The sequence below is a fragment of the Psammomys obesus genome, unplaced genomic scaffold (assembly GCF_907164565.1).
Source record: "Psammomys obesus unplaced genomic scaffold, mPsaObe1.curated_primary_1811, whole genome shotgun sequence".
Taxonomy (NCBI): domain Eukaryota; kingdom Metazoa; phylum Chordata; class Mammalia; order Rodentia; family Muridae; genus Psammomys; species Psammomys obesus.
The window spans coordinates 14753801-14819844 of NW_026591598.1; the positions used below are offsets into that span (position 1 = coordinate 14753801).

The 66044-nt window shown below is 52.4% G+C and overlaps 3 protein-coding genes across 5 annotated transcripts; all 3 read right to left on the minus strand.

The window, feature by feature from the left end:
* Positions 1 to 23727: 23727 nt before the first annotated feature.
* C1qb (complement C1q B chain) lies at positions 23728 to 29181 on the minus strand. Its single transcript, XM_055611159.1, has 3 exons — positions 29042 to 29181; positions 25726 to 25927; positions 23728 to 24461 (listed from the first exon to the last, which is right to left on the minus strand). The coding sequence occupies exons 2-3, from the start codon at positions 25904 to 25906 to the stop codon at positions 23881 to 23883; spliced, it is 762 nt and encodes a 253-aa protein (XP_055467134.1). The 5' UTR covers positions 25907 to 25927; positions 29042 to 29181; the 3' UTR covers positions 23728 to 23880.
* A 3544-nt stretch (positions 29182 to 32725) lies between these two features.
* C1qc (complement C1q C chain) lies at positions 32726 to 36042 on the minus strand. The gene is made up of 3 exons (XM_055611165.1): positions 35946 to 36042; positions 35497 to 35689; positions 32726 to 33575 (listed from the first exon to the last, which is right to left on the minus strand). Exons 2-3 carry the CDS (start codon positions 35675 to 35677, stop codon positions 33019 to 33021), a joined length of 738 nt encoding a protein of 245 aa, XP_055467140.1. The 5' UTR covers positions 35678 to 35689; positions 35946 to 36042; the 3' UTR covers positions 32726 to 33018.
* Positions 36043 to 38728: 2686 nt separating this feature from the next.
* On the minus strand, positions 38729 to 41733 carry C1qa (complement C1q A chain). Of its 3 annotated transcripts, none has more exons than XM_055611141.1 (3): positions 41666 to 41733; positions 40506 to 40675; positions 38729 to 39522 (listed from the first exon to the last, which is right to left on the minus strand). In XM_055611141.1, the coding sequence occupies exons 2-3, from the start codon at positions 40666 to 40668 to the stop codon at positions 38948 to 38950; spliced, it is 738 nt and encodes a 245-aa protein (XP_055467116.1). In that variant the 5' UTR covers positions 40669 to 40675; positions 41666 to 41733; the 3' UTR covers positions 38729 to 38947. The 3 variants fall into 3 exon arrangements, with proteins under 3 accessions (XP_055467116.1, XP_055467115.1, XP_055467117.1); XM_055611140.1 differs by lacking the exon at positions 41666 to 41733 and adding an exon at positions 41513 to 41659; XM_055611142.1 differs by lacking the exon at positions 41666 to 41733 and having other exon boundaries at positions 40506 to 40696.
* Positions 41734 to 66044: the final 24311 nt, after the last annotated feature.

The window sequence follows — 66044 nt, forward strand, 5'->3', positions numbered from 1 at the left end:
AGAAGGAGAAGAAGAAGAAGAAGAAGAAGAAGAAGAAGAAGAAGAAGAAGAAGAAGAAGAAGAAAAAGACGACGATGATGATAGAGGGTCTTGAGGGCTGAGGCCAGCACGGGAAGACATCTGAAGAGAAAAGGTCTGGACACGTGGGCATCATCACTCACTCAGTGATTTCCACAAATGATGTCTCCTCGGCCATTGTAGACCAGTTACCCTCACATGTTCCGATATCAGAACCATTATGGTCTCCAAGTTGTTGTTGTATCTTAGGTGCTGGGACAGGACCCAGGGCCATAATCAAGCTCAGCAGACCCGTCATGGCACGTGCTATGTCAGGGTACTTGGAGGACAATGCCCTTGTTTTTCCTGATCACTGTCATGCGTCATTAATGTGTTATTCACATGTATCAGAATGTAGCTTAGTAGAGTCCTTGCCCGGCAGCCACAAAGCTCTGAACGCAACTCTCAGTACCTCATAAACCAGATTTGATAGTGTGAACTGCTAACCCCAGCACTCCAGAAGTGGAAGCAGGAATATCAGGAGTTCAAGGCCAGCCTGGGCTGTAAAAGCCCTTGTCTCAAAAAAGTATCTTTTTAAAAAGAGAAAATATAAGCACATTTATTCCTTTCAAAAGAATAAATCTTTCACATGCTAAAATAGTTGTTTATCTTTTTATTAAAACAAATTCTATTTATCAAGATGAAAACACTGTATGGGCAAGGTGACCTTGCTTGGTTTTTTGTTTGTTTTGTTTTGTTTTTGTTTTTTAACAGCTCTTACATTTAGCTAGTTATTACAATAATATTTGGCTTTTTGCAAACTCCCCCAGGAAGGGGTCAGGGGGACCCTGAGACCCTGGAGGTGATTGGAGGCATCCCCCTGCTGATGAGAGGTGGAAGCCAGTGGGAATAGCTTCTCTGAAAGCAGAGGATTGGAAGGGAAGCCAGGGCTGCAGGGAGGCTGGATGGGCTTTGCCTGCAGGGGGCAGAAGTGAGTGCCAGGAGCCACCAGGCTGGCTAGGTGCCCAAGCTGGGCTGCTGGAAAAGCCGCTGAGGGAGGGGTGATGAATCCTGGCTGCACTTCACTGGGTTTGGAGATCTGTGGATTCTTCAGAGGCCATGCTCAGAGAAGCCATGGGGCAAGAAGGGAGGCACTATCACGATAGTGTGACTCCAGAAAGGCAAGCTCTCAGGACCCCGGCGAAGGGGGGGGGAGTGGCAGCAGTGCCTGGTGGCCAGCAGGTGCCACTGGGAAGGGTGTGTCTGACTCCTCCCTGCTGTGAGGCCAGCACCTGCTCTAAGGTGCAGCTGCCACGGTGGAGGGTGGCAAGAGCCTAGCCAGAGCAGACCTAGGGACATGGACGTGTTAGGCGCCCAGGTTGGGTCGTAGCTTGAGAAGCTGTGTGTGCAGAAGAGAAAGGGAGCCTAGTGCAAAAGGAACCAAAGACTTCTCCTCATGTTTGAATCTCTGCTGACTTCTTGCCAGGAAGAGGCAGCTGAGCCTGCAATGGTCCTTCCATCAACCTTCCCTGGCCCTTTGGGACACTTCGAATTAATACCCTGGGTCTCTGGGAGTTGGTTTGGGATGTACCCAAGCCATGTCTCTGCCTTTATGCCTCTGCCCTCTTGAGTCTTCCAGGTCAGCCAGCTCCAAGCCGACCATTTCCTAGAGAGTGGCCAGCCTCAAACATGGAGGGAACCGCAAGACCGCTGGGAGGGAGAGGCCAAAGATCTGTATCCGTGTTAGGGTTTCTGCTGCTGTGATGAAACACCATGACCAAAAGCAAGCTGGAGAGGAGAGGGTTTATTTGGCTTCCACATCGAAGTCCATCACTGAAAGGAGTTAGCCCAGGAACTCAAGCAGGGCAGGAACCTGGAGGCAGGAGCTGATGCAGAGGCCACGGAGGGGTACCACTTACTGGCTTGCTTCTCATGGCTTGCTCAGCCTGCTTTCTTATAGAACGAAGGATACCAGCCCAGGCATGGCACCTCCCACAATGGACTGGGTCCATCCCCCATCAATCACTAATTAAGAAAATACCCAAGAGCCATACATTATGGGGCATTGTCCCGAGTAAGGCTCTTTCCTCTCAGATGATTCTAGCACAAGCTGATGGCAGACCCTGACAAGTGCCACATCCTACACAGAAGGAGATTTCACTTCGGTCTCGGGACTTAGAAGATACTATGGCCCCTGTGCTGAGTATGAAAACTGGAGGAACAGAGGGGCTGATTAACTCTCTAGGGGGTTACACAGCTGGGAGAGGGCAGAAGTTGGGGTGGGGGCAAGTGAGGTTTGAACCTGCTGCTGGTCTATTGAACCTAATGTTTCCAAGGCTATGCTCCATGGATGCCATTCTAAGGTGCCACAGAGTGGTAGCCACAGTAAGAGCTGTGGAGTCTCTGAGTTGGCGCTGTCACAGAAGGGCGGCATTGGGGAAGGCTTCCTGGAGGAGGTGCTGTGTGGTACAAGTAATTACCCAGGAAAATGAGATCAAAGGATGGGGCCATCTCAAGCAGTGGACACAGAGTAGGCAGAGAGGAGACAGGAGGACCCTGGCTGCCTCAGAGGCTTGTCAGGGTCTTACATAGAGTGGGGCTGGGACATTGAAAGAGCTGCAGGGGACCAGGAGAGGATAATTTGAAAACTGATTAATGCCACTTCACTCTGGAGTCTGGATCCTTCACACTTCAAATGTCCAATCTAAGACCACTGCCTTCCTGTGACCCCTGGCCACTGATGCTCCCAATTCCTCAGTGACATCCCATCAACTCTTGTTTGCAAAGAATGGAGAGCTGCATCACCACGGCTGGTCCCTCCTAGCCTTGCCCCTTACAACCATCCCGAAGCTCCCTCCACACCCTCCATTCCTTAAGCCAAGCTACCCCTGCACCTCTCTGGCCTCGAAACCATCTCTCTTCATCTTCAAACAATCTTAATTCCCCACCTCCTTTCTTCCCCTATGCCTGAGCGGCCTCCTAAAGCTTGCAGGGAATCCAAGCTCTTCAGCCAGAGCCCCTGCCTGCATGCTCTGCCTGCTCGTCATGATTCTGGCTTCTGGTGACCTCTCCATTTTCATGGAAGCCAGGCACCTCTGAGCCTTTGCACAGGTGGGAGCCTCCATGGAGACTGAGCTACCCATGGGCTACATCTGAGCAGGGGGTCTAGGTTCTCTCCATGCATGGTCCTTGGTTGATTCATCAGTCTCTGCAGGGACCCCTGGGCCCAGATATTTTGGCTCTGTTGGTCTCCTTGTGGAGCTCCTGTCCCCTCCAGGTCTTTCAATCTCCCCCTTCTTTTATAAGATTCCTGAACTGTGCCTAAAGTTTGGCTATGAGTCTCAGGATCTGTTTCGATACCCTGCTAGGTAGAGTCTTTCAGAGGCCCTCTGTGGAAGGCTCCTGTCCTGTTCCCTGTCTTCTCCTACTTCTTATGTCTGTCCTGTTTGCCCTTCTGAGCAAGGATTAAGCATCTTCCCTAGGGTCCTCTTTATTGTTTAGCTTCTTTAGGACTATAGATTTTACTATGTTTGTCCTATGTTATATGGCTAATATCCACTTATAAGCGAGTATATACCATGTGTGTCTTTCTGCTTCTGGGTTACCTCACTCAGGATGATTTTTTTCTAGTTCCTTCCATGTGCCTGTAGATTTCATGATTTCCTTGTTTTTAATTGTTGAGTAGTATTCCATTGTGTAAATGTACCACAATTTCTGTATCCATTCCTTGGGTAAAGAACATCTAGGTTGTTTCCAGATTCTGGCTATTATGAATAAAGCTACTATGAACATAGTTGAGCAAACATCCTTGTTGTATGGTTGAGCATCTTTCAGATATATGCCCAGGAGTGGTATAGCTGGATGTTGAGGTAGCACTATTCTTAATTTTCTGAGAAAGCTCCAGATTGATTTCCAAAATGGTCGTACAAGTTTACATTTCCACCAGCAATGGAGGAGGGTTCCCAATTCTCCACATCCTCTCCAGCATGTGTTGTCACTTGAATTTTTGATCTTAGCTATTGCTCAGTAGTGTTTCTTGAGTGACTGAATGAGGCATGATGTCTGATGCTAAGGAGATTGGGAACTCTGGACAGATATTAGTACGCAGTGCACCAGGCTCCTGGCCAGAAACAAAGTATGGAAACAGGGAACAGCTATGAGAGGCCAGAGGAGGCTACTATAAAGCCCCCAATAATTTCTCTACAGGAGATAAAAATGAACTGTTGGGCTTTGAAGGATGAATAGTTGTTTATTAGCCACAGTAGCAGGAAGAGCTGCTCCTTCCCCAATTGTAGTGTCAGTGAGTGAGGCCAGAAGGTTCCCAAAGCATGCCTGGAGGGCTATCGCCTGATGGCTGTCTCACTGAGCTGAGGCTCTTCTCACCGAGAAGGATAGCACAGAACCCCCCAGGGCCCACAAGATCAAGATTTAGTACTATGTGGTTCCCTCTGCTGGCTCTCTGTCCCCCAACTGTGTGACCTAGGCTGGGCTGTTTGCCCTCTCTGAACCCCAATTTTCTCTTCTGCAAAGTGGGACAAGTCAATCTAAAACAAGGAAGGTACTGTGAGACTGGGTTGTGTAGAGGAGCCTGGGAACATTAGGGGCCAAGCAGAGGGCAGTGGGGTCAGGAAAGACACTGCCTAAGCCCACAGAGGAAGCCCGGCCTAGCCACCGTCGGCCTCTGCCTCCCAGAACCAAGCAGCCTCGGCTGCTGCTTTGTGCCACTAGGGATGTGGTACTTTGCTGTGAGGCCTCCATCACTGGCCGTGAAAAACGATCTTGTTTATCTACGTTCTTATCCTCTGTTTTTTTTCCCAGGAGCCAGACTCCAAGAGGCCAGACGCTATTATGATCGCCGCTGTGTCACCGCAGATCTGACACCGTCTTCGGTACGTGGACGCTCACCACGCGTTTGGCTAGGTCAGTAAGACGCGCCTGAGCCCCTTGGCCTGACAGACTGGTCCCAACACACCAGTCCAAAGAGGCCCCTAGGCTACCCCATGCCATGTCCTATGCATCCTGCTCTTCAAACCATTTTAAAGGTCCATGTATTCCTGTGTGCACACACACACCAGGGCATTTGCAGAGAGTGCAGAGCACAGCTTTCAAGGGTCTGCTCTCTCCTTCCACATGGAGATCCTCAGAACAGAACTCAGACTGTCAGGCTCCTAAGCAAGTGCAGCTGTCTTGTCAACCTGCTTTTGACAAATTGCTCCCTCCCCAGCCCCAGACACACAGGCTATCACTCACAGTGCTCCTGCAGAGGCAGGGGAGCCTGTGATAACAAGCTTGGGAGCATGGGGACCCCAGACCTGGTTTCATCACCCGTCACTCTTCTGCCTATCACTTTTCATCTCTGGAAAATAAGGGCAGACACCCCCAACCTCTCACGGCAACTCACAGCACAAGACATAATAGGTGCTCAATAAACACTAACTGGCCTCAGCTCTCCTTCATGTCTGGACTTCCCTGAGAGGCTGGAACTTTGTGACAGTAGCCTGTGTGATATCTCCAACTCCCGATGGGCTTCCTAGACACTCAGTGCAGCCTGTAGGTGTCTGGGAATCCTTTTCCGTGTGCGAGTGTGTCTCCCCAGTGGGCTGCCCCACCCTGGCTGGGTTTTATTGAGGCTTTCTCCCCCTGGAGGAGGGAAGCCGCCTTTGATCTCTCCCTCCTTGCTTTGATGCCCTGTACTTAGGGACTGCTGCCACTTCAGGCCGGGACCCAGGCAGCTGCCTCCTCTCTGCCCGCCTCAGTTTCTCGGAAGGAAAGCCTGTGCAAAGGGAATGTTCTGCTATCAGTCAGCCAGTCTCTGATTCAGAGCGATGTCATCTTCGCCCCAGCCCCTCTGGAAACTTCCCCTCTTTAAATTTCTTTGACAAGCCAGCCCATGAGGAAGCATGAGGCCAGGGGAGGTGGTGGGCCCATGCCATCCCTCAGAGAGGATGGAGATCCAACCCAGATTGCCTCACAGGACAACTCACTTATTCCTGAGACCCCCAAGGCCAGGTTACTAGGAATGCTGTGGTCTGTGACATCCTGGTTTCAGTCAGCATGGGGATTTGCAGGCTCACTCTGTCCTTGGGAGAAGGGCAGCTGAAAGCTCTGGGCAGGAGGTTGGGGACCAGAGCCTGGAGGAGGCCTACTGCTAGAGGTAAGCAGATTCTCAGCAGATTCGTGGATCGCCCCAAGGCCAGTTCTAAGGATCAAACAATTTTGGGGCCAACCCCTTTGTGTGTGCCATGCACAGAGGAAGGGCTCTGGAAGGAGGAAGGTGTCCTGGGGTTTGTGACGGGGCAGGGACAATGCCTCGACTGTTCCCTATGCTCCAGGACAGGTGCAGGGTCGGTGGGGAAGCAGCCAGCAGCCAGCAGCCTCTGGTGCATGGATGGCACAGGGATGGGGTGACCTACCAACCAGATTCCCTACACGTGGTGGCTGGAACTGGAGAAAAGAGCAGGGAAGAGGAGAGGCAGGGAGTGAGGGGCAGAAACAGAGAGCATGAAAAGAAAAAAAAAAAAAAAGACAGGGATGAGGGCTGATGGGGCAGCTCAGCAGTTAGAACATGGACTGTTCTGGCAGACACCAGAGTCTGGTTCCTGGCACCCTGGTCTGTTGGCTCATAACCTCCTGTAACCCTGGCCCTGGGGAATCTGCACTCACATAGACATACCCACACTTTAACATAACTAAAAATCACACACACATGCACGCGCACACACATTTAAACAGCAAGGAAGGAGCAGGAAGAAGGGAAAGCAGGAGAGAGACACAGAGTCCTAGGCTCATGTGTATGTTCTGGACAGAGCAGATGCAGGCTGGTGTGGCAAGCATCATAGCTGCCAATTAGCTTCTAACCATGACCCAATGATACCACCGCCTTGCTCTCTCCTGGTTCCCAGTGTGGCACCTAAAAAGAGGCTGGCAGGGTCCAGGACAAGGGAGCAAGAGCCTACGATGGGAGGCGGAGGTCATGGTCACCTTTAGTCCCGTTCCTTCACCTCACATTTGGAATCTTCGAAAGGTCAGAGTTGGGACCCTGTGTGCCTGTGTGTGTGCATAAGGACATGCCCATGTGTGGATGTGTGGGTATGTGTGAATAAACACGCATGTGTGCATGCACAAACAGTGTGTGTGTGTGTGTGTGTGTGTGTGTGTGTGCATGAGCATGGACCTATGTGTATGAAGGAGTACACGCACATGGTATGTGTGCACATGGTACTGAGCTTTTGGGCTCTGATGTTCTGGACCCCACTGATCTTGGCTCTGGGCCTCCCAGGGGGGTGGGGGGAGCAGCTGTGTCTCAGTCCCCTTCTGGGGAGAGATTCAGCCCAGGGCCCCAACTGTTGCCCCTTCTGCCCATCCCAGCCCCCAGCTTCTTTCTCAGCTCCTTCCAAACCAGCAGGAAGATCCCCAGCATGGAAGAGATGGATGCTCTGGGGGCCACACAGACAGAACGATACTGTTCCCAGCTCTCGCTGCTCCAGGACTGTTAGTCTGCTGCTGCTGGGGTCTCTCTGTGTAGCCAGACTGTAGCACCTGAATGATAAGCCATAAACCTCAGTATCTTGCTCTCTTCTGATGCCCACATCATAGAGGAAGAAAGGGAGCTCATTCAGGTGAAGTGTCCCACCCGAGGACATGAACACCGAGTTATGATGACGAAGAAGAGATCAGAATGCAGGGCAGATAAAAGCCAAGCTTTTCTCTGGCTTCTGACATGGGGACAAATTATCTTCTCCCAGTGGCATCAGTTTCCCTATCCAAAGACCACAGGTAGGAAACAGAGATGGTTGCAGAGGCTCTGCCTGGAGAGGCCGGCCGGGCATCCCAGAGCTCCCCAGATGATGACATTTAGACTCAGCCCTGATGGAGATCCTGGCTCTGCCAGGTGGCAAGCATCTGGGTGACCTCAGGCAAGTGACTCAGCCTTGCTGAGCCCATTTGTAAACCAGAGTGGTACAAGGAAGAGGGGAGTATATCTAAAGGGCTCCCATAGAGCGGCTGGCACAAGGAGAGGAGGACCTTTGATCCCCTAACCCCTCCTCTGTCTTTGGCAGGGGTATGGGAAGGAGAGGCCTGGGGCAGGAGGGGATTAGCCCTGGGTCCCTCTCCCTGGGCGGCACTTTTAACCAAGTCTCCTGGAGATCAGCCCTGCCCCCTCCCAGGCCCTGGGCCAGGCTAGTGTTTGCCATGGGGATCTGGGCAGCCAGGACCCGGCTTTCATTGCTGGAAAGCTTTTGCTTGCTTTAGGAGGCGCGCTCTGCCGGCTCCCAGGAGCAGATGGGCCGCAGTGGGAAAGGGGCTGCGCCCTAAGAGGATTGGAGGCCTTTCTTCCCATCCTTTGTGTGGTTTCCTTGGGCCGCCGGTGCCCAGACCATAAAGGCCGTTTGTTTGGAGGCCTCTGGGGGCATAGGGGTCACAGCTGGCGTCAGGGGCACCCTAGTGCGTGTGGGACACCCAGAGCTACTGGAGCACCCAAGCTGGGGGAGGAAAAGTGGAAAGTCCCAGGATCCCCACTCTGTCATGCGGACCCTGGGCGATCTAGTAACAGACTAGAGGGGATCCTTGGTTCTTTGAAAGCCGGAGCCCCACAGGGGACCACAAGCTAGACTGTCACACACAGCAAGTGGGCCCCTCGGATTCCTTCCTAGGAACCCCACACCCCCAGAAATCACTACAATCTTAGAAATGTGGTCTTATTTCTGCTACAAGGTCAGGAGGCTCTGCAAACAGGAGGAGAGGGAAGGTTTGGAGCAGCTGAAGACCAGCCACGGCACCAGGGAACTGGAGCTGGGTGTGGAGGTGGGGATAGTGTCTGAGGAAGGACAGGTGAAACCTCACCCATGAAGTTATGCAAACCAGAGGTGCTGAGTGGCTGCGTTCTGTTGGGTGCTGGGGAAGCAGAGATAAGATTGAGTTGGTCCCAGGGCCTCTGCGCTGGAGACAGGCTGTTGTGCACCAAATACATTTTCTGCCTCTCTGACAATAGTCTTCAGGACCCCGGGGGCTACCCTCTTGCATGTAGTGGGGTCCTTGATCACTATCTTGAGATTTTAGAAGCACCTCCAGTGACATTGACAACATGTCTGTAGATATGACTAAATGTCCCTGGGTGGCAATCACAGTCATCCGCTATTACTGGACACCATTCCTCTGTGTGGTGTTTCCGAGACAACTAGGGATGCTGCATTGGGGCTGCAGGTACCAGGCTCACAAACACCTCATCCACCTCCTCAGGGACAGGATGACCCAGTCCGTGCATGGATGAAACGGGACAGGTGTTCCCATTTCAGCTTCCCGGAGGAGATGGCATTTGAGCCAGTCCTAGAAGGGTGAGTGGAGGATTCCAGGAATTGAAAAGAGAGGACATCCCAAACAGTCAGAGCAGAGCACACAGCCCCTTCCACACATCACCCAGAGGGTCTGTGGGGATTGCCATGTGCAGAACAGCTCTGGGAACACAAATGTGCCAGGACAGGCTCCTGCTGGCCTGTGTGTGTGTGTGTGTGTGTGTGTGTGTGTGTGTGTGTCAGGTGAGTGGGGGCTCAAGGCCCCTTTGCCTGTGAAATGGAGAGGCATAGGCTAAGCAGGCAGGGGAAGGGACGATGGCAGGCAGGCAGAGCAGCCCCTGCCCCAGCTACTGGGCCCTAGAGTGCCAGAGGCAATGGCGGGCAAGGAGGAAGCTGGGATAGAAAGAAGTTGAGGGGAGAGCACTCCTGGGTTTAGGGAGGCTCAGGAGAGGGACCACTCTGAAGAGCCTGGACTTTATCCTGGGGTGCTGGGGAGCCATGGAGGACATTTTGAACAGGAGAGTGTTAGTTTTGCCTTGGAAATTTCACTGTGACTGTTGTGAAGTGATTGGATCTGGGGTGGGGGAGCTTGGACCGGAGGCTGGGAGGTAGTCACCAAAATCCAGGTGTGAGAGCAGGCTGACGAACGCACGTGGAGAGCAGGGGACAGTCTCACAAAACTTGAGGACACAGGCTGGAGCGAGTGGAGGAGGGAGGTGGAGGAGACATCTGGACAGATTCTGGGTGTCTGGCAGCCCGGCCCTGCAACAAAGCCCCAGATTAGAAGCAGCAGATAAAACGCCTCGTGGAGAAAGAGATGTCTGCAAAGCGGAGAATACAAATTATTTTTGGAACTTTGCTCTCATGCACCATCTTTAAATATTGATAAGCAACATTTTTAAAGAGCTTAATGCGATATGCCAGAGCCATTCTGAGCATGCCGTGCTCATCAACGCGTTAAGTCCTCGAAACAGCCCTCTGGAGGAGAGGGTTCTATCTCTGTTTTGCAGATAAAGAAACAGGCACAGAAAGAGTAAGTAACTTGTCCAGGGTCACACAGCTAGTGAGCAAACCAGCCTGGTTCTGAACTCAGGAAGTGTGGCTCTTACAGTGTTTTAAGCCTGCTTCTCTTGGGCTAGTTATAAAGTCTCATATGATACAGTCCTTATCTGCCGGGGATAAGTCAGCTGTAATAAAGTCTCTCTCTCTCTCTCTCTCTCTCTCTCTCTCTGTCTCTCTCTCTTCTGGACTAGGACAGAACTCAGGCATTTGTGCATGTTTGCCACTGACCTACAGCCCAGTGTCTTGCTCTTGAGCGAAGGCAAGCATTAATATTTCCAAGTCATGGTTGATGGTGTCCGGAAGTGAAACTACAGGCGAAGCATCAGGCGAAGGCGGGACACATTGCACAGCGTTAATGAAAAAATGAAAAAAATGAAAAGTGTTGAGGGTAGCGGAACATTCCCATAACCCAGGCCAAGGCAGGAGAATCATTCCAGGCCTGCTTGAACTACAGAAAAGGAAAAGGCGACAGCATTATGTAGCCCAGGCTGCCCTGGAACTCATGGCTCTCGCCTGCCTCAGCCTCCAGAGTACTGCGATTACCAGAATGAGTCAGCACACCCTGACCAGCAATGGCAAAGAATCATTTAAAAAAGGGGAAAGGGAATCATTTTGGGCAAATCCTAACCTGGGTGGCACTGCCGCCACTTGGTGGAGCCATCATAGAGACCCCCCTCCTTTTCTTCTTTTCTTTTCTTTGTCTTTTTTTTTTCCTTCACATTTGTGAAAGACATCCCTTCCTGGGTTTGAGGGCTTACCCACAGAATCACCACTGTGGTGAAAACAGGTCCTTGGCTGGACAGGAGGGAGACAAGGCTGCCAGTCTGCAGAGAGGGCACAAGAAAGGACAGAGATCATGGGTACCAGAGTGGGTTGCCAGGACCTGTCCCAACTCTTCCCGGTATCCTAGACGACTAGCATCAGGCATTTCTGAAACAGCTGGTGGGAGCTCGAGGTGGGGTGGGTGCTACTCTGCAAACAGGCTGTACCCATGACCCCGACCTTCTAATCCCAGGCTTTAACTGACTTCATTAACTCTGGAGGCCTCAAGGGAGAACCTCAGTCATTCCTTGTCAAACCATACTCATAAAAGCCCCCATCTTGGGAGGTATGCAGGAAAACCTCTTGCCCCAAGGCAGAGGATTGAAGGGGATGACCCTGGACATGAACCATTGACTGACTTGGAAAGAGCAGGATCAGCCCTACCCCCTGCCCGCCTAAGGGCAGTGAGGGAGAAAACTGGGTGAGAGCAGAGCATGCTGGGTAGCCTGGCCGAGAGCAATCGGTCCAGCTGCCCACCCCCCACCGTGGTTGCCATGGCAACCGAGGGTCCAGGGAGGAGGAGGAGAGAAGAGACCACTCCCCTTCAGACAATGGGAACCTATTCCAGGTCACCCCTGGCCTTATCTTGAGGAGCTCTCCATGCCCCGTGCCCGAAGATTTGGGGGAACAGTCAGTCCAGATCTAATCTGAGGTCCCCTTGAGTGGAGGTACAGACAAGCTCCTCCCTCCTGGAGGTTCTGCTGCCGACTTCTTTTGTGGGGCACCCAGATCCCCCAAGATGAGGCATTGAACATGGCTGTACAGGGGGAGCTGTGGGCACAGGGAGGGGGAGGCGCCCTCCCTGCTCAGGGGACAGAGCGAATATTTTATGAGTAATTTACTATCTGGAGCAAGAGCACTGAGCAGAGAATCAATCTGTCAGTCAGCCACCCAGGCCAAGGAGCGGGGCTGGGCTTCTTAATGCGGGTCTGAGGGACATAACAGAGCCACTGGGAAGCTAACCCCTTAGGGGATTCTGGGAGGAAGCTGGGTGGGACAGGACCATGTGGCTGCTGCACGTGTGCCCTAGATCTGGAGCCCAAAGGCTAGACAGCACAAGCATCTCGGGGGCGGCGGGGGGAGTCTCCCAGACTTAAGGACTGAGTTTGGCTTCTGCTGAGTGTTGACGGTGGACCAGTGGCTCCGCTTGTCTGAGCCTCAGTTTCCTTACCTATAAAGTGGAATGGTAACACACCCACAGCACGGGTTCACAGCACATCCTGTAGAGGCTGGGACACAGCAGGTGCTCAGTGGCAGACTTGCCGTGGACATGGCTTTGATGCCACCAGGCTCTCCCAGCAGCCCTTTAAAGCCTTCATCCCAAGGACTCCTACATGGTTTTCTGCATTGCCCTGCTTTGGAGGGAATGGGGCAGCGCGGCCTTCCTCCCATTCTGCAACAATCAGGGTAGTCACAAAGGATGCTGTTGACAGCTGGCAACAATAGCCTTGTAAAGTGTGAACACACAGCCTGGTCCTCATCAGGTGCTTCCAGTGAACAGCTTGGTACCGTCCCAGCTCCTCTGAGCGTGAGCTGTCAGGCTTCCCTCACTCAGTTTCCGTGCATATGAAACTGGCTTCTCCCTAACTGGTGAGGCTCCATCTAGATCCAGGAAGCAGTTTAGAGGGAAATAAACCATGGCTTTCTGTCTCCTCAGGCTTCCAATGGTGCAGGGGCTTCTGTCAGACGCTTTCTACACGGTGTTAACCCCAGGCAAGGAAACCTCCCCTTACCACAGTCTTTCCTGTGTGCCAGAGTTCCAGTGACCTGAGGCCAAGCTGGCCCAGCCTCCTTGTCTTACAGAGTGGGAAGATGAGACTCAAAGCGGGAAGGATAACTCCCACAGCCCTATGGAGGCGTGCTGGAGCTAGGCCCTTCTGCGTGCCAGGCTGCCTCTGTTGGCTGGACACAGCCAGGCCTCTCAGTGCCACTTTTATGAAATTGTGGCCAAATAGCTGGCAAAAAGTAGTGTAGGCAAGGAAGGATTTTTGATGGCTTGGGGTTCATGGGACACAGCCCCTCATGGTGGGGAAGGGAAGGCAAAGGGCCCGGACACAGCAGGGCCCGTAGTAGGGAGAGGTGGCAGGAAGAGAGCGCGGGCGGAATTGGGGCCCGGCTTTAGCCTTTAAGGCCCACTAAAGTGACCTGCGTCCACCACCAGCATGTGAGTCTGTGGGAGGGAGCCCACATTCAAGCTGAACACCCTGGTAGGGATATGGTTCTAGACACCTCAGGTCCCTAGATAATGACGGGGGCAGGAGACCGAGCACTCTACGACCCTGCTGGGGCTCATAAAGCCTGGGCAATGCTGTGTAGACTCCATCACAGGTCATAGGAAGTTTCTGGAAGGAACGGCCCAGCCAGTCCAGACTGCCACTTACCTGGGATGAGTTTGGAGGCCAGGAACTGTGGGACGAGTGGTCCTATACCATTCTCTCCCTCCACCCTGTGTCCTGTTGCAATGGTTCACTGAGGGTCTGCTTGTCCTTGCCTGCCTGGGGACAAGCACTGACTAATTGCGCAGCCTGTGTCTGACTCCATGCCCCAGTGTCCCTCTTTGACTTTTGGTGACTGTGAGGACTTACTCTTGTTGCAAGGCCCTGGACTCGGCACCTTACAATGCACCTTCATCTCGTAACTATTCTACAGTCACAGACTTCTTTGTTCCCATTTTAGAGGTGAAGAAACTGGCACCTTGGAGGGAAGGAGACCTCAGGGCTCACAGCTCTCCACCAGATATGGGCACCCTGGAAGCCCATCTCTAGTCTCTTTTCCATCTTGATCTAGAGCTCCAAATCCCCTCCTCACTCCTGGCAGGGCTGACCCTTCATGGTGACTTGCTCTGATCAGACCATGTTGGGGGGGGGGGGACTGGGCCGTAAAACAGAACGAACGAAGATGCATTTTTCAGGTCTCCTTCTCCAGAAACCAGCTGGGGCTGGGTCCCCGAGAGGCTGGCATTTATGTTCTCTGCCTTTAATCACATTAGCTGACATATTGCAAACAAGGCCTGCAGACACCGTGTTAACGAGGGCCGGGCTGTCTCTCCAGGGGAGACCTGTGAGCAGGGACAGCTGCCCTGGAGAGCTGCTCGCTCAGGAAACGGAGCTTCAAGACAGCCTGCACTATGGCACAGCCCTTATGTCTCCCACCCGGCTGGGAGCCTGGCATGTGTCCAGTGTGGCAGAACACAGGGTGGAGGGAGAAGGGAGACCACCCCAAAGCTGTTATTTATTCTGAGGCATCTTGCCTGTGGTGGCTCACCTGAACCAGGGGACAGGTCTCACAAACGAGGAAGCTGGAGTTTACCGAGAACCTACTATGGGTATGGCTTTTTATAACGGTCCCCTCCTCGGGGCGTACCTACCGTGTGCCAGGCAGATGTTCTGCATGGCCTGGCTTGTTCAACTCGGGCCAGTGTTCATTAGTTTGGCTCAACCTCCAGCTGAAGAAGCAGAAACTCAACAGGAAGGTGGCTGACTGGCCCAAGATCGCACCTCTGCAAAGGGCCGAAGCAGAAAGGAACTTGGTGGAGCTCGGATCCTGAACATGCCCCCAAACGCACGTGTGTTACAGGCTGGATGCCAAGGACAGAAGAGACTTTAGAAAGTGTGGCCTTGTGGGAGGCTTATAGGTCATTTGGTGTTGGCAGGACCATGAACTTGTGTGTGTGTGTGTGTGTGTGTGTGTGTCTGTACATACATGCCTTGGAATTGGGTCTCTCATCCTTGAACTCTGTGAACTAATCCTTCTGCCTCCACTTCCCAAGTGTTGGGGCTTTCAGCTTGGACTTCCATGCCAGAATCTCAGTCATGGTTTGGGACTAAAGTTTGGTTAGCAGAGTGCTGGCCTGGTATGCACAAGGCCAGAAACCTAGAAAAACATGGGTGTGTTGGAACGTGCCTATAATCCCAGCACTCAGGAGGTAGAGGCAAGACAGACAGTTAAGACCAGCCTTGGCTATATATCAAGGTTGAGGCTAGCCTAGGCTACATGAGACTCTTACTCACCCCCACGAGACAGGGTTTCTCTGTGTAGCCATGGCTAGACTCACTTTACAGACCAGTCTGGCCTCAAACTCACAGCAATCCACCTGCCTCTGCCTCCCTGAGTGGAAAACTCTTGTCTTAAAAAAAAAGCCTGTGAGCCAAGGGGACTCTTCTTCTCTTACAAGTGAATAATCTCGGTTCTTTCTACGGTGATGGAGGGCTGAATCACGAAGTTCCCCGGGGAAGTACTGAGGGACCCACAGTGTACATCCACACGGCTCGCACAGTACCTGGAGGAGCTTCAAGCCTTCGAGGCTTCCACCCGGCTCACGCTCTCTCTTGTTCACAGAGCCATGAGGCAGCTTGAATACCAGTGTCCGGTAGATGAGATGATCCCATGGGGTCATCGGAACAAGGGCAGGCAGGAGGCAGAGTTAACGTGGGAACGGAGGAAGTCCCCCACACTGGGCTCCCCAGAGCCTGTGTGCTCAGCCCTGTCCTCAGGCCTCAGGTCTCTATGACCTGGTAGGGTAACCTTGACTTTCTTGCTTGGCTAAGGGTCAAGGATGTCCATGGCTATGAGGCGCGAACCTAGCACATTCAGGATGCTCAGCTAAGGCCCCCCCTACCCACCTTGGTTTCTCCTCAGGATGCCACGCCTAGGGTGACTGTCCCAATGGCATGGAAGCACTCACTATACATTTTTTTTTCTTTCTGGGTGGGACATCACTGTGACGTCCTTTCTGTTTACTGTCCCTCCTTGCCTTCAACAGCTGTTCATCAAGAATGTGTTATTACGTCTGTGTTCGACGCTCACAGGGGAGGGGTTCTGGAGCCCTCAGGTTCCAAAAGCTAAGCCTGCTCCAGTCTCATCAGGAGATGCCTCTACATTAGCACGGGGACACATCCTTTGCTGTACTGGGTCGAGTGTGTGTCTGTGTGAAGCACGTTTGCCTTTGGGTGGGCTTGCACGTTTGCCTTTGGGTGGGCTTGTACGTGTGCACATGCCTCTATGTGAGCACGGAGGATAGAGGCCAACATTGGGCGTCTCCTGTCACTCCCCACTTTTGCTTTCGAATTACGATTTTATCATTTTCCCCCGGTTATCATTTATTTATTGTGTGTGATCACCCATGCCGTGGAGGAAGCCTTGCGGGACTCCGTTTTCTCCTTCCGCAAATCAACTGGCTTGTCTGCAAGAACCCATCTCAGGTTTCTGAATACCATGACCAGAAGCAACTTGGAGAAGAGAGAGTTTATTTCAGCTTACAGTTGCAGTCCAGCACAAAGGAAGGCCAGGGCGGGACTCAAGGCAGGAACCTGGAACGGGACACCGAAGCAGAAGCCGTGAAGCCGGGAGGAATGCTGCTCAGTGGTTTGTTCCTCCTGCCTTTCCATGCGCCCTAGAAGCACCCAATCAGCGACAGCACTGTCCACAGCAGGCTAGGCCTTTCCCTGTCAACCAGCGACTGTCAATCAAGAAAATGTGTCACGGGTCTGCCGGCAGGTCCATCTGACTGACAGGGGTATTTTCTCAACTGAGCGTCTCTCTTCTCAGACGACTCTAGTTTGTGTCAGGTTGACAAAAACCTGACCAAGACTTTTTCTGCTGACCCTTCGCAGCGATTGATGCCACCTTGTTTTTCTAGACAGTCTCTCATTGAACTTGGAACTCACCAGTTGGTTAGATGATGGGCTGGCCTACAAGCCCTCGGGAGCCTCCTGTTTCTCCTCACCTCCCGGATCTTGGGTTACAGACTCAGACACCCAGCTTTTTCTGGTGTTGGGGATCCAAATATAGGTCCTCATGTCTGTACAGCAACCACCTCACTGACTAAGCCATCTCCCCAACCCCTGAATACTTGAAAAAAATACATTTATTGTGTGTGTGTATGTACGCGTGCGTGTGATAGAGTGTATGAATATGAGTGTGCACGAGTGTGAATGGCAGAGACTGAATGTGCACAGCTGTGTGATTGTGTGTACAAGCTGTATTGTTTGAGCATATGTGCATAAGCCTGTGTGTGTGTGTGTGTGTGTGTGTGTGTGTGTGTGTGTGTTTTCAAGTGTGTGTGGTGTATACATATATGGAGAATACAGTATAGGCCAAAGAAAGATGTCTGAGGTCTTGCTCTTTCACTCCTTGCCTTATTCCTTTGACATGGGGTCTCTCGCTGAAGCTGGAGCAAAGCAGGTGGCCAGCAGATGCCAGCAATTCCCTTGGGACTGCCTCCTCATAGCCCTGGGATTATAAGCATGGAGGACCATGCCAAGATTTTGTTTTGTTTTTTTAATTATTGTTAACAATTCCTTGAGAATTTTACACGGTGTATTTTGATCATATTCAACCCCAACTCTCCCTCCTAACTCTCCCAGACTCTGTCCCATCTCTCTACCCACCCCCCAACTTCGTGTCCTTTTGATCTTTAATTTAACAACTCCAGTTTGCACTGTCTGTGTGCTTCTGCATACAGGGCAAGCCACAGGAGCTTGGTTGACCTGCCAGGAGCCACACTCTTAAAGGAAACAGACTCTTCCCCCTGAAGCCATTACCCGTGCGTAGCTCCTCAGTTAGAAGGGCTCATGGACCCCTTCCCAGCCCACGCTGGAAGGTTGGTGGCCTGACCTTGTGCAAGCCACTACAGTTACAGTGTTCACGAATGCAGAGGTTCTGTCGCTTCCAGAAGACACTGTTTCGTTCTGGTCTTCCCTGACCTCTGGCTCTTAAAGTCTTTCTGCTGAGCCGTCTCTCTAGGCCAATGCTTTTTACGTAGGTGCTGTGGAATTGAACTCAGGTCTTCATATTTGCACAGCAAGCCATCCTGCGGCCCGAGCCACCTTTGGAGACCCTCTGGAGACTTTAAAAATTAATTATTAACGTTGTGGCCTCTCCCATAGCTAAGTCACCTTAAAATGACTTCTAGTAGCTAATGCAATGGAAATGCTATGCAAATGGTTTTGTTATCTTGCTTAGGTAGTAATAAAGGGCAAAGGAGACTGTGCCATTCGGTGCAGACACCTGGTAGCACACAGGCTGTGGTTATGAGAAGCACATGAAGATGTGTGGGGACACAGAGGGATGACTGTACTTGGCTCCAGGCCCTGGACTTGATGAGGCAAGCAAGATGAATCAGTTAGTTAGGTAAATAAGACATCCACACATTCATTCATTCATCTGTTGAACGCAGCCCTCCCAGGCCCTCTGGGCTGTGAAAAGTTGGCTTCTGGCTTGCTCGGCCCCTCTTGGTGTCTGTGCAGGGGAGCACTCTCCAAAAAGGAGGGGGAAACTCTCTGCCCTTTCCACATGGGCATCACCAGAGAGCTTGGATCCCCGAGCTTCTGCTCGGCAGACTTTGAGTGAGCCTTAGAGCCTGCTTCTACAGCAAGTTCCTCAGGCAAGCCTAAGTCAGTTCATCTCTTTCAACCCCCTTCTTTTTCGGGGCAGGCTGAGGTTCGGAGAGGGTTAGTGAGTTGACTGAAGTCACACGGTTAAATCAGGTGCAAAATGAGCTTAGAATGGGCATTCTGACTTCTTGTTCCGAGGGTTTCCTGCTCTGCCAGGACCCCTCACTGTGGGTGTTTCTCTCTGGGTGGGCCTTGCTGGGTTTCTTGAACAAACACCTCCTTTTCTTCTGCATCTGGCCAACAGGGTCGTCTATGAGAATGCCTTCTGGCTATTTGCAAAAGTAAACTCAGCTTGCAGCTTGCTGGGAAAGCAGGGCATTGTGGGGTGTGTGTTGGGTGGGAAGTGGGCATGGCACCTGGTGCTGGGTGGTCACTGGGACAGGAATGGGAGGCTAGGACAGGAAGAGGAGAGGCTGCTGTGCCCAGAATGAGGATTCAGGACACATTCCCACCAGAGCCCTGTCCTGTGTCCTTTGCTTTGGAGTCAGGTTGTCCTGGGTTTGAAGCCCTCAGACTCTCCCCCAAGCTTGAAGCCACTCCTTTGTCCACAGCAGGACAGTGAGCTCTACCTAGTGCCAAACCTCACCACAGCCTGCCACCTGAGGGTGTTCTTCACAGTTTTAAGCAGGTAGAAACAAATCAAAAAGAAGGTCATATCAAACTCAAACTCCATAAAGAAGATTCAGAAGTTGTGCAGGGTGGAGCACGCCTGTTACCCCAGTACTCTGAGTTAAAAAAAAAGAAAAAAAAAGGTGGGGGAGACGGCTTGGTGGGTAAGGTGCTTATGCAAGTAGGAGGACCTGGGTTCAGATCCCCAGCACCCATGTAAGTAGTCCTTCCAGGGTTGGGCCTGGTGGTGTACACCTTTGACCCCAGCACGTGGGGGAGACAGAGGCCAGCAGATCTCTTTAAGTCTGAGGCCAGCCTGGTCTACAGATCGGATTACGGGTCAGCCAGGGTTATACAGTGAGACATGTCTTTACAAGTTCAATTAAACCAAAACTTGGCCACCTATAATCTCAGCCTTCCAGAGGCAGAGACAGGTCACCCTTGAAGAAAAGCTGGCAAGCTAGACTAGCCGAATTGGCAAGCTTCTGGTTCGACAACAGACCCTGTCTCAATACATAAGGTGAAGTGCCCAAGGAAGGCTGACTGGACACCAGTCTCTGGTTTCCATACACATTCGTATATACCTGCACACACATGTGCTCTCACACACGTGCAGACACTCACACACATACACAAACACACATGTATCCATGCACGTCATAGGCATATACACATACAAACGTAGCTGAACTTAACCATCGTCTGTGTATATACAGTCCTCCCTCAGTCTCCCAGAGATGGGTTCCAGAACTCTCCCAGGGATCTCAAAATCCGCAGATGCTCCAGTCCCTTCCAGAGAAAGGCCCTATGTCTGCGTGGGAGCTGAGCAAACCCTCTGTGCTTGTAGCTCATCTCTGGATGACTTGTCATAGCAAACACGGTGTAAACACAGCGGAAGCGGCTATGCTGGGCTGTTTGGTAAGCGAAGACGGTGTTCCCACACGTTCAGAACAGATGTGGATTTTTTTCGTGGATTTTCAGTTTCCACTTGGATGAGTCATGAATGCAGAACTCGTGGGTCCAGGGGGTTGACTGCATATTATGTATGCACAGTTCCACCCCACAGAAACAAGGCTGGGTGCTTGCAACAGAGTCTGTGGTACCCGAAACAATGTATTTGCTTCTTTTCCCTTTTCTGAGACAGGATCTCTGTCTTAGTCGGGGTTTCTGTTACAGCAACGAAACACTGTGACCAACAAGCAAGTCTGGGAGGAAAAGCTTTATTCTGCTTACACTTCCAAATCACACTCCATCATTGGAAGAAGTCAGGACAGGAACTCAAGCAGGACTGGAACTTGCAGGCAGGAGCTGAATCAGAGGCTATGGAAGGGTGCTGCTTACTAGCTTGCTTCCGGTGGCCTTGCTCAGCCTGCTTTCTTATAGAACTGCTTTCAAACACCAGCCCAGGGATGGCTCCACCCACCAGGGGCTGGGGTCTCCCCCACTGATCATTAATTGAGAAAATGTCTTACAGCTGGATCTCATGGAGGCACTTCCTCGACGGAGGCTCCTTCCTCTCTGATGACTCTAGCTTGGGTCAAGTTGACACACTAAACCAGCCAATACAATCTCATACGTCCCAGGCTGGCCTCAAACTTGTTATGCAGCGCAAGGATGGTTTAGAATGTCTGACCCCCTTACTTCTACCTCCCGAGCATTGACATGCGCCCTCCTCTGTGCGCCCGTGCTGGCATGATGTGGTCTAAACACCTTGGCAAGGGGGCTGGAGAGCGGTTAAGAGAACATTTTGTTCTTGCAGAGGACCTCGGTTTGATCCATCCATAGTCCTGTTCCGGAGGATCCAGCACGCTCTTTGGCCTCTGAGGCTCAGCATGGACACGCTGGCAACACCCCCCCCCCAACAATAAAGTAAGATAAGACAAACACCTCAGCAGAAAAGCAACTTAGGGGGGAAAGAGTTTATTTCAGCTCACAGCTGCAGATGACTCCCTACCATAGTGGCGACGTCAAGTGACAGGTGCCTGAAGTGCCTCGTCACTTGCGAAGTCGAGAGCGGAGAGAGAATGAACAGATGCACGCTCGCTTGCTTACTGGCTTGTGCTCCGCTGCTTTTCTCCATTCTTCGGCAGGTCAAGAACCCCTCCCTCAAGAATGATGCCCATGCTGGGCTAGTCTTCCCATCTGAGATAATCACTCCACAGATCTGCCCTCAGGTCAAGCCAGTGTAGACAATCCCTTACTGAGACTCCCTTCCAGGTGACTCTGGGTTGTGACAAGTTGACAGGGCTCACTGTTCCATGCAGTGCTGGAGATCAGATCCAGAGCTGGCTTGGCACGTGTGTGTGTGTGTGTGTGTGTGTGTGTGTGTGTGTGTGTGTGTTTATATACATACATATATTTTTTTGAGACAGGGTTTCCTCTGTGTAATAGCCCTGGTTGTCCTGGAACTCTCTTTGTAGGCCAGGCTGGCCCTGAACTCACAGAGATCCACCTGCCTCTGCCACCCCAGTGCTGGGATTAAAGGCCTGTGCCACCACTGCCTGACAAATGCTCTGTCGTCATATCCCAGCCCCGCCATCTGTTTCTTTACAGGAATAAAGTGTGGCTTCCCTTTGTCCGGAGTACTGCCCCTTCAGTGCTTACTTGTTAGTATGTGCTGGGGAAGCAACACAGGCCCTTGCCATGCTGGGCTTATGCTCTGCCACTGAGTTTTGCCGCTAGTTTCTACAACGGCGTTTCTCAGCCTCTTGACCCCATACACACACACACACACAAACACACACACACACACACACACACACCCATGGGCAGCCTGTTCAAGCAGGTTGTTTTCCCTCCTTAGAGTTCTTGCTTCAGCTGGTACAAAGTAGGGGCTGAGATTCTAAGTTCCTCTATGAAGATTCTAAGTTCCTCTATGAAGGTGAGGCTGACCAGAACCACGTTTGGGGACGGACTTAGGGAACCTGGATCTTCAAACCCCATCCTTAGAAGGTCACATCTCTCCCTAAAACTGGGAAGAGAAGGGATGCCACCAAGCATCAGTCAGGGGCAGGCCATCCTTCTCCTGGTGTCTACTCCCCCCTGGTGGCCATGAGACTAAAGCTGGCCAGTCCAGCCTTGGATGCCAGTGGCTCTTTGCAGAACCATTCCAGCGCCTGGCAGCGACAGGGCACAGTGGTGTACACTCGTGATCTCAGCACTGGAGAGGCTGCAGCAGAGGGTGCTGTGGGTCTGAGGCCAGCCTGGGCTGTACAGTGAGATCCTGCCTCAGAAAATACAAAGAAAGCAGATGGAGAGATGGCTCAGCCGTTGAAAGTACATGATGCTTTTACATAGGACCTAAATTCAGTTCCCAGCACACGAGCTATTGGCTCACAGCTATCTGTAAGTCCAGGGATCTGACGGCCTGGACCGCCCTCATAGGTACATACTCACATACACAGACACACATGTATTTCTTGTTTCGAAAAATACAACAAGTCATCCTGATTTCCCCAGCCCTGTCTCAGATGGGAAAATAGCCCAGCCTGTAATCCCAGCTACTGTGGAGGCTGAAACAGGAGGATCACCTGGGTGATGGAGATCATGGCCGGACCTTAATAGGTCTAAATGGTGGAAGGCTTCTAAAGCGGAAGGCTTTCAGGAGGAGGAAGTGCCAGAGTAGAAATGCTTCGGATGGAAGACGCAAACTCTTTTCAAGACGCCTGGGCTCACAGGCTGGGACCCTTTCTAGCAGACACTGGAGAGCCCCTGAAGGTTTTCGGCAGAGGTTCGATATTTGTGTCAACAAATGGACGAACATGCACCAGGCTGGGAAGATGCTAAGAGGAAGCAATTGAGGCGGAGGGTGGGCCGGGGTGGGGAATCCCCTGATCTCTGGGTGGCAAAATGTGAAATCACAGTGCAAAAGGCCATTAAGGGAGTGATGGAGACAGTGTTGGCTTAGAAGTGTCAGGCAGAGCCTCCTGGGGTCCCCGCTGTGCTGTGGGATCACCATTGCTCCATCTTCTGGCGCATTTCCCTCCTCTGTAGCAAGGTATGAAGCACCCCGTCTCCAAGGAAGAGTGTGAGGGTGCAGGAAAGCCATGTGCTGAGTCCTGCCTCCCGCTGTGTGCTGGTTCAGAGAGAATTTTGATGCAGCCTTTCATTCACCTCTGGTTACCTGGAGTGTGTGTGCCTGTGTGTCTGTGTGCAGCGGAGGGCGTTTGGTGTTGTTTCTCAGGAGCATCCTTTGAGACAGCCTCTCTCTCCAAAACTAGAGCTCGTCAGTCTCCTAGACTGACTGGCCAATGAGCCCCAGAGGCCCATCCCCCTGTCTCTGCTTTCCCAGTGGTGGGAATATAAGCACATGCTGCCGTGCTCAGCATTTTCATGTGGGTGCTAGGGATTGAACTCAGATCCTTATGTCTGCAAGGTAAGTACTTCTCTGACTGAGCCATCCCCCAGCCTGTGAACATTCATTCATTCATTCATTCATTCATTCATTCATTCTGTCTGTCTGTCTGTCTGTCTGTCTTTCTTTGGCTGGTGCTTCTCAGCCCTCCTATGAGCCAGGTGCTGGAGCTAAGACTCAGATTAGACGACCGTCCTTTAGCCTTGGAGAATTTATTTACCCGCTCATTCTGTAACATCTACAGGGCTCTGGTCTGGGCTTCAGGCAGTTGAGCGGTGGTGTCGGGGTGTAGGGGGGACTGCTGGCAGGGGGGCAGGAGATGGCTACGAGCACTGGTTTGACGCTGGGATCATGCATCCATGTCAGGGAAAAGCAGAAAGCCCGTGAAGATGCTGTTGGCTCCCTCCATGCCCAGCAGGGAGTTCTTGTCCGTGGCCTGCAGGTAAACAATCTCGCCTTGCTCCAGCTTCAAGACCACGCCGCCGGTGGTGACCTGGAAGGTGTTCTGGGCGTAGTCACAGAAGGTCAGCACTCTCCGCATGCTGTCCCGATCCCGGCCTCGAACAAGGTTCACACACAGGTTCCCCCGGGAGCTGGCATGGTAGGTAAAGTAGTAGAGGCCAGGCACCGCGCAGGTGAACTTGCCGTTGCGCGACTCATAGTTTCCGTTCTCATTGGTGATCGCCTTATCGAAGCGGATGGCCTGATCCCGTCGCAGGAGGTTGCTCATGGTCCTCAGAGCGGAGAAGGCTACCTTCTGGGTAGCCTTGTAGTCCCCAGAATCACCTTTGGGACCACGGGCTCCAGGGGGCCCCGGTGCCCCTTTAGGGCCGACGGGACCCTTGGGGCCAACTTTGCCTGGGATCCCAGGAATCCCTGGGTCTCCTTTCTCTCCAGACTCACCATGATCTCCAGCCAATCCAGGAAGCCCTGGAGAAACAGAATCAAAAGGAAAAAGAATCAAACAGATCAAACGGGAAAGAGGAGACCAGAGATCAATGTGACAAAAGGAAGAGGTTGGGCTGGGACCTGGGGTGTTTCCTTTCACCTCTCTAAGTCCAACACTCCATGCGGGTGTCAGACAGAGCCACGCAGTCTCCTTCCACTCCGGGTCTTTAACTCTTGTTGTGTTTGACAGTTACGAGGACCTGATGCCCAGGGGCTGGGTGAGTGGCACCCCCATGGAGAAGATGTGAGACCTGTTCTTGTCCTCAGCTCCCACCTCTTTGACAAGCTTAAGCCAAAAGCAAGGGCAATGAATTCACAGCATACATGCTACCCTTCCCCTTCCCGTGGCAGACATCCTTAATCAATCACAGCACGCCTCTGGCTACACCTACATGTGGATGGGGGAATTCCCCTCACATCTAAGCTGCCATGGTCCCACCAGCATAAGACAGAAGGAAATGTTCTACTAGGAAATCAGAGAGCAGTGTTAAAAGTGTGCACTGTGGATTCTCAGCCTTCCTAACGCCATGGCCCTTTGATACAGCTCCTCATGTTGTGGTGACTCCCATCCAGAAAATTATTTTGTTGCTACTTCATGACTGTAATTCTCCTACTTTTATGAATTGTAATGTAAACAATTCTGATATGCAAAATGTCTGATATGTGGATCCCAAAGGGGTTGCGATCCACAGGTTGAGAATCGCTGAACTAGAGACAGATGTGCCAGGTGATGATGCCTTCCATTCTTAGTCATGTCAAGAACAGACATAACAAGACACAGTTTCTAAGGCTCAGCCTCCTCACCTGTAAAGCGGGCTGATTGTATTTTGCAGAACTGTGAGGATGCAGTGGGCTTCTGAGAGGAGAGGGGCTACCACAGAGGTGGTTCAAAGCCCCCAGATTAAATGAAGCTTCATAACAAGGAGCCTCCCAAGCTCCAGCTGCCCTTACTTAGAGATGAGAGCAGCTTCTTAGCCCGGAGGTCAGGATGAATGCAGGACTGAGGCACTGCACAGCGTTCCCCATCCTAGCACGGAGGAAGACAGGACTCCTTGTTTGGTCTGAACCCCACTGCTGCCTTCCCGTACAATTCTGCAGTCTGCAAAAGGGCAATTAAAAGCCCTTCCTGGAAAGGTACTGGAGTCTCAAATTCTCTTGCGATCTCTAAGGCAATCAACTGTGACTCAGGAGATACAAGATGGGGCCAGGGCCAGAAATATTAGTGTGCCTCCAAAGTATGCAGTACCTTTCTCCCCCTTTACCCCTGGGGTTCCAGGTTGACCATCAGAGCCAGGGACCCCAGGGATGCCGGGGACTCCAGGAATGCCAGGGGGCCCAGTGCAGCTGCTTTGAGCCCAGGAGACATGGAGCAAGCCCAGAAGCAGCAGTAACAGCGGCGTTGAGACCTTGCCCCACCACGTCTTCATCAGCTCAGCCTCGGGGGCCTCCTACAGGGTGAGAACATGTGGAAAGTTACTGCAATGGTGGCTCTGTCATTCATTAATCCATCCCTTCATTTATCTATCTACCCATCTCTCCAGCCATTCATCCACCTCCAAATAACATCCATCCACCTATCCATCTCTCCATCCATCCACCCATCCATTTATCCATCCATCCATCCATCCATCCATCCATCCATCCATATCTCTAGCCATTCATCTATTCATCATCTATCCATTTATCCAATAATCTCCTTTCCACTCGTCCATCCAATCACCCATCTACCCATCTCTCCAAGCATTCATCTAGTCTCCACTCACTCACCTATTCATCCATCATCTACCTACACATCTTTCCAATCATCTGTTCTATCCACCATCACACGTATCTCCAACCACCCATCATCCATTCATCTCTCTCCTCATGCATTTATTTGCCATCCAGCTGTCTACCTACCCACGTCTTCACCCATCCATTCATGCCCTCATGAATCCATGTATGTATGCGTGCATTCATCCATCCAATGAGCCATCCATCTACCCATCTACCTATCCATCCACCCATCTATTCCATCCGTCCAATCATTCACCCATTTCATCATCCACCCACGCAGCCATGCACCCATGTATTCATGTATTATGTATGCATCCGTGTGTTTACAGATTGTCTTTCACACACTGGCTCCTGAGGGCGCAATGACAACACGGCACTTAAAGTCCTTTGTTACTAAGAAGAGCCAAAGAGCACACAAATAAACTCAGATGGACCCAGACAAATTGGTGCTCTGGAAGATGGGCAATGGTGCCCTGAGGGGGGAGGAGGAAGAGGACTTGGTGGGGCTAATCTCCCCAGGACTGTCTTCTCCACAGGGGACAAGTAATGTGTTGACTGAGATCTGAAGACTCAGAAAGGACTGGGATGAGAATGTTTTTATGTTTCAGCAAGGGACGGGGGCTGGGGAGCTGGAGATAAGTCTCAGAGGTCGAGTACTTGCTATTCTTCCAGAGAACCCGAGTTCAGCTTTCAGCATCCACATGACGAAGCTCACAACTGCCTGTAACTCCAGCTCTAGGCAATCCAACACCCCCAGCCTTCTTGGGCACCTGCACTCACATGCACACATCCACATGCAGGCACACACACCTATACATAGTTCAAACTAATAAATATATGGGGCTGGAGAGATGGTTCAGTGGGTAAGAACACTTGTTCTTGCAGAAGACCCATTTTTGATTTCTTGCACCCATTAAATTTACACACAACCATCTGTAACTCCATTTCCAGGGGATCTGATGCCCTCTCTGCAGGCACCAGAAATACAAATGGTATATATACATACATGTAGGCCAAATATTTATGCAATAAAATAATAATAATAATAATAATAATAATAATAATAATTATTATTATTATTATTATTATTATTATTATTATTTTCAAGAGAGGGTTTCTCTGTGTAGCCTTGGCTGTCCTGCAACTCACTCTGTGGACTAAACTGGCCTCGAACTCACAGAGATCCACCTGCCTCTGCCTTCCGAGTGCTGAGATTAAAGGTGTGTGCCACCAGCACCTAGCATAAATCTAATTTTAAAAACTAATAATAAAGTCGGTTTCTCAAAAAAAAAAAAAAAAATGATGCCGCAGGAGGAAAGATGGTGTGGCCTGTGTAGACCACAGAGGCTCAGCAGAGAGGCGGCACAGGGCCCAGCTGATGTGAATGCTGGGTCTGTCTCAGGGTTTCTCTCTCCTCATTTCTCATGTCTGAGCCAGGGCGTGTATGCGGTGGCCACATGGTGAGGAGGCCTGTTGCTGCAAAGATCATGCCCAGGCTCAGTGAGGCCAAGGCACTTGCTCAGATCATATAGCAAGGAAAGGAGTCAGTATCTCTGCTGGTTCCTAGGGGACTGTGGCTCAGTGAGAGAGCTGTGTGGCTCCTTTGTCATCCCAGCAGACTGAGAAGAATGCTGTGGGCTGTTTTGAGCAGGTCCGCCTGCAAGCCTTTTGTCAAAGCTTTCCTCCAGGAAGCCCTCTCAGGCTACCCTCCTCCCCAGAGTGCACAGGGAGAAGGGTGGGTGTGCTTCATTTCTCCCACGTAGCTATGGAGACCCCGGCGAGAACAGGAAACCCTGAGCTCTTGTCAGGATCTGCCGCTCCTGCTGCTGTATCCTTACAGGGTCTGGGAGGTGGGTTGTGGCAGGCTGCCCATCTCACAGATGAGGAAACTGAGGCTCAACAGTTTGAAAATACTTCCCAGCATCACCCAGCAAGCTCTTCAGGGGCAATACTATGACAGGACTTCTCTCTGGGCACAGCTGACTGTCCATAAGATGGGGACAATGCTGATATCTAGTCTATATCGGGAGCCTTGAGTCTCAGCTTTGGAGAGGCCTTCAGATCCTCTTGGTTGGACCACATGCCTCTTCTGCCAGTCCATGATCACAGCCCCCCATCTGTCCCCCACCAACTGCTGCCTGGTTGGGTGACCTCAGACAGGTGCATAACCTCTCTGGTCATTTCTTGCTTTCAGGGCTGTCAGTGGTATTAAATGAGATGGCACCAGGAGGGTTAAAGTCCCTTGGGCAGCATGTGCTTTTTACGGACATAGCTCTGTCACTCAGGACTAACCAACAATGACCTTCAGCCCCAGGTGCCAGGGACTTGTGATCCTGGAGAGGAGAGACCTGGCTCCTTATCCTGCTCCTGCCTCAATGACATTTTCAAACCCCGAGGGCCCTCGAGCTTGGTCTCTGTCAGGGCTCACGGCACCCATAAAAAGGCTCTGATGTCCCCAGAAGGGATTTGGGGATCAGAGATGTTCTGAGAATGGTTGGAGGTGACCAGCGTGCAAGAGACAGAAGTGATCTTTGGTTTAAGTATCCACGGTTCCTGAGACCACAATCCTAGGAGCTACAGGGTACAGGTTGTCTACCCATCATTCTCTGGGCCCAGGCACCCACAAACACATCCACCCTTAGTTCACCCTGGGGAGCCTGTGCTGTGAATCTGGGCTTGGGCTCTGAGAGTTCAGCCCAGTTAATAGTTCAGAGGCTTGTAGCTGGAGGCAAGGCCCTTGTTGGTGCATTAACCCACCTCTCTCCGCCCCACCCCGGCGTGCTCACCTTAGTACAGAATCCTGCTGTTCCGTGGTGCTTCTAGGCCAGACAGCAGTGGGTTTCCAGAGCCCAGAACCTGCTGCTGTCCACAGAAAGCGGAAGTCTGGGTCCCTGGAGGCAGGAAGGATCTTCCCTTGTTGTCCCCTCCCAAGGACCAACAAACTGACCCTTCTCCGTCGCCCCTTTGTCCCCCCCGTCCTGCTGCCCTCAGGAAGTTTCAGGTCCTGTTTCTGCTTCTGGGGGGAAATTACTGTAAACGATGGCCACAACCAGCATGGTTTCGCCAACTCAGCGCCTGGGGGGGCTCGGGGTGGGCTCGGGGTAGTACAGCCTGTCCTTGGGGACTGTCCCCAGATGGTTGCTTGCCTGCCAGGGCTTTGTGAGCACATGACTTCCACAGGGACCAGAGTTCCTCCATGGATGCAGAAAGGCTCATCCTGAAGCCTGTGCCCTGGTTTCACAGCCAGGGACCCTGACTTCTATCACAGCTCTGTCCCTTGCTGGCTAAATGCTCTCCATACAGGAAGCCCGTGGGGCGGGGGGTGGGGGTGGGGGTCCCAGTTTCCTCCACTGTATGATGAAGCCATGTCTATGTGCACTCTGCGGCTCTCACGGGCCTCCAGGAGGAGGGAGGTGGGATTGGAGAAGGAACAGTGCCAACTAGAGCATCCAGCCCATGAACTGTTAATGTCTCTCCTTGTCCCCCGCCTCCCCTCTCCTCTGCCTTATCTCTTCCTCTGCCTCCCGCTCTCCACCTCTGCTCTCTTCTCTGTCTTCAGAAAATAATCTAATAATGAATTTTAAATGTATTCATTACTTATTCATTCACCTCCTTCCACTCCCAACAGGGCTTGGAGCCCTTGACAGCACGAGCCGCAGGCTGGGGATCGTTGCATGTGGATGGACACCAAGTTAGAGCTGCAGAGGGGCTTGGAAGTCACTGTGAGAAACTGAGGCCCAGAGGCATGAGCCATCTTTAATAGGCCTTTGGGGGAGGGCAGGTATTCTGAGCTGTATAACCTGGGGAGAGGGTGGGGGTAGCAATGGGTCCTGTCCTATGGGACATCCCTTTAGGAGAGCCTGGAGTTTGACACTGAGTGTTTTCTGTGGTAAATGCCACAGAAAATCAGTGAAGCTCAGAACCCACACCCCAGGACAGAGCCAGAAGCCAGAGAGCTCTGGGGCCAGGGTCTAGCTATGCCACTGGGGCTGCACCCGTGTCGAGGGGTCACCCAGTTCCAGGATAGATACCCAGAGAGATGAGAGGGAAAGAGGAGATAAGTTTGATGAAAGCAGATCTCTAGGCTCAGCAAGGTTCAAAGGAGAAGAGAGAACTGAGGACCACATGCCCAGGGAGACCCTCTTTATTACTTATTTAGTTTTAAGACAGGGTCTCACTATGTAGCTCGGGTTGGCCTCAGATTCAAAATCCTTTTGTCTCTGCCTCCTGCTGCTGGGATAACAAGCATGAATCGTGACTGCCAGCCTCAGGTTCTTCTGAGGGTCTCATGGCCATGGAGGCTGAGACTCTGATTCCTGAGTAACTGCCAGTAAGAAAAGGTCAGCCTGAACTTAAACCTGGAGAAGCTTCAGAGTGAAGAACCGGAAGCAGATGTAGTTGGGTGGTGGTTGGGATGGACACCTCAAGTTTGAATTTCAGTTCTCCAATCATGTGAGCTTAAGCACGTTACTGACTTGGGTTCCCTCAGGTCTGAGGTGGGGGAGCCTGTCTCTGGGGGCTGCTGGTGAGACAGGGAAGGAACCCTAAAAGTCCAAGGCCACAGTGCCCTCAGACAGTATCATCTATATGAGGAGGGGCTAAGCTTGGAACAGTCCGGGTCTATACTTGGGGACCAGGAGCTGAGGAGTCAATCGCTGATTCTTGGCCTCTGAGTGAGAGGTAGCACTGCTTCCTTCACTTCCTGATAGACAGGGGTGACACATAATATGTGGAAAAATGCAAGAAAACCCCCAGTTGCACAGGGCCTAAAGAACTCCCCTGCAGATGGGTTCTCTTTCTATTTCCTGCCCTGCCCCGCCCTCCAGTGCCCATTCCCTCAGCATGGCACTAAGCAGGCACATTCTAAGGTCTTGATGTAACAAGGACAAGGAAACAATGATGGAGGAAAGGGTGGGGGCGGGTAGGATAACAGACCTTGTTGTTTCCTAAGTACAGGTTCTGGCTCTGACACCAGAGCTGCCTATGGCTGACATAGGCACTGTGCCGATTTCCTAAACCAAAGAAACGTGGGAAGAAAGATTCATCACACGAGCCGTCTCTGGATGGACCGATGAACTGCTAAGTGGTTGATGAAGGGACAGCTGGGAGCGCTGTGGCCAGTGACCCAGGCTAGCCCTGGCAGTGCCCAGATGCAGTGAGCTAGGCAGGGTGCTTCAGCTCTTGCCTTCTGCTGTGTGAGTGTGCGTGCGTGTGTGTGTGTGTGTGTGTGTGTGTGTGTGTGCGTGTGTTTTTATTTCACTCTGTGCCATCTAACACATTTCATGAGCCTCTACTGGGTGCCAGGCGGGCATCACCCAATTCCCACATAGGACTGCTCACAGCCCTGTGGGCGGCACAGACCCTCGAGTACTATGTGACAAAAACCATCCCATGGACTGTGGAACTGTGCGCACCAGATTTACCTGCGGCGCGCCTATTGCTTTAGGTCGATTTTATGTACTAGCAGACTTGGGAAACTGGGCTCCAAAGAATCCAGAGTTTGGGGTTCAAATCTATGAAAGTGGGGGGCCCACGCGGGGAGTCAGGGCTGGCTTCATGGAGGTGATGTTGGTGAAGGACATTGCCCAGGTTTGTGTGGGTGGTTTCTATGGAGGGAAGGGGCCGCCAAGATGAAGGCATGAATGTGTCAAGAGACCCCTTGCAGAGTGAAAGGACCAAGCTGGACAAAGAACACTCATTCACCTGACTGACTGATTAATAGTGCCAGAGATGCCTACCCCGAGCCTCATGAGCCATCTGGGAAGAGAGCCCAGATGGTTGCAAATTGTTCTCCCAGACTGAGGGACCTCCCTCATACATCTCTGCCCCAGAAAACAGTTGTACTTTGTGATTCTTTTGTTTCATTTTTAATTGTGTGTGTATATGTGTGTGTGTTTGTAGGGGGTGTGTACATAATGAGGACAGGTGCCTGTGGAGTCCAAAAGAGGGCTCCTGGAGTTACAGGTAGCTGTGAGCTGCCTGACAGGAGCACTGGGAACCGAACCGCAGTCCTCTGCAAGAACAGCAAGCCCTCTTAGCCACTGAGCCATGCCTGCCTGACAGCTGTGCTTTGCATTTTTCTGTTCGAGGATACCAAGAAGGAGCCCTCCTGCTCCTCCGAAGACTGCGGAGCCAGTCCCTGCCGTCAGGAATCCCGGCACACACTTCAAAGCTTACAGGCAGGTGTGCTTCAACACTGCCTCCCGGGGTCCCCGGAATCTGTGTGTCAGACATCTGGAGGTTGCCTCTCTGCTATCCACGTATCCATGATCACCTCAGGACTCGGGTGTGAGTGTTAAACACCTGGATGCCCAAGAGGGACTTGGATGGGAGCTACTACGGGTTTGTATCGGCTCATTCATTTGTTCTGTTTTCAGTCACTAACGTGCTTTTCTCGGCATTCATTCATTCACTCCAAATCACCCCTTCACTCAGAACAAACTCACAGAGGCAAAAATGCACACGACAAGTTCAAGGCCTTCCAGTGAGAAATCTGGGCCAGGCAAATTTAGTGATCTATTTATTCCTCTACCTGAAAAAAAAAAAAAAAAGTCTCATAAGGCATCTGTAAACTGTCACAGGAATGATACCAGCAGACGGTTCCAGGAGACAGACACTCCGGAGGAGCCAGTGGGCTGATGGGCCGGAAGTCAGGTGCGCTCCCCGGAGGAAGCGGTCAGCAGTGTGGAAAGGTCTGAGTGAGGATGGAGGAAGTGGAGGGAGCAAGGTGGGCGGCTCGGGGGGCTGGAGCCAGCCTGCCCCTCTAGTCAGGAAACAGCAGGAAGCCGGAGAAGACGCTGTCGGAGCCCTCGGTGCCCACCATGCCGTTGTAGTCGTTGACGGCCAGCCACACCTCCTCGCCCTTTTGGACGCGCAGGAGGACACCCCCGGAGCTGACCTGCTTGCTGTTAGACATGTGGTCACAGAAGCTCGTCACCTTGACCTGGTTGTGGAACAGCTGCACGCACAGGTTGGCCGTCTGTGACGTGTGGTAGATAAAGTAGTAGAGTCCAGGCACCTTGCAGGTGAACTTCCCCGTTCGGGTGTCATAATCCCCCTGAGGGTTGGTGACGACGGAGTTGAACTTGACCAGGCCATTGGCTGCCGGATACTGGGTGGTCTGCCGGGTGACGGTGAATACAGACTGGTGCTTCTGTTTGTACCGGCCCTCCTCGCCCGGCTCCCCGGGAGGCCCCCTGGGGCCTGGATCCCCTGGCATCCCGGAGGTCCCCATGGGGCCATTTTTCCCTCGGTGGCCAGGCATGCCCGGCTCGCCCTTCTGACCCTTGGGTCCTCGTGTCCCAGGGATAGCTGGGATCCCTGGAGAGAGAGGAAGGGAATGATGGGCAAGGCACAGGAAGAGGGACCCCATGTGGGTCTGGCAGTGACATCTAGCCTATACTTTCCAGATGGCTTGGCCCAGGGGGAGGGAACAGGTTGGGTGGGAGGAAATCTGCTGTAAGCCCTGAGCTTGGTCCATCTCAGCCTCACTTTCTGAATCTGTGGTGGAAGGGTCCAATTTTACTTCAGCCTGATGATCTGGGCATCTGAGTCTCTCCTTCCCTTGACAGGACCCTACTTATCTTTTGATATGGAATTCCAGTTTCCTTTGACAGGAATCCCTCCTGGATTGACTGACCCCACCAGTCCCTGCTGAGTGAGGTATTTGTGAAGATTTGTTCTGTCACACTTTCAATGGCTTGTAGGTCTTTTATGCTCAGGCTAAATAGTCTGGGGTCAGGGCCTCCCATTACTCAGGAGGCTGAGGCAGGAGGATCACTGAGGGTTCAAGACTGCTAGTGAGACCCCGTGTCAACAAAACCAAAACCAAAACTAAAACAAAAAGAAACAAGCAGAGAGCATGGGGTTGAGCATGGGTTCAGGAAGCAAGACATCTGGCCTTCAGGCTGTGTGACCTTGGGCAGGTAGTTTCTACCTCTGAGCCTCTGTTTGTTACGAAGGCTGAAAACAGTTTATGCACATGAGAAGAAGTTATGCTACAGTGTCAGGGGCTGGAGACAGCTGAGCAGGGGCGTGTCATCCTCCTCATGGGGACGAAGCAGGATGGAGCAGGAGAGGGGTCCGAGTGGCAAGGAAGGACAGTAGAACAAGCCACTGTGGGACTTTGAGCCGTTTGCTTGATATCTCTGGACCCGTTTTGTGATTTGCAAAGCAAATCACATCTCTAAATGTTTATCTGCCCTGGGAGGTGAACGCACCCAGAGTTCCCAGAGCTGGCACCCAGGGGACCTCAGAATGGTCCTCTAGCAGCTACCTATGTATAGGGCTCCCTAAAGGACAGCCCTGGCGGGGGGCTCACTCTCTCCTCTGAACTGAGTACTTCTTCCCAGAATCACAAGATGCTATTCTGTGACTTAGAGGGAAGAGGGCGTTATAGACATTTTTAAAAAATTATTTATTTATTCACTTTCCATCCCAATCATAGCCCCCTCCTTCCTCTCTTCCCTTCATCCTTCTTCCTCTCCTAGTCTTTAGAAATGGGGAGGTTCCCCCTACTAACCCACCCCAACTCATCAAGTTGAATCAGGACTGAGCAAGTAGTATGGACGTTCTTAAGGGCACCTTCATTAAGCCCTTGCCCCGTTCCTCTGTCCCATGAGTTCTGCTCAGCCCCACCCTGCCTCCCTCATTCCCAGGCACCACTGCTCTCCTGGAGGAACATGCCCACTCAGGAAAGGGTCAGCACACCTGCCCTCCACTCCTCCCTAACCTAGCTGCCCACTCCTTTCCTTGGCCCTTCCCTCACGAGAACATCCTGGGTGTAGTCCTGATTGGCAGAGCCCATCACACCTGCCAGCTGCTTAATGTTGTCATATAGGCAAGCTTATGTAAAGCCTTGACACCCTGAGAAGCAGGGACTCAGCACCGTTTCACAGATGTGGAAACTGAGGCACTGTGAGGTTAAAAAAAAAATGTGTGCAACCTAAGCCAGAGGGAGATGGTGGGCTTGGCTTTGATGCTCCAGTCTGTGAACCAGAAGCAGCCAGGGTGGCCACCTTCCCTAAGTGTCCACCGTAGAGTGAGCAGGCTGTTACCTGCCTGCAGCCCTCCCCCCCTTCACTCCTTTCCACAGGACAAGGCAAATGAGGGCAACAAGCAGCACGGTCAGCCTAGAGGCTGAAGTCTGGGCTCTAAGGACAAAGGAACGAGGCCTGCAGAGAGAGAGGGCTCTGTGCTTCCTGCCCAGGGGGTCAGCCTCCTCCCAGGCTCGCAGACTCACCTGGCTCACCCTTGGGCCCCTGGAGTCCATCGTGCCCATCTTTCCCAGGGGCCCCCGGCAGGCCCGGCATCCCTGGGATCCCGTAGCAGCCAGCGCTGGCCTGGCTCCTGAGTGGTAGAGCCAGAAGCAACAGCAGCAGGTAGAGTCCACGCTGGGGATGGCAGCTGGGTCCTACATCCATCCTGAGGAGGGGCTGGGGGTCGGGGAGAGATGATGGAGATCTCTCTGCTTGCCCTCCTTCCCCTCCTTTTCCTCCTTCCCCTGCCCCTTTCCATAGCCCTTCACTCTGGGGAGCCCGAATCCATCTACAGAGGGTGGTTGGACAGATGATGGACAGATGGGAAGTCCGACTTGGGCTCCGCAAACAGAGCTAGTCCTGGTCCTATGGTTCAGGAAGGGACCTGGGGGAAAACTGCAACTCACCCACCGGGGCAGGGTCCCAGCCTCACCTGAGGGTGTAGGGGACTTCAGGCCTAATCACAGAGACGTCCTGTTCTCCCAGACAGGAGGACACTGTGTCGGAGCAGACAGAGAAGAACTGCCCAGAGCAGGGCCTGGTGCCCCTCCCCCTCCATAGCACCCTAATCCCACATCCCCTTTCCAGAAAATTTCCCTGAATTGGCACTTTCTTTTAGGTTCTGAGCCAGGCTGACCACAGTGATACCTCTGTCCACCCCTTCCTTTCCCAACCATAGGTCATGTGCGCTGAAATGAGGAAGTGTCTGCTGTCCCTTCATCCTGGAAACATCAGGGCATGTGCCTGTGTGTGCATGTGAGTGTGTGTGTGTGTGAGCCCAGAGCACACCTGTCTCCAGGCAGGGTGACCATTGAGTTTGTAGCCCGTCTATGGCATTCGCTAGGCGTGGGGCTCAATGGCCTTCCATTCCCTTGACAGGAAGTCACAGCCCCTCTTCCAGAAGAGAACAAGTCTGGCCCTCAGTCACACACAGAGTGGGGGTCGGGGTGACCTCTGTGTTCAGGGGCTCCCCAGAAACAGGCCTCACACACAGTTGTCAAGTGGTGAGCCTTATTCTAGAGACATCCACATACCCATTCCAGTGGTCAGGCTCAGGGAGGGGTACCAGCGTAAGCTAGCTTTACCTGGCTACACCAGCTGCTCCAGCCGCTCCAGCTGCAGAGCCAGAGCCTCGGCTCCTCGTTCTTGCTGGTGACTCCCTGACTAGCAGACACAATCACTGCAGACACGTCTTCCCCGCTGGAGGTGGGATACAGGACATTATTGGCACTACTTCTTTCTTTGATAGCCCCCCACAGTCTTCTCACTACCACCATCCTGCCCCCGTCTCTAGTCCTGGGTTTTGTGGTGGTCAGGCCCAGCCTCTCCCTATCTCTTCTCTTTAGTGGGATTTATAGGATGAGGGAAGTTTGGGGCCGTAGAGCAATCCAGCCTTGCCCCTCTTATTGCCTGGACTTTGGGTTGGGTGGTGTCCTGGGTGGGCATGGGGCTGATTCTGCACCATGTGTTTGCTCTGTCCTGACCCACGCCAGCACATCAGGCCTCGCTCTCCCAACCCTCTCTTGATTGTGCACTCCCCCGCAACCTATAGCCCAGGATACACTTACGGGGCCAGGGTAAGGGTGCAGCACTGGCATTCTGGGGCTGCCAGGAGCAGGCACAGTAGGCTCTGCATTGTGGGATGGCGGTGAGGGAACCTGTGCTCTTCTGCCACGGTCGCCTCCGTGCCTGGCCTCGCTCCTCCAGCAGGTGGCAGGCTCGGTCCGTGCTCAGCCCTCTTTACCCCGCCCACTTTTCTGCCTGGCTCAGCTTCAGGGCTCAGAGGAATTGAGATTTACAGGTGAGGGGGTGAGAAGGGCTGGGATGTGGGTTCAGAAGGGGTTCAGCGCTCGGCACCTGCTGGGTCGGGCATTCCCTCGACCTCTCAGCCCCCACAAAGTGACAGACCAGACAGCCTGGCTCAGACCCTCCGACTTCCGGCAGGGTTGCGTGAGCACACACCTCCTTCCATGGAGCCTCAGTGTCCACAGCTGTTTGGGACTCTGTGGCTGTGGAGAGACGGCACATGGGGTCCCCGAAGTCAATGTCTTTCCCAGCCCATGTGGGTGTGCACTCAGGGGTTAGGGACAGCTGGGGGCAGAGTGGACAAGAAGAAACCAAGGCGCTCTGGAGGCTGCGTGGTGGCCTGGAGCTGAGGGGGTTCTGTTCTCCCTGGAGTGTTGCTCTTCTTCTGGACCCCGGAGGCTCTTGGCTGCAGGGACGGGACATGAGTATGCACGCAGAAAGGAACACGCAGGCTGGGTCAGGTGCACCAGCCAGGGACAGGGAAGGGTAGCCCCTGACTGTCACTGTGAGCACGTGGGGGTTACCGTGGGAGAAGACACAGGCTCTCTCATGCTTGTGAGTGTGGGGGTGTGTGAGTGTGTGCATGTGTGTGTTTGGAGAAGTAACCAGTGTGCGCCTCCAGGAGTGTACGCAGTGTTCTGAGAGGAAGTCCCTGTTTTGGTAAGGAGTAGGTGGGTCTCAGCCCAGGAGCGGGGGTGAGTCCCAAGGGGAGTGTGAGCAGGAGGGAGAGCATGTGTGATTACTGTGTGTGAGAGAGACTCCACATGTATGAGACTGTGTGATTATGGGGATACCCCTGAGCACCCCGGATCTTCAGCTGTGGCCGCCCAGCTCCCCCACCCCACCCCACCCAGGCAGTCAGCCGACAGCCAGCCAGTCTCCATGTCTTCCTGGAAACGGCTCAGGAGACCCAGCTCTGGGAGAGACTGCCCCGGAGCCACCTGCTTGCCCTCTCTGAGCCAGGCTGCAGAAGCACCTGTGTGGTTTGTCCAGTATGGCTGGGAAGACCGGGAGGGTGATTTCAACCCCAGCTCCTCCTCTGAGGTACTGACCTGGGGCTCCATGTCCCCTGCTCCGGTCTCAGTCCCGTCAGTCATCCGGGAGTTTAGAATACCCGCCTTGGAGTTTGCTTATCAAGTTTGCTTGATAAAACAGCACAGTGACAGGCCCTGTCTGCAGCCTTCACACATGGGCCACAGCAGCCCCCCATCACTAGTAACACTTAGCAGATTTGGAAACGGGGGCCATGCTGTGTGATCCGGAAGCTGGCAGGGTGACACTTGGATTGGAGCCAGGCTGACATGCTGGAACCTCCCCACCAACCATTGTGTGCGACGCTAAGCAGGCAGCAACGGCCACTCTCCTGCCTCCTGCCTGCCCAAAGCCCGGAACAGCCAGCGCACCTCAAGCCACAGACACAAACGGGGTCATTTATTCCAGAAAGTACTTGAAGAAACCGCCAGGCTGTGTGCAGAGAGACATCAGTCCTCAGGGCCCTCGGAGCCAGCCTCTCCCACGAGCTGCTAAGGCCCCAGCCCCTTCGCTTGGCAGAGTGAAGAGAGAAGGGGCACAGGGCGGTGGTCCCCCCCCCCTGGCAGGGAGTGCGAGGTGTGGGGACGGCTCCCCAGCTCAGGCGGAGGGGAAGATAAGGAATCCGCTGAAGATGCTGTCGGCTTCGGTGCCGTGGTAAATGCGACCCTTCGTGGGGTCCTTCTCTATCCACACCTGGTCCCCTCGCTGCAGCTGGAGCGCAGTGCCCCCTGATAACACCTGGAAGAGGCCCCTGCTGTTGGTGTCACAGAAACCCAGGGATTTCCTGATCTGGCCCCTGGAGGAGGACACGATAGACAGACAAAGGTCCCACTTGGAGACCACTTGGAAGGTGAAGTAATAGAAGCCGGGCACGGCACAGGTGAAGCGGCCCGTGGTGTTCTGGTATGGCTGCTCCTGGTTGGTGATGACCTTGTCGAAGATGACCACATTGCCAGCTGACAGGGAGTTCTGCCGGACAGCCGAGAAAGCCGGCCGGGGCTGGTCCCTGATGTTGCCCGGGTTGCCTTTAATGCCCTTCAGTCCTTGGGGGCCGCTGTTCCCCAGGGGCCCAGTGGGCCCTGGGAACCCCATATTCCCGGGTTTGCCAGGGGGTCCATTCTCCCCCTGGTCTCCTTTAAGGCCTCGGATACCCGTGTGGATGCCGGCAGCTCCTGTGTGGAAAGAGGGCAGTTGCTGGGTGAGGGGGCATGATGGGTAAAGAGTCCAGGTCCTGGCAGTTCTCACAGAAAAGAGCCTTTGTTTTTGAGAGACTGAGGCTGACTGGCCTGACTGGCTGGGTGGCCTAAGGCAAGTGGGTTAACCTCGGCTTCATCTAAAAAACGGAGTGAAGCAAATGCAGCATGCGGCAGACCCTGGCTTCCAGGACACTCAGCCGAGTCCTGCCCATGATGTCACTTCCCTTGCCTCCAGATCACCAACTCTCTTCTCAGGTTTAGGGCCTTATGGGAGCAACTGTATGCATATGAGTGCAGGTGTTGATGGAGTCCTTTGGGCCTGTTGGACTGGGAGGCTCAGGATGACAGGGGGCGTTCCTTCCTGCTCTGGGCGCTGGTCACAGCTCCTCCCCTCTTGTCTCCCGCAAGGTGGAGTGAACAGGGGATCAGGGACTGAGGAGGGGGCTGAAAGGAAATGCAAAGAGCAGTTGCTATTGGTTGATCTTTCTCCACATGGGGCAGGGCTCATTGCTATTGGCTGATCTTTCTCCACATGCTAGCAGGGCTCATTGCTATTGGCTGATCTTTCTCTACACGCTAGGCAGTGCTCTGCCTCCGTTTTCCAGAGGAGAAAATGGAATATAGAGACGGTCTATAGCTTCTTTGAAGTCAATCAGCAAGGCAATGGCTCCTGACTCTAGAATCTTGGGCTTCGCTATTTAGACCTTTCATACCCATTCTCCACACAGTCCAGTCTCTGGAGGAGGAATGGGGAGATGGGTGGAGGGGCAGAAAAGGGTTCTCTTTAGAGGCCTGAGGCTAGGGATAAGGTCCGAAAGAAGGCTAGGGCCTCAGGTTCCAGGGTGAGCTGCACACCGCAATGGCTTTCTGGAACTCAAATGCATCATTGCTCCTAGGACCACCGGAAGCCATTGCCTTGAGGAGGCAGGATAAGTGTCCCACCCGGCAGAGGTGCTTACCTGGTTCCCCTCGCTCTCCTTTGAGACCCGGCCTCCCTGGGCGACCTGGTTTTCCTGGAACCCCATCCTTCCCGTTGGGGGCTCGGCACACATCCTCAGCCACCGTCGATAGCAGGGTCATGGCCAGCACGCAGGCCACCAGCCATCCTCCAGAGGTCTCCATGATGTCCCTGCAGAGACACACGGGGACCCTGGGCAGAATCACATGTCTGTCCCATGGTGAATCCCACATGCAAGGTTCTGTGACCCAGTCTGGGGCCTTGGCGTCCACACATGATCTACATATGTTCTCAGCACCTGTGATCAGTTACAGGTCCCTAACACTAACAATGACCTTGACCCTAGTCCTAGCTATAGCCTGACCCTAACTCTGGCTTTAATCCTAGCACCCAGACACTACCCTAATCCTAACCCTAGCCTATAGGACCTAGCTCCCATCTTAATCCTGACCTGACTTTAACCTTCATCCTATCTCCTAGCCCTAGGTATCTTGACCCCTGGCTCTGACCCTGATTTTAACCTTAGCCTAGATTCTGACCCTGACCCTAGCCCTAAACTCCCCACCTTTCCCCCTGACCCTAGCCCTAAACTCCCCACCTTTCCCCCTGCACCTGCTCAACATATGATCTTACACCCACACAAACCTCCCCCCCCCACACTCTCTAGACACACAGGCTCACACACTCCCACGGATGATGGATCTCATTGAACAAATATTTACCAAGCGTCAGCACTGTTTTAATTACAATCTCCGGCCCAGATGGCGAGCTGTGCACGCTCACAGGCTTTCACAAACATCTGACTGCTCTCCGGCAGCCTCAGCCCCCTTCCATAACCGTATGAGGGCCGACTGTCCCTGCAAATCCCTCTGCTAGTCAGCTGCTGGTCTCTGGCTCCCCAACCCACTTCCTGGATTTCTGTGCTTTTGAGGGGGGAACCATGGGCGTAAGTTGCTACCTCTCACCGTTCCCCAGACTCTGGCCAGAAGATAGGGTCCCTCCACTCACCTGTTCTGGGTGCTATGTCAGTGTCCCTGTCCCATCCACCCTTGCACAGAACCAGTTAGCGGCAACGTTGTTCTTCCCTGCCTCAGCTGCTCAGACCCAGACGGGTCCAGTACCTTGGTTTTCCAGCCCCCTCCCCCTCAGGCTTGGCCTCACCTGCCTCTCCGGTCAGCTCAAACTGGATGCTTCAGCCCTTTGCTGGTTGTGGACACCCACCAGCAAAGGGGTGTCACCAGGCTGCTGCCAAGTTTCACATCCTTTCCCACTTCCCCTTTCTTGGGATCTGCCCCCTGAACTTCCCCAGGGCCAGACACCACACAGAAAAACAGACCTCAGCAAGTTTGGGACAGGGGATGTCCTATCCAGCCACAGTTGTGAGGAGGGGCTCTGGAGACAGGTGGGGAGGGGCTTCGGGATCCAGGGTAGCAAAGAACATCAGGGCAAATGGACTCTGTCTTCAAATTTGTAATTTGGGGCCTTTTCCATTAGGGAAGACACAAGAGTTCATGACCAAGTGCTTGTAAAGGGGAAGGGACAGGCCACCAGTAAGTCGAAGGCACATGGCAAAGGGGTTCAAAGTTCACCACTTTCTAGCTCTGTCTTTAGGAAGTTACCACATCTCTTTACTCTCAGTTTCTCTTTCTCTTCTTTCTTCCTTCCTCTCTCTCTCTCTCTCCTTCTTTCTGTTTTGGAGCTCACCCTATAGACCAGGCTGGCCTCGAACTCACAGAAATCTGCCTGCCTCTCCCTTCCAAGTGCTGAAATTAAAGGCATAGGCCACCACCTCCCAGCCTCACTCTCAGTTTCTTTCTCTGTAAGCTGGGATCAGATCCTACCTCAGAGGGTTATTGTGAAGTTTTAATGTCAGGTAGCTGCAGAACACTGGGCAGCTGGTGACCACTTAGCCACCAAGTGCTGTCAACATTAAAACTAATTTATTTATAATTTGCTTGTGTGTATGTGGCAGATGTGTGTTAGTGTGGGCACCTGTGACACCGAGCGTGTGTGGAGGTCAGAGGCCAACTTCCAGGAGATGGTTGTCTCCTACCATGGGATATGAGCTCACAGTCTCGGATTATGAGGCGAGCGTTTTTACTCACTGACCCCAGCAATTTTTTTCTTGAGACAAGTTCTTATATATCCCAGGTTAGTCTTGACATCCTGACCCCCATCTTTCCCTCCTGAGTGCTGGAGTTACAGATGTGCCCCCATTATGCTTGCTTCATTCAGATCCGGCCATCAGACCCAGAGCTTCATGGATCCTAGGCAAGTGCTCTACCCACTGAGCTATATACCCAAGCCCTTTAAGTCAACATTGAAACAATAATGACAACAGAAACAGTGGAACCACAAGGCCGGCAAGTGGCTCAGCTTGGAGACCTGCCTGGTATGCAAGTCTTCAAAGTTTTTCCTCAGCACTGTTTTTGAAAAAAGACCCACTACCTGTTTGCATTTTTAAAAATCTACCATTACATCAAGTATGGTAGCACATGCCTCCAATACCAGCAGCTGAGAGGCAGAGACAGGAAGATCAGGAACTCAAGGCCACCTTGGTTGTATTGCAAGTTTGAAGCTAGCCTGGGGGCTACATGAGGCCTTATTTGAAGCAACAACAAAAACAAAAACAAGGCCCAGAGAGATGTCTCATCAGGTAAAGAAAGGTTCTTGCCATCAAGACTGATGACCTGAGTCTGTCTTCTAACCGGCACATGTGTGCTGTGGAAAATAAATATAAATAAATAAATAACTGTGATGTTTCTTAGAACACGTCAGCTTTTGCAGCCTATAAATGATGAGGCCACCAGGATCTCAGCTGGCTCAATGCAGAACATCCAAAACTCACATACGCATCAACAGAGAAAAGGGAGGAGAGGGGCTCCCCTCAGAACAAGACTTTTCGTAAGATTGCCGTGATAGATACAAAACTGATTAAAGTTCTTTTGGAATCAGACCTGATGACTTGAGTTCAGTTCCTGGGAGGCCCCTGGCGGAGGGTGAGAACCCACCCTCAAAAGGTTGCCTTTCGACCCCCAAGCGTACTCTGTGCATGAGCGCACAACAGAAATAACCAAATGTAACACACACTTTCAAAAAGTTTTACAGTTCTGTGGAACAATAAAGGTTAATGGAAAACCATCATTTACATCTCTATGAGGCTAAAATAATCAGCTTATTAATTTCCGCCCAGTTCACAGCTGTCTTTATAGAGCAAACGGAACATTATGCAAAGTGACATTTCCATGAAGTGGCAGGTGACCCTCGGCGCTCCTTAGACACAGCTCGAACTTGGCTCTGAAAGGACACGGTTTTCTGCCTGCCTTATTCCCGCATGCCGGGCCGTTTCACTCAACAGGCTGTGTGCACACACCTGCAAGAAATTCAAGCGTCCACATTACACACATAGCATTAGCCCGCCGGGTGGTGGAGGTGCACACCTCTGAACCCAGCACTCGGGAGGCAGAGGTAGGTGGATCTCTGAGTTCCAGGCCAGCCTGCTCTACAGAGGTGAGTTCCAGAACAGCCAAGGCTACACTTCTCTGTCTCAAACAACCAAAACCAACCAACCAAAAACACAACAATCCAACCAAATAAATAAATAAATAAATAAATAAAGAAATAAATACATGGCATTAGTCTGGAGAGTAAGAAGTCAGGGCTGGGAGATGGCTCAGTGGGGAAAGTGTTTGCCTTGCAGGCATGAGGACCTGAGTTCAATCCCCAGGACTAGAGTAAAGTTTCCGGGCTGAGGTGGCATACATATAGTCCCAATGCTGGAGGTGAAGACGGGTGGATCCTGTCAGTGACCACTCAGCCAAGCCTAACCAGGGAATTCCAGGCTAGGGAGAGACTCTGTCTACAAACAGACCATCAAGGCAGACAGAGCCCAAGGAATGACACCTGAGGTTCTCAGGTTGTCCTTTGGTCTTCACATAACATGTACACATACATGCCCACACACACACACACACACACACCCCCACACACACACAAAGCGGGTCAGCAACAACCTCTGAAATGTCACATCACACAGAGGCATATTCGGGCCTATAGCCTATACACATTAGCCTGGGCACATTATTCTTGTCTATAGAGCTCAGAATCCTGGAGCGGAGGCAATAGACAGATATATGAGAAGCTCTGATAGCATTGCTCATGAAGTCATAGTTGTTCATGTTTTTGGATGCATAGTGGAGACAGGGGCCTAAAGAATAACAACGTGTGTGTGTGTGTGTGTGTGTGTGTGTGTGTGTGTGTGTGTGTGTGTTGAACCAGAGGCTCACACATACCAGGCATGTTCTCTGTCACTGGGCTACATCCCTAGCTCTCTTTTCACATTTTATGTTGAGACAGAGTCTTGCTAAGTTACCCAGGTTGAGCTTGAATTTATTCTGTGGCCCAGGCTGACCTTGAACTCACAATCTTCTCACGAAGCTGGAATTACATCCTGTACCACTAGACCCCAGAAACAAACAAACAAACAAACAACTTTTCAATTCTTTAGATTCTCTCTGGTGGAGTTCAGTCTCCATCAGGGGTAAGCCCTGTTTGTTTTGTGTTCCCGTTGGTGGGCAGGGGTGTGGTTCACAGGGATAGCACGTGCTAAGCATGTATGAGGCCCTGGCACTGAAAAACACTACCGCTGGAGGAAACATCCAAAGAAAATGCCACATTGGAGGGCATATTAGCATTCCGCAGTGGTCCTCTGCTGTCCCTTTGAGCTTTGATGTTGGGACAGATTTTCCATTCAATTGAGCAGTTGACAAATGTTAACCAATGCTCTCTCCCCAGAAGGAACTGGATCCTTGAGGACAGGAGCCACAGACATTGAGGTGTTTACACTGGGAAGGGTTGCAGGAGCTGAGGTAGACTCAGGGGCTGAAAGTCTCCCCTGCCCTGCCCATCTCAGGAACACAGGCAACACCCCTTCCTTTGTTCAAATCACCATTTCTAATTTTCCCTTTGGATCATAGGAGGCAAAGTGTAGTTAAGTGTGTATGTGATTCTATTTTGTTTATTTCTGATTTTTCATTTAGAAACATTGAAGAGGCACGGTGGCACAGACCTGTAATCCCAACACTTGGGAGGCCTAACTGAGCTGTGTGTGTGTCAAAAAAAAAAAAAAAAGAGGTATAAGGTACAATTTGTACAGAATGAGATGCCTGATATTTTATATTTGGGCATGAGGTGCCTCTATTTCCATTGCCACCTGGCCAGACCTAGCACATTTCTGCTGTACCCACAAGTGGCCTGGAACCCCTTTCAGGCCACAGGCCTTCCCCTTCTGGAAGCAGAGTGGCTCACTTCCCATCACCCCTGTTCCAGGTAGAGTCCACCATCTGCCCCTTTGTACCTCCTGGTGGCATCTGAGTGGCCACCATGCGTGTCAGTTCTATGTCCACAGCCTCCTGGCATCCGTTATACTTGCCCACCCCGTGCCTGCTCCCCAATTCTGGATGGAGGATGAAGCTGCTAATGGCTTTATGAGCAAGTTCCCACCCTGTCCCTGTGAACCGTTGTTGCCTTGAAATCTCTCTTGAGGTGTTTCTTCCTTCCTGGGGCAGATTCACACTCGCCAGCCTATCTACCCCTCTACCCCTCTACCAGCATGGATCATTATTCCATGCCCCCAAGCCCTGAACCCTTGGTGGGGACACCTCCCCTTCTCCTTTGGGTCTCCGCTTGCCAGTCTTGCCCTTGGCTCCTGATAGAGAGGAGTTGTGGAGGTTGGAGCTGGGAGGAGGGGCTGGCAGTGGCTATTAAGGTGGCCACTGTACACTCCTTGCCCCTCTTTGAACAGGCGTTGTGGAAGGCAACTGGGCGTCATTTTGGGGGTGGCCCAGAAAGTGGGGGTGGGGGCCTCTGTCGGTGGGTGCTGAGCCTTCCAACCCTCCAGAGTCAATGTTACTGGGGGACACCGGGGAAGCCTTTCCAGCCCCTGCCTTCACCTACCACTTAGAAAGCCAATTCCATAATGAACTGCTGGCAAGTCTGGGAAAGAAACCAGAAAGCTGGGCTTGGTGGCCAACGCCTTTAATATCAGCATTTAGGAGGCAGAGGCCGCAGGTGAGCTCTGTAAGTTCAAGGCCAGCCTGATTTACATAGTGAGTTCCAGGACAGCCAGGGCTATGTAAAGAGACCCTGTCTCAAAAACCCAAAAACAAACAAACAACAAAAACAAATGAATGAAAAAAAGACATTTCTTTTTTTTTTTTTTTTTTTTCCTTTTTCTCTAGGAAACACTGGAGAAGTATAGGAAGAAATAAACCCCTCTAACCCCTTCCTTGCCCTGGCTGCCGTGAGGTACCCTGGATGGTGGAAGGGTAGCAGCTAAGTCCAGGAAGAGCCAGGTAAGCCTCTTGGAGAAATCCCAGCCAGAAGTCACCCAGCTGGGCTCCCGGGCAGGTGAGTTGTAAAGAGATCAGGAGGATTAGGAGAAAAGGCTTAGCGGAAAGCCAGGCAGCTGGGGGAGCCAGCTGGGAGGTGTCCCTGCGCCTTGGCCACGCTGTAATTGGGCTGCTCGGAGCTTGTCTGTCCTGCCGGCAGTTCCCCGTGGGTCTTTGTTCAACAGTCCCCCTGACCTCAGGTCTAATCATCCAGCTCCTTTCCCCAGAGCTGGGGCCGTGCCCAGGGTGAATGGGCATGCTGGGCCAAGGCCCGGTTTTGACATAGTCCTTACAATGCAGGGGCTCACTTGTGCTCTGAAATTTGGGCTAATGACAGTTGCTTCTGCCGGTGCCCCCCCCCCCTTCCCAACCCTCTGCTGATTGCAAATAAACACCCGGTCGACGCGGGAGAGTAATTAACTCTCCGATGTGGGAGAAGTAATCAGCCCGGAGTGTGCTGCAGGTGGGAAAAGTGAAGGCTTTTCCTAAGTAGTATGCAAATGAGCCGTAGTATGCAAAGGAGCCCCGGCTGCTCCTGGGGAGGGCTGTCATAGCTGGGAGGCTGGCTGGTGCAGCAGGATAGGCTCCAGGAATGGGCAGTGTTTGCGAGGTGAAGAAACTCGTCCTTCAGATCTGGAGTGGGGGTGGGGTGGAGTGGGGCAAAGGGGTCAGGGTGGGAGGAGCAGGGTTCCCCATCAGGGTCCCAAGTCCACCTGCCCGCCTTGTATGGGGAACTCAGGGAGGCAGAGGAGAACAAGGTTCCTGAATTTGCCTCTCAGGCTCCTCATTCCCTGTGACCTTGAGTGTCTGTTCGTCCGCCTTCCTGAGCTTTAGTTTTCTGGGTGCGCTGGGGGATGCTAACACGTATTCCTGGATCAGCCTGTGCTGAGAGCCTGGGAATGACAGCCTGGAACTTAGCAGGTGTTTGGGACACAGGAGCATACTCTCATCGTGGAGAGACACCAAGGACCATGTGTTTCCAAGACAAGGCAGAGTCACACCCAGGACTACCTCCTAGGGTGCTCCGGGGTGGCTCTTCAAAAGCCTTCCCTTTCTTCAGAGGGCCAAGCCTGGATTCACACCTGGTCTTCTGGATGGAGGGAGGTTCCAGGGTATACACAGAAGGAGGCACTGATTCTCAGGTTGGCTCACGTGCAGAATTACCCCTGACAAATGAGTGCACATCTCCTTAAAATCCTGTGTCCTTTTCTGTGCTGAAAATGGAGCTGGCTTTAGGGGAGTCCGAGGTGGCTCAGAGTTTGTTGACTAGCCCAAGTTTTGTTCCAACGCCACAGGAATTCCACCCTTGTAAAGTCTTTTAGGGGTGTGGGAGGGGAGTGTAGGTATTTCTTTCATCTTTGGTCTCCTTTAAAGGTCATAGTGGGTAGGGCACAGGGACAGGGTGGTTTCCTAGAGTAATGGAAACATTTGCCAACCGAGCAAGTGTGCTGGTTACAAGGGTGTATATGTTTGTCGGGGTTCATTAAGTGTGGGGCGTCATGTTCTATACGCTTACAAATCTTACTGCTGTGGAAAGTTTTTCAAATAAAATGAAAGCGGGGCAGGAGACATAGCTCCCTTGGCAGTGTTTGCCCAGCGAGCACAAAGCTTTGGGTTTCCTAACCAGCACCCACCGTGTAAACCGGAAACAGTTGGGGGTACACCTGCTGTCTCAGCACCCAGCCGGTGGAAGCAGGAGGCTCAGAGGCTGGCCTCCTCCGCTATAGGGTTTGAGGCCAGCTTGGAATACATGAGACCCTGTCAAAATAAATAAGTAAATAAATAAATAAAGTCTTTGCAGATAGATCACAAGCTATGTGACAACGGTGCTCAGTGTGGCCATCCAGTGATGGGGAGCTCACTGCCTCTGGAGTGATGTGTCTGACCGCTGAGCTGGGATTTGAACTTAGATCGACTCGAGTCCAGAGTCCAAGGCCTTGACCTGCGTTCTGCAGACTCTCCAAGAACTGTGTTTGCCTGGGATTATCCACGAGCTAGAAATGAGCACTGTTAGCTGGGGGCTGGAGACCTCCAGACGTCTTGCCCTGACCTGTATGCCTGGGGGTGCAGCGGGTTTGCTGTAAACTGACACAGGCACAAAGTGGTGTCCAAGAGACACACTCCCCAGTATGCTCTGGAAAATCCTCACCAGCCCTAGGTAGAAGCCCAGCCTCCTGGGGACCTGGCTCACTGCACGTGTCTTGGCAAGTCACTAGGACCCAGATGGGTTTTGCAGGTGTGATGAGGAAATCAGCATGGCTAAGACGCTGTTCTTCTTGCCGGTGACTCGGTTTACCTTGATTGATAAGGTGCGGGGTGGTGGTTCTCGTGATCTTGGTTGATCTCCACCCTGCTTTTTACTTTCAGAGCTGTCAATGGCCATATTCTTAAAGAACCCGCAGGGGGCACTGTCCTTCCCTGGTCCCTGTTGAGCTGTCCAGGGTCCTGATTCGACTTAGCCCATTCCCCTGCTGCCTAGCCATCTGTGCCTTACGGGAATTCCCAAATAAAAGATGACTGCTACCTCTAACGGGCTTAGACTCTCCTGAGAGAGTCAGACACAGAAATGGTTGCTGGAATCAGAAGGCTGTGGGCATGAGGGACTCAAGAAGCACCATCCCAGGCCAGGCGTCTTGGGGGCCTGTTCAGGGAGAAGGGTGGAGGTGGCAGCAGCCAACTCCTTCTCAGTACTCTGACTTTCAGCGCTCTGCCTCCCAGCCTTGCCACAACTGGAGAGTTCCTTCAAGAGATGGCTAAGGTTAGCACGTCTGAGAGAAAGATGGGATCAAGCTCTCCCTCTAGGACAAACCCAGCTTGGCGCTGGTCACTCCCACTAGGTCGGTGTCTTAGAGGTGGCCTGCTCCCTAATCCACCCACAGGCAGCCTTGAACCTTAGGGGCTCAGTGTCTCTATCACGGGAAGCACTGGCTATTTTGCTGTTTCCAGGCTCTAAATCAATAGTCTCTCCCTCTCTCTCCTTTCTATGTGTGTGTGTACTAATACAACAGCATTCACTTGGGTGTCTACCTTGTCCACTTTCTACCTTGTTCTAAACTGGATATCTTGTTCACTGCTGCCGGCCTGAGATGAGCTGGCTCTTGGCTTCTGAGAAGTCTTCTGAGGAGTGCTGGGATGACAGACACACACTTCAGAATCCGGCTTTGCACGGTTTTGGGGGGTGCTTCAAACACAGGTCCTCAAGCAAGTACTTTATACACTAAGCTATTAACCAGCCCAGTGACTTGTTCACAGTGTCCTTGGCGCCTGGCTCCAACATCCTGGTGATGTTGATCACCCAAACCTCATCATGTACCAAGAGGCTCAGAGTAGGACTTAGACTTCAGCACATATGCTGTGTGGCCTTGAGCGGGTAGCTGTGCATCTCTGAGGCTCTACTTCCATGTAGATAAAATGAAAAGGCAGGCCCTAAGCACGGGCAGGTGGCAAGATCCCAGCCAACTGCATGAAGGCTCGAACAGGCATTGACGGATGCCCTGTGTCCACCATAGTGATCTGCCCCAGAAGGGCTGGCTGCTCTCTGCATGAACACTTTGCAGCTCAGTGGATGTGGACACAACTAGGTCTCCAAAAGGCATCCAGCCTTGGGGAGGTCTCCCTGCCCCTCTTATTCTGAGGTACTGGTCCTGAGGTTGCGGCGACCCTCAGGCTCCCCAGCCAAATCCCAGAGCTGGGTGTGGGCTGGCCAAGATCCTCCTCAGCAATGAGGGAGGCATGACTTCCCGTCTCTGTTAGGGGACTGACCTAGGGTGCTACTGCAGAGTGGGCTCCTTTGCATCTCAGCAGTTGGGGTGAGCAGGTTACAGCAGCGATGAGAGTTTAATGCATTGAAAGGCACGGCTCTCGCTCTACGGTAATTAGCCGAGGCGGCCGTGCTCCTCCTAATTGTCTCTCTCACTCCAGACGGGAGGAGATCAATAGGAAGCGGCTGCTGTGCGCTGAAAGTCACAATTAATTAATTGTTGGGCATGTGTGTGTCTCCATCTCTGTCACATCAAAGGGCCTGGGCAGCAGCTGGCCACATCTCAACGGTGTGGGGCCAGCCCAGCCTCAGGCCCCACATGCACGCGACTATGTGCCACAGGGTTGCTGTTCCCTCCCAAAGCAGGACAGGGATCCCCTGAGACCCCAGGCCCAGAGGCCTCCGCTGACAGCCAGCATCACCCACCAACCCCAACTCAGGCCATCCTTACCTTGCTTGTCTCCCCTCCCCCACCTAACCCAGACACCCCCTGCAGCTCCTGCAGCTTGGTGGGCTTTTCCAGCTGTTGGTGAAGTATTGACTGGGAAAGGAACGCTAGGAATGCTGGGAATGTTCGATGTGGGTGGCGGGCTCTTCTTCTGGGACTGTGTAAAAAGTTGTTTCTCTGAACCTTTGAGATGAATAAAAACTGTTGAGCACACACACACACACACACACACACACACACACACACACACTGGTACCTTCTCCATGTTGCACGGCCAGTGAGTGCCAAGTCTACCCTCTTGCTTGCACATGTGTGTTGGAGGTCCAAGGTACCATCTGTGTCATAGAGATGGGAAAATAGAGGCACAGGAAGTTGGGCTTGACTCACCGAGAGAGAAGGCTGGGGGTGGAGAGTACATGCTAGGGCTTGTATGCCAGGCGGGGCTGACCCACCTGACCCCTGGGGAGGCCTGGTTGGCATTTCCCAGGAGAGGCTAGCAGAGAGAAGTTCTTGTCTGAGGCCACACTGGGTTGGAATTTAAATGATCTTGTTCCATCTTCTCGAAGAGGGAAGAGAAGATGGAGGGAGAGAGGTGAGGGAGACAGATCAGTGAATTCAGGAATTCTGCTAGCCAAGTGTGAGCGTAGAAGAGGTGTCCAGAAAGATGCAAGCGTGTGAGGCACAATCACACACACACAGCTGTGCATACACATACGTACACAGGCCGGCATACAAATACAAGTACATTCACACATGCGCCCTCACACATGAGCAGCACTGTCCACCCCACTCTTTCCTGGGGGGAGGCGGCTTCTGTCGCTGCCCTGGAGCTAGGTGTCCAGCTTTTCCACCTGAAGGGGAGAAGACCATCTGTTCTAAGGTATGTATGCTCACCCATGCCTGACACGCCTTGGGGCTCAGTGACTCAGTTGGGTCTTACTGTGTCCCATCACAGTGAGTAGAGCCACTTGGACTCCTGGCACCCAGCCGTGCCCAGGTGTGCTGCCTTGCAGGAGCCAACTGGCTATGGGAAGAGCTGCCTCCTGGCCCCGTCTCTGCACACCCCCCCACCTCACAGCAGGCACGCCAGGCCCCTCAGTGCTTGCCAGTTGACAAACATTAAACCTCAGCGGAGGCAGCACCCTTGTCCTTCTGTCTGCCTCTGGCCTCATCTTGGTGAGAACAGAGCTGCAGTCCAACCTCCTACTCTCGGCTGGCCATCAGGGGAGACCACGTCCACACTCCCATCCCCGCTGCCTCCTGTCACTGAGCCTTTGAAGTGTCGCCTGATTTTACAGTCTGTCTGAAGTCCCTCACTGTTTATGCAGCAGCTGGTCCAGCGAGGCTCTCCTGCTGGGCTTTTCCATGATGGGGACAGCCGATGGGGACACAGGGACACATCCACTTCATCTCTGGGGGACCCCTGAGAGGAAGCCGTGATGACATTCCCATCTTCGGGGTCTCTGAGACGGAGTTTGCTTATTTTTTCTTGTTTAAAAAGACAAAAAGGGAGTTTCTGAGAACCCCAACGCGCTAGTTCACTTCAAAGAAAAAGGAACAAAGGAAGAAAAAACCCGAAACAAGGGGCAAAGGTGAAGCTCAGAAATGTTTTTGAATTTTTTTTTTCTGCTTCGGCAACTGCCTGGTGGAAGACGCCAGACAGGGACAATACTGGGCTGGACAACCTTGGCAAGTCACCTCTAGTCCCCTGATCCCCTGTGGGGGATGAGGGTCTCCCCACCCCTGTCCCAGACCAGTTATCTCTTTTCCAACGCAGAAGATTAGGCAAAGGGGCCAGTCTACAACCCAGGATGCTGCTTTAATGGATTCCTCCTGGTAAGACGCCCACAGCTCAGGACCAGAGAGGTGAAGCAACTGGCCCAAGATCACACAGCGAGGAAATCTGAGGTCGAAGCAGGGTTATTGTTGAGTCTGTCTTGTAACTGACAAGCTGAGAGCTTTCCTCCTGCCCCTCCTGGCTCTCTAAGAATGGGAATCTCCTCTCCTTTAATAGGTATATTTTCCTTACACCTTTCATTCTCTCTGTGAGGTCAGAGCAGGACGTTGGATGTCTCTCTCACTGAGCCGGGAGCTTCAGCTAGCATGACTGACCGCTGAGCTCTCAGGATCTTCCACCTCTGCCCTGCAATGCTGGGGTCACAGGCATGCGCCCTTATGCCTAGATGTATTTTATTTGTGTGTGTGTGCACAGGTTAGTAGGGAAGCCTACTTCGTGTGCAGGTGCCCGAGGACACCCGAAGAGGGCAGCGAATCCCCTGGAGCCCTGCGTTATGGGTTGTGAGCCACAGTGGGGTGCTGGTTGCCGAACTCTAGTTCTCTGAAAAAGCAATACGTGCTCTTAACCACTGAGTCTGCTCCCCTGTTTCCCTCTTTCAACAGAGGCTTTTCAGGGAGTACCTCAAGGGGGAAGGCTCTGGGGTCAAACAGAACCCTGTTCTCGGTCTGCCCCTCAGTTCGTGCCTCTGGCCTCAGTTACCCTCTCTCACTCCTGCACAGCTGTGCAGGGTAAGGAGCATTGTGGGTACCATTCCCGGCACCTGGGAGTCTCTGAGGATGCTGGCCACTGCCTGTCAACATCTTCAGTATAGACTGGCGCCTTCTGCTTTGTTCTCAACTTCCTGGAACAGGAGAGTACACGGACCGACTGCTCTCTGAGGCCTAGCTGTCACATCTTTCTCCCATCACAGCCCCTCCCACCAGAGCCCCTTCCTGGGAGAGACAGGCAGTGCCTGCCAGGCTGTGTGCAAAGTGTCAACCTCGTGTCACTCAGAGGCCTCTGCCAAACTGATGAGCCCCCAGTGGGGGGCGCCCAGGGCCTGGCCTCATTCCCCCTGGGCTGGGCCTTTCTCCTTCTCACTGTCACAGCTCTGACTGCAGCCCCTGGGAGGTGACCCTGCTGGTGGTTTGGGTCACTTGCCTGGGGCTAGGGACCTGTCAGTGTGGGCTGGTCTTCAGGAGGCTGAAAGGCTGTGGAAGGCTCAGCCCCAGCAGGGTGCTCGGGGAGGGAGCCTGTGGAGGGCACAGATCAGAACAGGCAGGACAGAACCGGAGTCCACCCCTCACTCTCCTGTCCCAGGTGAAATTGCCTATTTAGAGGAGGGATCTCCAACTGCACATTGTGGGGGTGTGATACAGAGCTGGGTGGCATGTACCCCAAAGGGCTCTAGGGCAGCCCAAAGTGGCACTCACACCAGTGTGACACAGGTCATAGGAACTGGCCAGGTGGAAGATGTCTACCTTCCAGCTCTCCTGGGTAGGCGCGAGACGCATTCATTTCTTTCATTTTTGTTTGTTTGTTTGTTTGTTTGTTATTGGTTCCTTACTGGGAATCGAACCTGGAGCCTTGTGTATGCTGAGCCAGTGCTCCACCACTGTGCTGTGTTCCCAGCCCTTTCATTCACTTTTTATTTTGAGTCAAGGTTGTCCAGACCAGCCTTGGCCTCACTCTGCAGTCCAGGTAGGCTCCGAATGTCCAACCTGCTGCCTCTGCTCTCGGCCCATTCATTCTCTTATTCAGTACAGAGCAGTTGCTCCCTCACTCTGATCGCCAGTTCTAGGGACCCAGATGTTCACAATGAACAGAGAGACGGAATCCCTCCCCGAACTGTCATTCCAAAGCAGGAATGGTGCAGAGGGCTCAGGCACAAAAGACCTGCCTTTTCGGTCTGTCTCGACAACCAACTTGCTGTGTGGCCATGAGCAAGACATTTCTCTCTCCCAGCTTTAGTTTCAACATTATCAAAGTGGGACTAGTCACCCAGTTTTAGATCACCAAGAGACAAGGCCTGAGAAGCTACTGAAATGAGTTTCCTCTGCTTGTCTGGTTCCCTTCCTTGGGAAATCATGGCTAAAGCAGCAGAGGAAGTATGGGAAGCTGCTCAAAGCACCTCCACTCAACAAGGATGCCTAGAAGCTGTGACCCCAGAAATGGTCACTTTACATTTTGAAGTACCCAACCCCAGGATCTGTGGACCAGGGTTCTCTATTCCTCTGGGCAGTCTGCCTTACGGTTTATGAGGACCAACAGCACTCTGTTCACTCATTCATTCACTCATTCATTCATTCATTCACTTACTCACTCAGTCCTTGTCAATCAACAAACACTTGTCTAGCATTTACCAAGTGGCAACTCCATGCTAGGCACAGAGCTTTTGGAGGGGGAGGTGTCAACTTTATTTTAGTACAGTTATTTCATGGAAGAGTGTCACAGGGTGTGTGTAGAGGTCAAGGGGCATTGTGGGGCGGGGTTGGTTCTCTTCTTCCACAAAACTCAGGTCATCAGTCTTGGTGACAAAGTATCTTCGTTCGCTGAGGGATCTCACTGACCCGGGAGTGCCAATTTCTTCAGTGAACCCTCAGCACCTCTGTTCCAGATGCCGGGTGTCTCTGTTCCAGCGTTGAGTGCACTGATCAGCTGATTTGTTCTACACTTGGACCTACCACGGGCTCTGTGTGCTGAGTGTGGAGGATTGAGGTCCCCAGTCCCCTGTGCCAGGCCCTGTGCTGAAAGCAGGGACCAGAAACCTGTGGTTCCTTGCGCCCTTATTCTGCACCTGACTCTAAGCTTGGAGAACTGTAGCTGATGCTTTATATGCAGATGTGAAAACCGGTGTCTCCCTGTGGCTAATGAATCATCGGGCTTCACAAGAGAAGCCAACAGACCCCCTTGTCCATGAATTTGCTAATTGAGCTCCTCAAACTCAGACATTAACCTGCATTACCATAAAGACTTTGGAGGATGCCTGAGCTCACTCCAGGCTCTGAGCTAATGGAGAAAATTGGTTGAGGAATAAAACTGAAATGGAATCATAAAACCTTATTTTCACCATTAATTTGAACCTCATCTTCCCCAAATATGTTTAGCTAAATCTTTCTTTCACACTATGGAGCTGGAAAAGGGGGCTTGGGGCTGGCAGAGGACAGATGCTGGGCTGAGGTCAAGGCTCCAGGGGTAGCTGGGATGCCTGCCCTGACTCACTCGCTGGTCCACGGCCTTGAGGGATGGCTCTAGTGACCGTAGAGCCACCTCCATGTGGAGAAAGAAATTAGTAGAGGGCGAAGAAAAAGCAGGGCCAAAAGAGGGGAGGGCCGGGAGGTTAGGACTGCCTGCCTGCCAGGTAGATACAGAGAGACAGATCAGACAAAAGACAGATGGACAGCCTGCCCAATCAGGAGCGTTGCCCAGTGGCCAACCTGACAGATATTAGGATGCAATATAAATGGACTGGAGGCGGCTCTGAAAGAACAGACTTACTTGATGTGTAGAGAGGAAGGCCAGCAGATGGAATGGCTACCAGACAGATGGACAGCTGGGCTGACTCACAGCAGACAGAGTGGTGAAGGCTTGAAGCAGGTCAGGGTGGGGTGGCCGGTCTGTCTGCGGAGAAGCTTCGTGGGCGTGCTGACTGATAGGCAGTGAGGTGGAGGCTGGGAGTGGCAGGAGTGTCCCCCCACACGCTCTCAGCAGGCGTGGGCAACCGGGTAGCTGCCTTCACATTGCGTGCCAAGACCCTCACGTGAGGAAGACTGGCGTGCAGGGTGCTCCCCTGGGCCCCAGGCCTCCTGGCCTCATTCCCTCCCCTCATCCCCCTCAGAGCACCGTGGCACGCAAGGCAGGGAGTCTGGAATTCTCTGAGGTGGGCTGAGGTGGGTGTGGGGCGCTGCCTGCATACCCTGTAGTCACGGGGGCCCAGCTGTCATCAGCGGTTCAGACCCAGTTCCCGGTCCCTGCCGTTGTCCAGAAGGAGCCTCCTGGGTCAGAGCCACACCTGTTTGCCACCTTCCCACCCACCCCACAACTCTGTGTGTAAGAACCTGGTATGAACCCCACTTAGCAGAACAGACAGAGCTCAGAAAAAGGAGGCAGGGAAGGGGGATATCCTCTCCTGCTCTGGAGGTGGGGCTCCCAGCTCAGTGCTCCCTGGCTGAGCTGAGAGTCAGCCATAGTCTGAGTTTACTGCAGCAAATCCAGTGGCCTTCGGGGCTGAGCTGCCTCACGCAGTTTTCAAGGCTTTCCACCTGTCCTTCAGATGATGACAAGGTCGGGGACAAGATTTAACAATCCCATAACAGCTATGACTGGTCAGGTCTCCATCTTGAGCTCCAGCCTGACATGGCTGCTTAATAATGGGGAGCTCCTCTAAGGACTAAATGGGGTCTCCCTTCCAGCTGCCTTGATTTGTTGTTGTTATTAATGTTATTCTGGTGCTGAGAATTGAACCTCGGGCCTCACATCTACTAGGTAAGCACTCTACCAACTGAGCTATATTCCCAGACCCCCCCCCCCTTTCTTTCCTCTTTTTTCTTTTATTTTAGAGGTAAAGTCTCACTGTAGCTCAGGCTGGTCTGGAACTCACTATGTAGCCTGGTCTGGTTTTGAATTCACAATTCTCCGGTTGTGAGTTTGGGATTACAGGTGTGAGCCATCACCCAGCTTTCTCATCTCTTTGTAGTGGCAAGTCTCCAGAATGCAAGAGCAGGAAGGGCTATCACATTTCTGGTGGGGACAGCAGCAGAGGGCAAGTCGGTGGCCAGTTCTGGAGTGGTGGCTGAGGGTGGACCAACTCCCAGGACCTCCATGCTTCTTTTTCACCTGTGAGGCTGGCACTGTCCAATTCCTAGAGCCAGCCACCCTGAGGTAGCTTTGGAACTCATAGCCGAAGGCACAGTTGGCATCAGCACTGGACTGGGTCCCTTTTGTCATCTCAAAGATGGGGCCCGAGCTTGGGCATCGTCATCAACCATGGAGAGCAGGAGAGGAGGGGATGGGGTGGCAGATGGTGGCACAGGCAGGAGAGCCCCCCAGGGCCAGCAGGCGGGTGTCCTGAGTGACTTACAGGCAGCGGCTTCCTTGAGCTGCCGCAGGTGATGAACACTGTCCTAACTCTCATGAAAGAAACATCAGTTCTAATCTCCTTGGGCTCCACACCCTGAGCCCCTGCTCATCCATTTTTCATTCACTCCTTTAAAAACCACCCCTAGGAGGGAAGAGGGGAGGGAGTTAGAGAAAGCTGGGGAGCTGGCCCATGGCTGGGGTGCCTATCCCCGGGCTTGTTTAGGGAGCTTTCATAGCACTTAGTCGATGGCATGGGTTTGGAGTTGGACAGAAGTGTGTGAGTCCATTCATGTGGCTTTCCTTGATCAAGCAGTTTCCCCTCCCAGAACTTAGTTTCCTCATCTGTAACGGAGCCATGGAGACGTGTGCCTGGGGGCTGTGGCCAGCACATAATAGATGTTCAGTAGCAGCCATAGTGTTTAGGGGCCGGTCTGCTATTACAAGGACTCCTTTCTTTCAAGAAGCCTGTCTGTTCCCGACTGAGACCAGGAACTCTGACGATAGGAAGAGTTTCCTAATTGAAATCTGTCTTCCCGGGGCCTCCACCATCTGCTCGGGAAGATCCTCCCGTACTGTGACTTCCCCATAGGCATACCCACCCTTCTTCTCTCTCAGCTACATCTGGGTCCCCGACACTCCAAAGGAGGTGTTCAGCCAACAGTGAAGTGAGCTCCAGGCATGCCAGACCCATATGCAGAATGGTAGAAATTTCCTCTTTCCCTAACTACAGCCCTCTGCTCCTAATAATATGACCCCCAAGACCTGCAGCCATCCTTGATCAGGGTTTACAAGTCCTCAAAGTCAGACGGAGGTTAGGGAGGGGGGCAGAACAGGCCCCAACAACAGACGCCTGCAGGAGCAGCTTCAGCACCAAGAACAGCCCCTGCAAACCGAGGTCTCTCCTGCCCCTCTCCACCCCCCTTCCCTCCCCTTCCTGGGCCTCCTCCTCCTCCAGATGTCAGGAGACAGGGTGGACATGCTGAACTGTGAGTGTTAAGGAAAATCATGGAACTAAAAACCTAGAGTATTGGGGGTTTGTGGGGAAGGCCACTTATACTTGAGGTCCGAAGCAAGAGTTTGGGTTTCTTCAGCTGTGCTGTGGGAAGAAGGACTCCCGTTAGATTTGTTACATGAAGGGCAGTGTACACTCCTTCTAAGGCTTAGTCCTTCTTAAGTTTGGTGTGAGCACTGTGCCCGGCCTGGGAGGGATGCTGGAATACATAGCCAAGAGGTCGCGTGGCCCTGTTAAGTCACACACACACACACACACACACACACACACACACACACACACACTACATACCTAGTCTCATACAAGCCCATGAACAGTTATGGAGGCATGAACACACCCTCTGACACACATGTACGTGTGCACGCAAAACCTCAAACACACACATGCACACAAAATTGCCTTGTAGTGCTGTCCCGCACACATTCTTCTGCTGAGGTCCCTTCGCCTCAGGTTACCTTGGTCTCAGAGAAGATATTACCCGTCATGGCCCTAATCCTGCTCACTTGCACACACACACACACACACACACACACACACACACACACGCACACACACACACATACAGGTGTACACACTGACTTGGAGGTAATACGACACCATAGCTATACCAGCCACCACATGCACTCACAGACAGACACAACCCTCTCACACTTCAGCTAAGCCCACCGCAGTGGCTCTGCCTATGCACCAGCCCCTCCGGCCAGTGCTCCCCAGGTGCCTTGGGAGGCAGGTTTGGCTGTGACTCACTGGCTGGCAAGGTGAGTCCCGAGCCAGGCTGACTCGTGCTGTGGCTGGAATGTGAAACGCTGTCTACAGGCTCCTGTGTTTGAGTGTGCAGCCTCCAGTTGGTAACTTTGTTTGGAGAGACCTCCTGTAGCCATGAATGGAGCCTCCCTCCCACTTTACATAGAAGCCGCCTATAGCCATGAATGGAGCCCTCATCCCACGATAGAGGGAACCCTCCTGTAGCCGTGGATGGGGCCTTCCTCCAGCAATGGATAGAGCCTCTCCTACAGCCAGAGAGAGAACTTTTCTTATTGCTATGCTTTTCTTCCACGATTGGCTATATCCCCCTGTGGTGTTTTGAAAGGGAATGCCTCCTGTTTGCTTATATGTTTCAATGTTTGATCTCCAGCTGATGGCTGTTTGGGGGAGGATTAGGAGGTGTGGCCTTGTTAGAGAAGGTATGCCACTTGGGGTGAGCTTTGAGGTTTCAAAAGACTCACGCCGTTCCCAGGAGACCCTCTCTCTACAGCCTCTTCCCTCTGAGTGCACGTCTGGGTGTGGGGACAATTGCTGTCAGCATCTGGCAGATGTCAGCCCAGGGAGATAGGAGGCCACCCCAGGCCACCCCTGGGCTTCCCAGTCCCAGCTCTAGGGTCACCTTGGCTATGTCCAGGCTTGAATTTTCCTGCTCCACCAGCTTCCTCCTTCATTGCCGAATCCATGTTCCTTCCCTATTCCTCCCACACGAAGTCCCCAAGCTTCTTCCTCTTCCCTTGGGCTTCTGCCGTCTCAAAGCAGGAAGGTGGCTCTCTGGTTTATTTTGCATTTTTGGTATTCAGAAAGAAGCTCTCTCGATAATCTCCCCACTCTTAATGCTCGTCACATCCCTCTTAAAGCCATGGGAGCTCCCCCTCCCATCTTTTATTCATCACCTTCCATCAGCCCCAACACAGGAGACACAGAAAAGCACACCCTCCAAGGACTTCAGATCACAAGCCAGCACTGACCCTTCCCCAAGCCATCCTGCCCAGGGAGGTGGGCAGGTGCTTGTGAGGTGCTGGGCACTGGGGATGAACTGAGAGGATGGAGGGAGGCAGAGATGTTGCTATAGCATCGGAGGTTCTGGCCGGGCCCACCCTTGCTGTTCACAAAGCTGCACCCACCCTGGATGGCTCAAGCTTTCACATCACAGCTACCTGCCAACTTTCTTGAGATAGCAATGACATTCATCTGTCCCTCACTCTTAAGGCCTTATAAATAGCCCATGGGGTGGATATACAAAGTGTATACAAAGACATACAAAGTATATACAAAGTGTATACAAAGACATACAAAGTATATACAAAGTGTATACAAAGATACATGGCATTCTCAGGTTCAGGAGGAAGAAGAACTTGGTCTAATGGTTGGACAGTGACCCAGAGCCTGATTAAGGCTCCTTCACTGATGCTCTATCCCACATCAAATTCTACTAGGGTCATGCCTGGGCTAGGTATTCGGGTTCTGTGGCTAAACAAGCAGTTCCCTCAGTTGCTCAGGGCCAATCCTTCATTGGCCCATGGGAAAAGTGGCATATCTACCAAGGTATGTGTAAGTTGAGGAGCCCAGGGTCCTATGGGATCTCCCAGAACGGGTCCTATCACTCTGAGTTAGGGGAAGGGTGAAGAGGTTGAGAGCAGCATTGTGGGTTAGAATTAGCCCAGCGGGGGAGGAGGAGGAGGGATATTTCTGTAGGAAGAGTCACGCATGGCTGGCCAGGGAAGGCCTGAGTACTTGTGAATCCACAAGATCTTCTGGTGATCAGAGAGGCTATGAGGCTTGCTGAGGACTGAGAGCAGGAGATGAATGCAGAGATGAGCAGAGGGCTATGTAAGAAAACTGTGCTTGGGGCCCTGGCTGCATCTTCTGGTGTTTCCTTTGAACTCCTGGTCACATTCCTGTTGAGGTGGGAGAGTTCTGTCAGCTTTCTGTATACCAAGGAATCCAGGAGACATTCTTTCAGGCTTCTGTTTGCTCAAGGAAGTCCAAAGCAGGCGAAGGTTGCTCAGAGGAGCTGGATTTTGAAGGGGACAGCACAGACACTGTTCATAAAAGTGGAGGTGTCCTAGGCTCCGGCTCAAATTTCTCACTCTGTCATTCTACTGGTGGCACCTAGAAAGGCAGGCTGCAGTCTAGGTGGTGGGAGCAGGATGAGGAAGGATTTTTATTCATGTAAACTACAAGGTAGTATGGGGGCCTGGGCTTGCATGTCAGCCATGTCTGCGATGCTGTGTGAGCTTGGGAGAGTCCTTGACCTTCTTTGGGGCAGGTTTGGGATATTCCCCTTAATGAACAAGGGGTGAAAGATGAGCCACCAGATTACTTTAAAGTCCTTTGCTTCTTTAATAAGGGAGAGGGGGATTATCCCCCATCTGAGCCTGTGATTCGGCACTCTGTTCTCTCCGGCCTGTGAGCATCCTGAGGGCAAGGATTATCTTATTTATTCTGGAATCTACAGACCCGACCGCAGCGTCTGTCACAGAACAGGTGCCAGGTAAGCATTCATTCACCAAACACGGATTGCTACCTGCTGGGGCCAAAAGCACCGAGTAAATCACACAAGGGACCTGAAAGCAAACAAGCTGACAATAACATGAGTGAGATAAGCCCCCCCCGGGGGGAGTGCAGCGAGCACAGCAGCGCAGGCGGATGCGACAGCCTCGGCAGCGACGTGCTCTGCTGGTCGCATGTGGCTGGGCCTTTGGGAGATGGGGAAGAAGGAAGAGGGAATGCAAGGCCCATGGGTCCAAAGAATGAAAGGAAGGGCACTGGGAGAGAATGGTGGCATGGAGGTGGGAGAGGCGGAGGAACCAGGAGCCGGGTAACCTCTTCAGGAGGGGAGGAAACCTGTTTGGATGGTGGCAATCAGGGATATGGCAGGATGTGGTTTATGGTCTTTTAAAAATTTAAAGTTTCACTTCCATTTAAATAATAATTATCATCTTAGACAGTTTCTGAGGTGGCCTGAAATTTACTCTGTAAGCCAAGTTGGCCTTGAACGCACAAGAGATCTGCCTGCCTCTGCCTTCTGAGTGCTAGGATTCAAGCTATGGGCACCTCGCCTGGAGAGAATTATTTTTAGTTTTTAATTATGTGCACGTATGCACACATGTGTGTCTATGCAGGCACATGTGCACACGTGTGAATGCCTGTGTGCATTGGATCTTCCAGGGTGGGAATTAGAGGTAATTGTCAGCCACCCAAATCAGCAAGGGTGTTGAGAACCAAACCTGAGCGTGTGTGTATATATATATATATATATGCCTGAGCCGTAGCGCATTTGTTGGGGATCAGAGGACAGAGTGCTGAAGTAGATTCTCTCCACCACGTAAATGTGAGGATTAAATTCTGGTCATGGCAAGCTCCTTTACCTCCTGAGCCATCTCTCTGGCCCCAAATTAGTATTTTTTAAAGTTCCATTTTGATGGGATTAGGTGGCTTGGGGGCGGGGAGAGCCATGAGGAAGCTCCTGCAGGGGCTCGAAGGTATAGGACATGGAGCCCTGCCCTTCTGTCTGGGGCTCAGACCTGCTGGTCACACAGCCCGCGCCCGCAGCTGGAGTCCAGAACGCTGGACAGCGCTCAGTCTCCAACCAGGACCTTGGACAGCGGAGCCCCAGCTGTCACACATCGCTGTTCTTTGAGCCCTATCAGAGACACTGGGCCTTCCCAAGGAACCCCAGAACCCTCCCTTTTTTATTAAAATAGCAACATTTTATTTTACTTTGTGGAGGAGGAGGTGTGGCAGGCGTATGTGGAGACATATGTGCCACAGTGTTCATGTGGAGTTAGCTCTCTCCTTCCACCATGTGGGTCCAAGGGTTTGAACTTGGGCTGTGAGGTTTGGTGGCAAACACCTTCCCCCACTGAACCTTCTTGGTGGCCCACTAACAAAATCTATCTTTGGAGCAGTATCAGGTTCCCAAACCAGTTGAATGGGAAATAAGCTCTGTATCTATGGGTCCTGTGTGGTTTTGTCCACATTTGTTTTGAATTTTAAAGGATTCATCCTATGTGTGCGAGTGTGTCGTGTGCATGTCTGTGCGAGCGCTACATACCTGATACCTCGAAGGGCAGAATAAGACATCAGATCCTCTGGAATTGGAGTCACAAATGCTTGTGAGCCATTGTGCAGGTGCTGGGAATCGAACTCGGTTCCTCTGCAAGAGTCATCATCTCTTGTGCCCTGTGTTCTTTTGTGAAGCAAGGCCTCGAGGCGTATCCAGCTGGCTGTCTTCCCTGCTCAGCCTCCTCAGTGCTGGGGTTGTAGACAGGTGCCACCGCGTCCAGTTCCTTCTGGCTTTCAAACATTTTAACCTTTAAGATTTATTTTCCTCACTTAATGCGTGGGCATGTCTCATATTTGTGGGTGCCCACAGAGACTGCGAGAGGGCACCGGAGTCTCTGGAGTTACAGGTGGCTGTGATCTGCCCAGTGTGGCTTTTGGAACTTAACTCCTGTTAAGCAGCCAGGGCTCTTGACTGCCGAGTCGCCTCTCCGGCTTCCAAACATTCTTAGTTTTAATCATATTTTGACACATAAAAGAGGGAAAACCTGGAAGGCAATTAGCCTATATGTGTCCATCGTCGAGAGGAACCACTTGGGGGGGGGCATGTTTGTTTCAGTTCAGTCTTTTAAAGAAGAAAACCAGTGACACACAAGCAGACTGGAGCTGGAGCCACGGCTTATCTGTCCCACATGCTCTGTGCTGTCATTTCCCAGTTATTCAAAAGCTCCGCATCCCGATGCGACGTGTGCCTCTGAGGTTTGCATCAACGAGATGACACTGTGCATGCTCCGCTGTCATTCATTTCTCTCTCCGTATGAGGTTTGGAAGATTCATCCACTCCGGCTCATGTTGATCCGGTAACTCGGGTTAAATGAGGTAGATTATTTCACCGTACTAGTTAGGCAATCTGTTTTCCTGACCCCCCGCTGAGGGGCAGCCTGCTTCTCTCTGCTTTTCTGTTACACGTTAGGCTGGGAGGGATACCCCGGACATGGGTGTACCTTTCACAGCTGGTGGGGCTGGTCGTGTAGTTTAGCTTTTGACAGCTGGCCTCCCATTCTTGGGGGAGCAGATTAATCCAAGACACTGTTCCCCCAAAGCCACAGCTGACGCCCCACTCGGTGTTATTTTAGCTGTAGGTGGCGTTGTCCCTCGGCTGCTGTGAGTGTTGGGCGGGGAGGGATCACAGCTGACCCCCTAGGCAGACTATGGATTTGTGGGTGGCCCACAGCCCGTGACTAACATGAAGGTACAGACAGATCAGCTACAGGGTCACTAATGTGACATTAATACTAATGCTTCAAGGAGAATACCACACTGCCCTGCGGTCCCCCCGTGATTCACCTGTGCGGGAAGCGCCATCCCGGGTTCTGCTGAAGGCACCGGAGGCTACTGTAGCACACATTCAGAGAGGCGTTGGCCAAGTCACAGACCTGGGCCACACCTCTGTCTTAGCATTTCTGAGGTGGAGGCAGCAGAGTCAAAAGTTCAAGGTCATCCTCTACTACATAGGAAGTTGAAAGCCAGCCTGGGCTACAGGAGCCTTTGTCTTAAGACAAACAACAACAAACATTTCCCAAGTGTTTTCAAATGACTCTCCAGAGTAGCAAGACAATTCGCACCCCCCCCCCCCCGCCCCTCGATGGCATGCCAGTTTGCATTCCCCCAGCAGCCTACAAAGAGAGCTGCCTCCTCCAGTTCCACCACAGAGAGCTGCCTGCCTCCTCCAGTTCCACCACAGTGGTTATTAAGCGGATGCTGCCCTCAGATTGATGCAGTCTGTGGCCTCATTATCGTTCTGCTCTGCATTTCTGTGTTTATTGGTTGAGAATCTTTGTAATATCTTTATTGGCTATTCAAATTTCTTCCTCTGTTATCTATCTACCTCTGCCCCATATTCCTATTTCCAAGGTTTTGTTATTGTTTATTTTTTTTTTCTTTCTATGGTACTAAAGATGGGGGCCCAAGGCTTCATGCCCAGTAGCCAATCACTACCATGGAGATATATCCCAATTTTTTGGATTTTAAAAGGGTTTCTTTTTCGTGTGTGTGTGTGTGTGTGTGTGTGTGTGTGTGTGTGTGTGTGTGTGAGATATGCGTAGAAATCAAAGAACAACTTTCAGGAGTCACATTTCTCTTTTATCATGTGCATCCTGGGGATTGAACTCAGGTTGGCAGGCTTGGTGGCAGGCTTCACAACCCACTGAGCCATCATCTCCCTGGCCCCTGGGTAAGAAAACATTATTTAGTTTGGAAACAAATTCTTTTTTTTTTTTTTTTTTTTTTTTTTTTTTTTTTTTTT

Excerpts from the sequence above, each read along its gene's own strand:
- C1qb (XM_055611159.1), bottom strand. The coding sequence starts at position 25,906 with ATGAAGACGTGGTGGGGCAAGGTCTCAACGCCGCTGTTACTGCTGCTT. Across the intron at positions 24,462-25,725 it reads AGGGGTAAAGGGGGAGAAAG|GGCTTCCTGGATTGGCTGGA; the intron begins GTACTGCATACT and ends CTGTTTCTCCAG.
- C1qa (XM_055611141.1), bottom strand. The coding sequence starts at position 40,668 with ATGGAGACCTCTGGAGGATGGCTGGTGGCCTGCGTGCTGGCCATGACC. Across the intron at positions 39,523-40,505 it reads AGGAGAGCGAGGGGAACCAG|GAGCTGCCGGCATCCACACG; the intron begins GTAAGCACCTCT and ends CTTTCCACACAG.
- C1qc (XM_055611165.1), bottom strand. The coding sequence starts at position 35,677 with ATGGATGTAGGACCCAGCTGCCATCCCCAGCGTGGACTCTACCTGCTG. Across the intron at positions 33,576-35,496 it reads GGGGCCCAAGGGTGAGCCAG|GGATCCCAGCTATCCCTGGG; the intron begins GTGAGTCTGCGA and ends CTCTCTCTCCAG.